Raw genomic sequence first — 72,089 nt, forward strand, 5'->3', positions numbered from 1 at the left:
TATAATGCATGATTCGGACAGCCGTATCAACTTGGTCTCAGCGAGATGAAACAGCTTTGGTAATCGGACTTCGGGGGGCTGTAGCTGCCCCCCCCCTTCACCTGGGCCCTCCGAAACGGTCCCATGGGGGTACCCCTGGGTCCCATTTCTATGCATGCACAGTCTGGTGGGCACCATGGGGTGTGCACCATAGGGTGACCGGTTTTACCCACCCACTCCTTTTTGCTATGGGAGCTTGTCTCCAAATTCGGTATACAGGTTCCCATAGAGTTCAATGGGATCCTGAGCAGACTGAGCTCGTCATCATACGGCTTTCCTAGAGAGATCGTAATCAGCCTCTAAGTGTTCTAAATCCAGATGCATTTCAATCTCTACCTCATTCATAGCTATATCTTCTTCATTTTGAATAATTGGTTCTCCAAGAGAATCTTGACTCACTAGTGCAGAACTTGGCAGCTTTGTAAACTCTCCTTCGCTATCTGCGCAGCAATGTTTTTTTCCTGTTCGATCTTATCTTTCAACATTTGCAGATAGGTTGGAAAGACTGAGCACTGAATGCTGTCTTTCACAGTGTTATGAGAATCTTCCTAACAGTCATAGTGTCCAAATAAATCTGAATCACCATGCTATGTCTTGTACAACTGCAAAAGTGGCAAGTAGAAAAGCTCTCTCCTCTCTGGGATTTGGCGACTAAGCTTTCAGAGGTTAATTAGATTCCGTTTGTTGTGTCTCACCAACCAGCTGTCACATTTAAGTACTGCATATCTTCCTTCTTCTTCTATGTTTTTAGTTACATTACTTCTATATCTATAGTTATTAATTCCTTCCTAGAGACACATATTTTGAAGAGGAAAACTCCTTCTTTTTTAGTATGTATCCAGCATTTTAGTTTTCAGAATGTCTCTACTTTCAGGATCAAATTATGCAAGGTCTTGTATTTTTGGAAAATAATGTAATACTCTATTTTAACCACTTGCATGGCTTACCAATACATTTTCTCTTGACATGGAGAACAAACTAGCTGAGCTCAAACTGTTTGAGCATTCATAGGGTCCTATTTTTAAGCCTGGGCGAAGTTCGCAGAGTTCTGCTATGCGGAACTCCACAAAGTGCATTGGATAAATGCTGTTCGCTGTGATTTTTTTAGTAACAGGTGCTTGTCTGCACTGTGCAAACATCGCGAATGGTACCATGCACAGCTCACGCAGGTGCTGCTTCTTTTCTACTGCACAAGTAGATTTTTACTCGAGCGGCAGCTTTTTCAGCTTGGGAAGACAGTTTCTCAACATGAGCGGTTGAGAGCATACCGAACCACTCACAATGAGAAATAGGACCGCCTACATTAAGAAATCTCGCCGGGAGGTTGTTTATCAAGCTCGCGCTCGCCAACTTGATACGGACGATCGTGAAAGAGACAAAATCTCACCGGGAGGTGGATTTTCCTCACTTGCGCTAATCAACTTGACATTGAAAAGAGAACGAGAAAAAAACTCTATAAGCTCCACGTAATGAGGAGTGTGGAAATTTACGCAAAGTCCGCGAGCGGAGCTGACTTCATCACCCAGACTTATCTATTTTCTGTGGCAAGGCATTTTCAAACTGAAACTGTACAATTTCTTGGTAAGACTCTTTTCTGCAGAAATGTCCTCCCATATCTCCTTCATCTCTGTCTTCTCTGATTTTGTTATATATGAAGTCACGTAACAAATTGTGAATCCATATTTGCATTCCACATCTTCAGAATCACAGGGTTATAACCATTGATATATTGGTTGTACGTACTTTTGGGTGATTTCCATTTCAGGGTATGTCTGACTGCAGACAAGAAGCTGGTGACTGTTCCTTCTGAGATGATAGTTTGTGAAAATCCAAAATGAAATCTTGTGTAAAATTTTCCTTTGCATCTGTATTTTCAAAGACAGTACTTCCACATCAATGAGTTTGAAACCGTAGAAATGTTGTCTCAAGCCCTTGTCAGCACGTATTTTGGGATGGAGCATGTCACATGAAAGACAAGACAGACTCATCAGCGTTCTTTCAAATTTCAGGGCATCTTTTACCCATAAAAGCATCTGAATATGTGTGCCAACCACCTTTAGATTGGTACTCTTTGCGCCTAAAGAAGTCAGTTCCTATGCCAAGAGGAGGATTAGTTTTGTTCCATATGAAAGCCATCATCTCTTGAAACCTGTGGTTAAAATATCTGCAAATGTTTGTAGGGTTCAATGAAAGCAAAGTTTTCCTGGAGTTTTCAGAGTAATATCTTTTATGTTTGAGTTTGCTTCTTCCAAGATTTGAAGCAGGGTAACCCTTCCATGCTCAGCACAACTGAGCATTAGAAATGAATGAGGTGCTCCTTGGTGTCTCAACATGCATTTCTGTGCACCATGATGAAGATATCAATAGGACCCGTACCCTCCAGATATGCCCCCGCCGCCCAACAACCCTAGACATGCAAGACCCCACATTTGAAATCACCAGAGATTCAGGTGGGGTTAAAAAAGGCCATGTTTATTCACACATTGTATAAACATGACAAGCAATAACATGCATATCAAAATCACAAGTTATAACATAACTACATTTATGAGCATATCAGCTCGGTGAGCATATCAGCTCCATGAGCATATCAGCTCCATCACCTTCCCAACCCTAAGGGAGGAACACCATCTGGTTCGCATCTCACAACTGGGTATCCTAAGCCAAGTGCCGTGCACCTGCCCCTTAGAGTGGTGGGTCCCGCCCTTCTATCCTTGTCCGCCATTACTGGGGCCCACCTCTCGACCACCAGGCTGCCCGGAGTCGCCCGGGAGGCTCGAAATCTGTCGCCCTAGCCTCCCCAGCCGGTGGTCACTTCCTCCCAGTGGAGAGCTTGCCATATCCCCCCTCAGAGCTGGCCAATAGAACCTGGCACGCGGGCTCCCATCCATCTTGTTTAGCCACTATTTACTGATCGCAGGTCTCTTCTCCGCAGACCGCCCCTCAAACCATTAATCTAAAGGGACGGGTGGGTGGGAATTTCGGAAAGCCGGCCTGGATCTCGAGAATGACCATGGGCCGACGAGAGCAGTCAGGTATCCAGGAGTGATAGCGGGAACAGAGACCCCAGTCACAGTGAGTTGACCCTAAATAGGCCCAGAGACTCCACCCCTGACCCTCGGGTCACGCGATATCGCCAGGGCGGAAATGGGTCGGCCGGACGCCGATTGGGCCGTCCGCCCGACCAACCACCAGAGACCACGAGCGGGCGAGGTCCGGAGAGACCGGGTCCTAAGTGCGCGCGTCGTGATTCTCCACACTTGTCATATTCATTGGTGCCACAATGGCACACCATACAATTAATCAATTTGTATTCCAGGTTTTCATCTTTTCCTTGAACTTTGTCAACTAATTCCCTTGCTGTGATATTTAGCGAATTCACTCCTGTGTTGAGAAGGTGGTTTACTGCATATGATAAGTGTGACAAGTCACTCTCAAATAGAAGGTGAAATATATAGGGAATACACTGGTGAAATCTAGTATCCTCTGATTATAGTCTATTTGATCTATACTAAGCTGCTGGTATCTGACGAGGCCAGTCATCATCCCTACCACCTTCCCCTGTATGAAAGAGATGCAGAAAACTTTGAGCTTCAAAACGTTTCTCCACTTCTTTCATTTGTAAGAGATAAGTAACATTATTAATAAGTTCTTTAGGATACATAGGATATTTACTGTAGTGTTTATACATGTCTTCTAATCAGAATTGATACACCTTTTCCATCTGACCTCTTGATGGCATGTGTGGTATATCTTGAGAATCATTTACATCTTTATTATAAATATTATTTTGCACCAGATATAATGTAGCTTTCTTTTCTTTATTTACATCCACTAACTCCTGCCATATTTTTTACTCTTGGTAGGGACACCATTGACTATCATAATATGTCCTTCTTGCAAATATCTCGGCACCCCTACAGTTTCAATATTCAACCTGACATCTAATGGCAAGCACACAACTCTACATTTAAGACCTTTTTCTAACTCTGTTGCAGGTAACTTCCCTGTCTTTGATTCCAACCAGACTATAGCTTAGAATGGTTTTATATATTGTATAACTATTGCTTCATACACATTAAGATCTTGAAGTTCTTATGGGATTGAAATTAATTCTAACTTGTTGTGGACTGCTCTAGATGCAATTTTATTATCATCCAACTTGTTATAACACTGCTTACATATAATTTGTCATGTGGAACAACCAAGGCTCTCCTTTGCCATAAATAAGCTACACATTCTTACCACTTACCTCGGTTGTCTTCTTAAGTTTTTGAAGTTACAATCACATAACGAGCTTGACTTTTGTAGTGAGTGTATCGATAAAATCTACAAATACAGTTCAGTTTCTCTGAACACATTGTGTTACATTGTCTTATCTCTTCTTGAAAGTTATTAACACTAATAAATGTGTTTTTCTTCTGTTACACCTGCAGACATCAAGTCTTAATTTTCCCTACACTCTTTTTCAGGACCAAAGAAACAAAACTGAGTATAATTCATCCCTCTGCTGCTGTAACATGCAAAAGAGCTCTATTCATTTGTCATAAACAAAGGGCAGGAGTATGACATAGAAAAGCCTCCTAACTAATGTTCGCATTTGTGAGTGGTGTATGGCTAACATTCAGAAATGATGAAAGCTTCTTCGGCAGACTTTCTTTGATCTCACAACTTTGTCCAGATTGTGGAACATTCTCCTCCGTGCTGCTATTGGTGCAGTCTCAGTGCTCTTTGGTAGCTCTTCCACTGATGATCTTAATCCACAGGGCCTTTGTCCCTGAAATGCAGGTACTTACCTGTAACTGTTGCCTTTTCAATGTGCCCTTGCCTCCATAGGATAATAAGGGACTCAGTGACCTCTGCACCGAGTCGCCCCTGTGTAGCTTGTGGTGCAGCACCTATCTTGATCCGACCCTTGTCCATTGTTGAACAAAACCCATTGAGGTTGAACTTCAAAACTGCTTACTTGCCTGTAAGTTTGTCACCTTTATTTTTCCCATAGGATTGCATTGGTCTCTCACTGTATTGTACTAAGTGTTATCCTGCATACAAACTATCTCTGTCTGTATTGAAAAATCTTTCATACACATGTAAAGTATACTTTTAATGTCATACAAACCAATTACCAGTAATTTGAAAGTATTGCATGAAGGTCTATTTACCTGTAACTGAGTTCAAATTCATTCGAAGCAATAAAAGTATCTGATATAATATTTTTCTACAAACACCGGTCTGGAGTAGGTCTTTGAATGTGGGTTCCTGCCTTGTATGAGCATGTACACCAAATGCATTCACAGTACTCTCTGATGAGCCTAACCGCTCAGACAAGAAACCACTAAATGTAGAGTAAGGTATTATCTGCTTTAATTTCTGCCATACCTTTGGGGACTTACTGTATTCTGTGCAAACTAAACCTCTTTTTGGTATAATGTATACAGTGCCAGCTTCCTACAATGGGTGACTAGGATGTATCACTACTTGCCTACATATCTGACTGAGTGTCGGAGTCAAACTGAGGCAGTGGCATGAGATGTTTGAGTAAGTGTAGCAGTATATGACTCTGTTTAAGTAACTATATAGCTCTCTAAATGATAATGTAAGTGGCTGAACAAAACCTCAGTTCCTGTGTTAGAGATTAGAGGCGTATATGGATGTGTCTGCAACTGCCTTTCATATTGCTGCATACATAAGCAGTTTCCGAGAATGTGAGTGACTGTTTAAGTCCATCTCTGGCTCTGTAACTGGGTGGGAGAGAGGCTCTATACTTTGCAGACATGTATGTCAGCTACAGTATGGGCAGTATAGTCTATATAGGGCTTCAGCAGGCAGTCTGCAAGTGCAAGAGTAACTTACTAAAGCTCAAAAGGGCAGCTCTCACACTTTAAAGCACAAAGCACTGTGTTTTATTGCATACCTACAGCATATGTCAAAGGTCAGTTTTAAACGCTAAAACATTGGTTTAACACTTGACAAAGAATGCTTACTGGCCAAGTCACGTGTGCAGTGACAGTGCACAGATAAGATGTGCACTAGTAGGCGGTTTAAAGAAGTATTTGTATGGATGCATGGTGAGGTAGTATCACTAATTGTCTACATTTGTGTGTGGGTGTAGGAGTCCACATATAGCAGTGCCATGAGATGCTTAAATAAATCTGCTAATTTGTGACTATCTGTTTTAGTACTTCTATGGCTCTCTAAAAGTATATGTAAAAGGGAGAGCAAGTACCTCAGTACCCGTGTTACGGAATAGAGGGGTGGGTACGTGTATGTGTAACTGCCTTTGATAGTGCTGAATGCATAAGATGTTTCTGAGAATGTGACTGTTAGAAAGTGCCATTGTTGTCATGGTCACTCCCCATGTTTTGCTACAGATACTATATTTATAGATCTGTATATGCACTTGGACCTGCAAACCAGGCGCCCGGCTCTTTGCTTTTTCCCTTACACTGTTCCTGTTGAATTGATACACCCAATTGGCAAGCACTTATCTCTCCTTCCCTAGTCACTTATAGATTTCACCAGTGGTAACTAGTGCAAGGGTGATAAAAGAGGTCACCAGGGCAGCAGCAATATATTATGCCACCATGTGTGACTCGAGGAAAAGTGTGTCTGCCGGTGTGATATTACAGCCCTGCACGAGCAGCCTGTGTGCTTCAGAGTGACTCTGCACACATCATGTGCTACAGAGCCCCATTACTGTCTTAATATAAGTAAGTCACTTTTAAAGTTGTCCTCCAAAGCCGAGGAGGTAGACTGCATTATATGAAAGGTGTGGATATCTGTGTACCTACAAATAAATCCCTACAGTAGCCCTCTAAAGTAAGGTTTATCGTAAGTGACCTGTGGTCCATAGAGTAACATGGGCTGGCTCGCTAGAGACAACCAGCTCCATTATGGAGTGAACAAATTGTTTTGTGTTTGGTATCCATCACCATGATTTTTCCCACTCACACAATTTTCATGTCGCGGAAGAGTTGACATGCACCGGGTTGCCACCCTGTGTGGTTACCCCTACATGATACAAAGCTCCAGCAGTGCCTTCCCCATCTTCCTGAGCTGTTCACCACCAAGACATGAGTCTGCCCTCATGGTGGGATGTGCTAGCATTTCCCCAGTACAGAAACAATGGCCTGGGCAGGAAGGAGGTTGTACCTCCACCCTCCAGGGATGGCCAGCAGTTACAGTCATCAAGGCGGTGACCATAAAGGACTTCCACTCTCCTTGATATGTAATTACCTTGTCCCCCATTTAAGGATAAAGCCCTTCCGTCCCTCTGGCTTAGGCAGGCAGGAATATTAGTTATTCTGCAAGTGTTCAACCCCCAAAACCTAGCCACTCCTTTAGGGTGGGATAAAAGGTATGTACAGCTGAGGCAGGATTATTACCATATTGGAAGACCCTAGAATAGTGTATTCTGGGTAGCACAGTGACGTACGCTCACAGGATGTTGTCACTACAAGGGCGGGGTAGCCGCAGGGACCAGTAGCTCCTTGGCTACTGTCCCTCACACCCTTAATACCCCCTAAACTAGGATTTAAGGGGCGCCCCTGACATCAGGACTTCAGTTCTAACTTAGAATCCAAGAACAGGCACAAAGAAGATTCCGTCACCGACAACAGGACTTTGGACTCTGCCGCAGCGCAAAGAGAGGACACTTAAGTGTGCTGAAAGGACCATATAATGGAACCATTTGTCGACATTTGTCCTTGGCAAAATCTTGTTGCTCCCAGTGAGAAGGGCTTCAGTGGATGACAGAAGCCAAAGCCAACTCACGAGACTGGTGGAACTAGTCACCTTTACATTGCAGAAGAATCTACATGCTGCGTCACAAGAACTGCATCCTGCTGGGCCTGTCAAGAGGGAGCCCAAAGAGAAGTGGTGTCATGCAAGCCTGGAAAGGTAGCTAAGCTCACACCAAGTCTCAAGCCGCTAGTCCACTCCTGTTGACCTACAGTCACCAAACTACCTGAGGACTACATGTGCTGAGTCTAGGCTTTGTGATCAACAGTCAGGAGATTGACACCTTGGGTGACATCCCAAGCCTGAGAGCAGCTCACAGTGACAGCGAATGACGTCAGCAACGACACCACTGCTGTGCTGCTGCATCCTGAAGTTGGAGTTGTTGAGTATGTGCCACGACCTACCCCGGTGATTGACAGCTTCCAGCTACCTCTACATCCAGAGCCGCCGAGCAAGGAAGAAGAACTCCAACGGTTGCACACAGGTCCTGGGACCCTAAAGGCTTCCAGTCTCCTATGGCTGAGTGTAACTCCATCACCGAGTGTGGTTTTTCCAATTGCTGTACTTTTTGGAAGCCCCTGGGAATCTCGCAACACCAAGGGCAGCCAAGTAACCTCTGCAGTGGTCTCCCTGGGCAAGGTAATGAAGAAACGACAGTCGAGACTCAGTATAGGGAACCATAGAACATGAACCACATGAGTGATCCATGGAACCTGTCCTGCAACTATTGTGTTTTCACCCATTGACTTTAATGGTGAACATTTGACAGCTTTATTAGCATTTCTTGTTAATAATACTTTGAATCTCTGTATATTTATAAAAAATTACAATCTATTTCTATACATTGGTGTCAAGGTTTCTTTTGAGTCATGTCACTTACACATTGTCAATGCGGGTACTTTGAAATGCTTAACACATGTTTCTCTGAGTATGACTCACTGCTCTGTGCCACTCCACCAGGACCAAGCTAAGGGTGAATCTAAGGTCCATCTCTGTGTATTGGGTTGCTATTACAAGATAAGGTCTCCCAGCCATATCATATAATAGTTCCACATTACTAAATTAACACGTTTCTCTGTTGGTGTTTGACTGGGTGAGACAGAGCTTTTGAAATCATGTATGTCAGTTGCATTATAGGTGGTATAGTCTATGGAAAACTTGGCATAAGGTTCTGCAAGTGCACAGTTAAGTTACTAAACCTCAGAAATACATCTCTCATCTTTAAGCACTTTATGGCAAACCCAAAGATCATCTCAAATGTGAGTTATGTGTACTAAAATGTGGCTTTAAAACTTGATGCTGAGCTTTCACAGGTCACGTTGAGTGGGCACTGACAGTACACAGACAAGCTATCCACTAGTAGGCCTTACCTATTTTTAAAGTACTATTTGTCTGAATGGATGAGGATGTTGTGTCACTCAATACTTGCCTAAATATATCAGTGAGTGCAGGAGTCCACCTATAGCAGTGACTTGGGATGTTTAAGTGAGTGTACTAGAATATGACTGACCTGGTCTGGTGTGGTAATAGGGTTGCCATTTTTTTGTGATTCGTTTCACTGAGGAAACTCTTATCAGACCTTTGCGTATCGTTTTTGGCATTAAAGGTAAACTAATCATCACAGTTATGTATGTTTCGGGTACAATAATACTCCTCCCCAGCTAATCAACTTTAGCATGTCATCATTTGCTGAAGAAGAATTTTTAAGTAAATTGTGTGCTTAGCACCTAGGCATAAGGCATTGTACACTGTCCAAGGAACATTTTGCAGCTATGGCTAAACTCGTGAGATATGAATAGCCAATGAAATACTAAATAACAACAAAAAACATATCAACAATGGAGGACTGAGACTGCACCACAATCAAAGTTCCGAACAAATATATGGCCCTGTACACTGCTTATCCAGTACCTTCCAATGTTTAGTACCACTGTCCAGCAAAGTTGAAACAATTGGAAAGGTGCACCAAGACAAAATTGTAAACTTTAGGAGGCCAATATGTATTTTCCAAATATAATTTTATTTTTTCTTTAATTTATATCCGTATAAAGAACATCCAGCCAATGCGTTTCGTTCAAATTCCTTATTGAACTTCATCAGGGCTCTTGTATGTCTTGTTCATAGACCTTGCTCCTTAATGAAGTAGAATCCTTGTAAGTCCATCCAATAGGCCTTTAAAATGTACAAGTTAAATCCCTTTATTGCATAGAATATAGCTGTCAGGATCTAGCATCACGGCGCCAACCTAATTTTTAGGGATCGAGACACTTCCTGGTTCTGGCGAGGAACGGGTACAGGGAACTACATGTCCCATGATCCTCCAGGCCGAAACGTATTTCACGTGAGAATGCGCATCAGCCTGTGCACGTTATTCTGTGTTCTGGGGTTCGTGTCAGAGCGGTTGTCTTGAGGAACGGCTCTCTGTCAGAGACTGAATCCGGTTTCCCTGCAGCAGGTAAGACCGCCAGCTGAGTGCATACTTGGATTATTCGTGGAGCTGAACATGGAGGTAATTCGGCCTCGTGTTGCAGTGTCCTCTCTGGAACGCGGTATGGAGTAACTCGGAGGTGAAGACAACCTCGGGTTATTAGACCTTGTTAGTTTCAGCCAGCAATTTTGGGAGCGGAACACAGAGGTAGATTCGGCCTCGTGTTACCGTTTCTTTTTCTTTTATCTAAGGATCTTTTGGGAGATTTTACTCTGAAGCGTTTTCAAGGTTGAATTACCACTTAAAGCTGGAGCGTTAGTGGTGGTCACAACCACATGCTACCGGTTGCTTTCTGTTCTTTATTTCTGTTCTTTAAAAGCCTGATATAGACCTTGATTGAATCAAAGGTAATCAAGGCAGATCTGTAGTACAGGGGTGGCCACATCTCCATACCACCAGACCAGCAATTGTGCCTTGTGTAATTTCTTTTTAAAGAGCGGAACAAAGAGGTGGTTGCAGCCTCATGTTGCTGATTCTTTTTTCCCTCGTGTGATAACCTTCTTTGTGGGCAAAGTGAACTTGGGGCATGCCTCTTAACTTGTCTACGCCATACCTGTGCTTATACCTAGGGAAGGTGGAGTTGGTGCTTTCTCTACAGTTGGTGTTTGGTTAAAACATCTCTTTAGGGTGCAATCTCTGTGTGTCTTCTGGTAGATAGTACTTGAGGACCATCTTATAGACTTACAACAGTGTTCGACCAAATGAGGTATTCATTAGGCCTGGGCGAAGCACTACGCTACGCTCGCGGAGTTTGCGAAGTTTGCGCAACTTCGCACTACGTGAGCTGCACGTAGCACAGTGCGAACATGCGTAGTGCAGCGTAGCGTAGCGCTCATTTCTTGTTTGTTCACGGTCCTGAACGTCATGTTCACGACCGCGAGCAAACAAAATTACATCCCGGCGAGATTCTCAATGCGGGGAGGTAAGGTTTCTCATTGTGAGTGGTTGTGCATGCTCGCGACCGCTCTCAATGAGAAACTACCTGTTTGCGTTGAGAAAGCTGCAGCTCGAGTAATAATCTACTCGAGCAGCAGAAAACTACAGCTCGCTCTGTGCAAGATGCTGTTTTCAATGATTGCACAGTGCCGGATGCTTGTCCGCACTGTGCAATCATTGAAAACGCATCTTGCACAGTGCGAACATGCTACTACGCAGCTCGCGTAGTGATACGTGAACTTCGCGTAGTGCGAAGTGCACTTCGCGTAGCTTCGCGTAGCGCTACTACGCGAACTACGCCCACCCTTAGTATGCATGCTATAGTTTTCTCATTACAGGGAAAGGGGTAAACATATCCTTTGTTAGTTTATTTCTTGAAGACAAGGATGTTCTTCTTTATGGTTTCAGGTATGCATGATTAGCGAGAATTCATGAGAGTAGACCTGATTATGCAAAGTGTTACATTTATTGTTGTCTCTTTATGTCATTCCAGATCCCTATTCCCAGCTGTCCCCTTCCTTTACCTGTCTCTCACCTGATCGCCCGAACACCCTGTATATTTTATGTTCAGTGTGTTGGTGACGTCAGGAGGTGGAATTTATTTACAACAAGCGGATCCTGCGGAGCAAGTTCTGACAATAGCGGCTCCACATACATTTTGTGGTCGTGTCCAAGATTGAGAAAACGGGAGGGATAACTCCCTGTCTTATACCTTACTACATATTCCCTCGCCCGTAGAGCATTGAAAAGGTAAACTACTCTACTGTATCAGTAGAAAAATATAGGCAGTATAATACCAACAGTGGACAATTTACCTAATTTAGTGAGCATTTAGCATTATTTTACCTGTTGAATCTGATCCGTCATGTTATTTATGTAAAAAAGGCTGCTTCAATGCATTTGCACTTGCACTTTAATTAAGGTTGTGCCTCTTAAACCAAGGAATAATCAGCTACTATTCATATAAAGCCGACCATTGTGACATCATATCAGTCTAAACTATTTTTGTTTTATGAAACTCACTTGCTATTTCCAATTGTAAAGGTTTGTAATAATCATAAACAATAAAAGTATTCAGACTGTTTTAGTACCTCTACCACTATCTAAATGAGCATGTAGTTGGCTAAAAGAATACATGTAGCGCCTATGTTACAGAATAGACATTTATGTAGGTGGGTCTGCACTGTGTTTATAAGTGATGCATACATAAGTAGTTCTGTATATGTGAAAGAAAGTATATGTCCTTCTGGAGATGTTTGCTAGGTTGACAGAGAGGCTCCATTGTTTTGTGAACATATATGTCAGTTGATTTATGGGTGGTATACTCTATATAGTACTTGCCATAGAGCCCTGTAACTGAACAAGTAACGTAATGACCTCAAAAGAACATCTCTCGATCATTTAAGCACAACGCACCATTCTTGATGGCATACCTACAGCGCATCTCAAAGGTGAATCATCTGTACTAAAATGTGAATTTTAAAATTGACCAACAGACCTTACATGCTACATAAAGCTGCAAGTGAGACTGCACACATAGAGTATGCACTAGTAGGCCTGACTCATGTTTAAATTACTATATCAAAGGAAGGATGACAAACCTATGTCACTACTTGTCTTAATATCTGAGTGTAGGAATCCACCTGTAGTAGTGCCCATGAGATATTTAAGTACATCTTCTGGTATGTGAATGATTGTTTTAGTACTTCAATGGCTCTAAAAATATATATATATATATAAGTGGCCTGGTGAATACCTCTGTGCTTGTGGCAACAAAAGTGATTGGTATGTAGGGGTCTGTTCAAATGGCTTGGATACTGCTGCATGCATAAGAAGTTTCTTAGCATGAGAGTAAATGTATAAGTCGATCTATCGCTCTGCAACTGGGTTGAGAGAGAGACTCTATGCTTTGGAAACATATATACCAGTTGCTCTATGGGAGGCATACTCTATGTACTACTTGGCATATGGGTCTGCAAGAGCATGGGTAACCTATTGAACTCAAAAGCACATATCTCATCTATTAAGCACAAAGCACCATGCTTTATGACATAGATCACTTTTATCTACTAAAACATAGGATTGAGAATTGACAAACAGCTTTTACATACAAAATGCAGCTGGCAATGACAGTGCACAGACAGGGTGTGCACTAGTAGACTGACCCATGCTTAAACACTGCATGTTCACCTATGCCTGGCACTCTCATACTACACATGTGACTTGCAATTAGAGACTGGCAAAATTAAAAGTACTAATGTGTCTCATATCCAATAGGGTCACAAATGACCTGTCTCATCAATATTCATGAGGCAGGTCACAATTTGCAACCCTTTGGAAATGAGCAATAAAACAGTGAAAGTGGCCTGCTGGGGACAGCAGAGCAGACCACCATTTTTGTGTTAGCTTTTTTTAAATAAAGCACCTTTTTTCTCAAACACATTTCATTTTCCTTAAAGCAAAATGGGAAGCGTCAAAAGAAAAAATGAAAAGTTTCCCTTTCATTTTTTAAGGGCAGGCGGTGGTCCTTGGGACCACTGTCTGCTCTTAAAAGACATTTTTACCACCATTCACAATGGGGAAGGGATCCGTTAGGGATCCCTTTCCATTTGCAAATAGCTTACCTTCAGAATTAATCTGATGGTAATGTGCAGATATTTTGCGACCAGTATTTGATCGCAAAGGATTTCTACATACTTCTGTGACTCGTTATTGGGAAGAGACATCATTAACAGGTCTCTTCCTAATACCGACTGGCAAATCCATTTTGCAATTTGGTAACAGGTTACAGAATTTCAAAATAGGGGTTTATACATTGGAAAAGCCTATTTTGAGGTCGCTAATGACCTTATCAGGCTGTTTGCAACCGCAAAAAAACTTTGTTCATCTGACCCCTGGTAACTTATCTACCTTATTTTATTTACCTGCATATTCACAACATCCAATCAACTATGTTTTTTGTAAACCATAGGCACACCTCAATGTTGACAGCCTTTAATTTTCCAAATGGTCTCATTCAGCTTTAGCCTTCTCTTGTCTGCTACTGCTGCTTCACTTAAAAACGGTTAGAGCGTGGATTTTGGGCCAGAGCTTTGCATTTTGGGCTAGAGAGGCTGCTAGAAAAAGTGGTACTGACAGGGACTTGGGTTTGGCCAATATAGATATTACTTAATTTGGCAGGAGAATGTTGATGTGGCATCAATTACTGCCTTTGGTTGAGAGAGTTCTTCAACCCCCTGACCTCATGATTGTGCAGTGTGGTGGCAATGACCTAGGTACACTGACAGGGGTAGGACTGGATATCCCAATGAAGGATACCTTTTCTCAATGAATGACACTTTCCCTAACACTGTCTTGGTGTACTCCAATATATGGCAAACGCAGAATTGGAACTGGTCTAATCAATTCTTTCCAAAGATTGACAAAGCCAGTAAGCATGTCAATAAAACTATTTCGGCATTTCTCAGAGACCATAACATGGGCTCTTTTTACAACAACAACCTATGTTTTGGCATGCATGTAATCTATTAAAGTGATGGAGTGCATTCACAGACGAAGGCAACAGGTTGTTTCTTAGCAACCTGAAACTCTGTATCCGGTCTTATGTGTAACTGTCATATACACACAATGAACACAAAGGTTCTTCTCAGAGCCTTCCTATTGCCCAAAAGAATTTCATTTTCTTTTTAAATATCTTTTTTCCTATTATTTTTTTCCATATTTTCAATGATGTCACGATTTTCCTGAATACGTGACAAATTCGCAAATCAGAAGCCACCAGCACATTCAAAATTAATAACTATATAAATGAAAGCATCACATTAGATACATCACTATATAAATACCTTTATAAAACATGTATAAGTCTCTGAGTGGATCTGTGAGTGCATGTATGAGAGTTTGAGTGGGTCTGTCTGTAGACGCATAATTGTCTCAGAATCTCTGTTAGAGGGTGTGTGAGAGTTTTGCTGGGTCCTTGAGACCATATATAAGAGTATGAGTGTGTCTGTGAATGAGTGTATGAGTTTCTGAGTGGGTGCATGAATGTCTAAGGGATCTGTATATGACTGCACAAGTTTCTCAATGGGTTTGTGACTGGGTTAATGACTCTTTGAGTGGGTTTGTGAGTGGGTGCATGGGTGTCTAAGTGGATCTGTGACTTGGTGCATGAGTTCTTGAGTGGGTCTGTGAGTGGGTGCATCATTTTCTGAGTGGGTCTCTAAGTGGGTGCCTCATGTTTGAGTGGGTCTATGACTGGGTGCATGAGTATCTGAGTGGGTGCATGAGTGAGTGGATCTGTTAGTGGGTGTATGAGTCCCTCAGTGAGTCTGTTAGTTGATGTATGAGTATCTGAATGGGTCTTTCAGTAGGTGTCTAAGTTTCTGAGTAGGTCTGTGAGTGGGTACATGAGTCTCCCAGTATAAGTCTTAAGGAACAACCAATTTCATCTCCTATTTTGCCCACCATTCTTAGTATCACAAATTACAACACAAGGGAGCTACCACCGCCGGAAATGTTTTTATTATTTACTTAAACCTGTAGCAAGTACAGGGAAATACAATCTAAAAACTCTGGCCACATAATCAATAGCAGGGAGCACCATTACGGCAACAAGAAAATAAAGCCATGGTGAGGCTACCTTGGCTGAGGAAAATGGCACAGACGTAAGCCGTGATCCAGAAACAAATAGGGGAGGTAAAACCCATCCACAAAAAAACATGCTGGAATTTTGAGATTTATCCCAGACTTTCGCGGAGTCCATGGTGGTATGATTTGCAGTATGGCCCTCTAAATAACATCAAATTGGTCTTTAATCCCCAATATGTCTCAAGAACGCATGACATTCTTAACAGAAGCGTATTGCTTAAACTATTTAAAGCTCTTCCCCCCTCTGAGCCATATTAATACCAATGACATTGAAATCATTGAGTTCAAAGAAAACTCGAGTCTCATTGGTTAAGAAATCACAACAGCCACATTCACCAATAACACTCTCACCAGATTTGGCAGCTGAAGGACTTGTTTGCCAAATGGGGTATCGAGTTAAAAAAGATAGTCCCTCTCCATTACCCCATCCTGTTACAACCACCACTTCACACTACAAGTCTGTTAAAAGGAGCAAAAGGCCAGGATCATCATAGCCAAATAAAGGATAAAGAGTACTCGGCCAGGAACATTACCATCACCTTTGAACATCCTAAATCTAGTAAACCTTCGGATTGCCGGCACTCGAACATGGTAGGCAGTCCCTTGGAAATGGCATGAACAATTCCCTTAACAGCTCCAAACACATATCAAGTTGGCAACATCTGTTCCTGGAACGTGCACGGTCTGCACACATAATTAGAAGATCCCGACTTCATGGATTTTATTGCACAGCACAACATTCTTCTTTTTCAAGAATCCTGGCAGAAAACCCCCTCCCCAATAACCGGTTATAAAGAATTCCTGAACCCGGCCAAGAGAGCTACAAAATACAGAAGAGAAAAAGGGGGCTTCTCCACCTTTATTTCAATAGAAATCTCATGGTACGCTTCTATTATAGACTTAGATTTTTCTTGGATGCTTTGTGTCAAACTTGATGCCTCGTTGTCCCACAGTTTGCTGATACTCAAAATCTACATCCATCCCGCATCCATACACAAGAGGCCAAGAATTGAACAACTAACTACATCATTAACAAAGTTAAAACTTGCCTATCCAGAAGCCAACATAATTTTGTTGGATGACTTCAACATGAATCTACAACATGTTAGGAATAAAGGTACAGCATAGGCCACACCAGCCCCTAATCAACAGAACACACTCGGTAAGAGATGTGCAGCCCACTTGAATGACCTCTCAATGTTTGTGCTCAATGGTTGAAGCCTGACAGATTGGCCCGCAGCATACACAAAGGTTACCCAAAAAACACGCTCAACCATTGACTACACCTTCACAGACTATGACCTTCTCCCGTACATTGTTAACTTTCAAATAAAAGACAGGGAGGAAAGCGATCATCAACCACAATCTTTTACTCTATCAGGAACTTTTGCAATTCCAGAGAAAGATAAGGCAATGGCTTCTCAGACACAATGTTTTAATCTAAAATGCCTTTGCTGGAAAAAGGACAACACTGAGGACATCACAAGTATATATACCAGTCTCTTGAAAAGATACCACCTCGAAACATTGAGCATAAAGGCCTGGGAATCTTTCATTCATTATATAAACAAAAAAAATTCCAAGCATGCCAACGGCCATAAAGCAGAAAGCCCATAAGGGGTAGTCTGGTTCACCAATAGCCTAAGGAAAGAAAAATAACAACTAAATAAGTACTTTAGACAACTACGATCTTGGGGACCAGACCCACACCAGGAAATCCTGTTCTTATTCGCAAAAACAAGAAAGGAGCTAAAAAAACCACAAAATTGGCCAAAAAAGAGTACTTGGGTACCAGAACCACAACAGGAATTCCTGCTCGTATTCGCAAAAACAAGAAAGGAGCTAAAAAGAGACACAAACTAGGCAAAAAAGAGTACTACAAACATATTTGGACAAAACCTCTTCATGCATGTAAACTGAGGGACTCCAAGCTCTTTTTGAAACATATCAATGACTTAATTAGCGGCAGTAACAGACATCATAACTCGGATGTAATGGAGGCCACTTGGAGAGCCCATATTGAACACTTATATAATAAAACTCCATCTTTAATTGCCCCAAATAGCTGAACACCAACAGGGAAGGGTGCCGGTGGTGAAGGACAAGTTAAAGACATCCTGATCTATGAATCACCCAAAGTTTTTAAGTAGTTTTCAGGAGAACAAGTACTAAAAATCTTAAAAAATGTAAAACCTGAGGGGGCTCCAGGTCCCAATGGACTATCAAATGCCCTGTTTCGGCATGACCCCTCATTTTGGTCTTGTCTCCTGACCCCTCTTATTTCCAAAGCCTGCAGTCTGATTCTTGAGTCCTGGAGAGGAAGTATCCTTAATACAATCAATAAGTAGGGTTCCCGCTCGGACCCTTCCAACTATAGGTTGATTGCAATAAAAGATGTGGAGGTGAAAATATACCCATCTAATCTCTTCGTTGAGTTAGAGGCTTGGGTTAGCCGAACAAACCTAATACTCTATACGCAAACCGGATTTCAGGCAGGGATGGGCACCCTCACTAACATCTCTGCGGTTACTCTCCTAGTCAACCAAGCCTTTGCAAAATCTAGGCCTTTGTATGCCTGCTTTATCCACCTAAATGTGGCCTTCAATAAAGTTTCAAGAGCTAATTTACGGGCACAAATGCCCGCCCAGACTCCTGGAGGCCATCATCAATCTCTATTCACACACGTGGGTCCAATTCAAGAAAGGAAATGGGTGCAGCTTATTCAGCAAGATTCCAACATTAAATGGGCTAAAACAGGGTTGCGTTTTAGCGCCCTGTCTATTTAACATTTATACTAGGGCTGGCTCGCGAAGTAGAGCTATGCATAGCTACGCAAAGTGCACTTCGACTATGCAAGCTAACCGTAGCACTACGTGAACTGCGTAGTACAGTGTTCACACTGTGCAAGATGCCTTTTTCAATGATTGTACAGTGCGGACAAGCATCTGGTACTGTGCAATCATTGAAAACGGCATCTTGCACAGTGCGAGCTTTAGTTTTCTGCAGCTCGAGTATATTTTTACTTGAGCGGCAGCTTTCTCAACGCGGACTGGTATTTTCTCATCTCGAGCAGTCGCGAGCATACGCAACCACTCGCAAAGAGAAACCTGACCTCCCCGCGTTGAGAATCTTGCTGGGAGGCTTATTTTCCACGCTCGCGATCGGCAACTTAATGTTGCTGATCGCGAACAAGGAAAAAGTCTCGCCGGGATGTCATTTTGCTTGACTGCGGTCACCAACTTGACGTTGAGGACCGTGAGCAAGCAAAAAATGACTGCTGCGCTATGCGTGTTTGCACTGTGCTACGTGCAGTTCGCGTAGTGCGAAGTAGAGCAAACTTCGCAAACTACGTAAGCGTAGCGTAGTGCTTTGCCCAGGGTTAATTTACACCTTCTAACTTGATAAGCATCTTCGGTTAATCCAAGCCGACTCCCAAAAATTGAGCAAAATACCAACACTGTGTCTCCAATATGCGGACGATCTCACCTTGCTAGCAAAAACTCCTGTAGGCCTGTGGAAACTGGTTATGGAATTTGGAGCCTACACTACCCTGACCCAACTTACTATTAACCATAAAAGAACAAAAGTTATGTGGTTCTACAAGCACAATAAAACATCGCAAAGGCATACTTTTTTTACTGGAAATTGGGTGAGCAACCACTGACCCGGGTAGTTTCCTATAAATACCTGGGCTTTCAGCTAGATTGCAAGTTTAACTATAAGCTACAATTGGACCAAGGACGCATAAAAAACCAAGCAACTCTTATTCGCTGTCAAAATCCTAAGAAAAAACTCATAGGCTGCTCCACCGGTCACCTGCTTCGAAATTCCTATCTTCCATCTTGTATGGCTCGGAAATTCTGAACATTAAAGATGCCACAGTCTTAAATACAGCACAATCCACATTTTTTGAGAGATTGTTTGGAATACTGCTATGTACCTCACAGGCACAAATCCGCCTAAAATATGGATTAAAAGATCAGATCATGGCCAGACAAGGTGCTTTATTATTACTGGAGGATGAGGGAAGCAGAGGACAACACCCTAGCCCACCATTGCTAGGTCATGATTGAAAATCAAGGAAGACTAGTCAACTCAACCACGGCAGTCCTGAAGGCTTCCTTGTCGGCACTACAGATACAGGAGGCTTTGTTCACCCCTGCAACGTACTCCAGATTCAAAAGCGTGGTGAATAACGCTATCAAGCGAATATCTTTTCTAATAGAAAAAACAACCTTTGCAGAAATAATCACACCTGGGCTGAGATACAGGCCTACCAGAGGCTGAAGCCACAACAGTATCTGACTGAACATTTCTCTCACCAGAAAAAGTATTGTTTGACATTGCTACGAATGGGATCATTCCCCTGAAAGGATCTGACCCCAAAATGGAAACATACATGGCAGTCCAAGGAATGCCGCCTCTGCAATCAAGGAGCGGAGTCACTATTACACCTACTATGTACTTGCCCTTTTTTATTGGAAACTCGAAAAACCATCCTTCGGGATGCTCTAAGGAAGGAACAAATAAGAATATGTAGAGCAGCAGTCATCAGGTGCCTTGGAGGTTGTCGATTCCCCTGTCCTGAAGAGCCATAACACTTTGGAAAATCACGGCAAAGAACTGGAAAAAAGTGACTCTAGCCAAGCAGCCAACTATTAACCTATTGACACGTATTCTTTAAATGTACTGTTATACTTGTCATTATTTTAATTTAATTAGTTGCCCTGACTCACGGTTACGACCTGAAGACCTTTTTACTCTTTAAAACATACACTTTAAGTATTGTGTTTCATGATAGTTCTGCATTCTTTTATGATTTTTAACAAATCCAATAAAAGTATATTTGTCATGACTTGACTTGAGTCTCAGAGTGAGTCTGTGAGTCAGTGCATGAGTCTCTAAGTGTGTCTGAGAGTGGGTGTGTGAGTGCCTGCATGGGTGCATAAATCTCTGATTGGGTCTGTGAGTGGGTGCATGAGTTTTTTAGTGGGTCTGTGAGTGGATGCATGATTGTCAGAGTGGGTCTGTCACTGGGTTTGTGAGTATCTGACTGGGTCTATTACTGGGTGCAAGAGTGTCTGAGTAGGCCTGTGAGTGACTGTGTGAGTCTGTGAGTGGGACTGTGAGTGTGTGAGTGAGTGTCTTAGTGGGTCTGTCATTGGTTGCATTAGTCTATGAGTGGGTCTGTGTGTGGGTCACAAACAGAAAATCGGCCCATTTGCGACCGCAAAAAAGGTTGGTGGAATTTATAAATACTATTTTGCAAATCAGTGACTCACATAAAAGTGTTTTTGAGTTGCTATTAGGTAGGGGTGTGTCAAGGGTCTCCCTTCCTAATAGCAAGACACCATGGTATGTAAAATGGTTATGTGACAGAATTTACGGTCACAAAACACTCATAGTTTACCTTCTACTTTAAGTGCGTGCCTGAATCTCTCAGTGTGTCTGTGAGTGGGTGCATGAGTGTCTGGGTGGGTCTGTGAGTGTCTGAGTGGGTCAGTGAGTGAGTGTATGGATCTGCAAATGGGTCTGTCAGTGGTTGCATGTGTCACTGAGTAGGTCTATGAGTGGGTGCATGAGTGCCTAATTAGATTTGTGAGTGGGCACATCTGTGCCTAAGTGGGTCTGTGAGGGGATGCATCACTGAGTGGGTCTGTGGCTGGGTTTGTACATCCCTTAGTAGGTCTGTCAATGGGCGCAGGAGTCTCTGAGTAGGTATGTGAGTGGGTCTGTGAGTGAATGTGTGAGTGTCTGAGTGGGTCTGTCACTGGGTGTGTAAGTGTCTAGTTCTCTGTGTGGGTGCAAGAGTGTCTGAGTGGGGCTGTGAGTGGTTACCTGTGTATCTGAGTTGGTTTGTGAGTGGCCATGTGGTATCTGAATGGGTCTGTCAATGGCTGTGTGAGTGTCTGGGTGGGTTTGTGAGTGAGTACATATGTTCCTGAGTGGGTCTGTGAGTAGGTTTGTGAGTCTCTGAATAGGTCTGCGAGTGGGTGCATGTGTATCTGAATGAGTATGTGAGTGGATAAATGAGTGTCTGAGTGGGTCTGTGAGAGGGTGCATAAGTGTTTGTAAGTGGGTACATACGTCTCTGAGTGTACTGTGAGTGGATGAGTGAGTGTCTCAGTGCTTCTGTGAATGGGTGAGTTCGTGAATGTCTAAGTGAGACTGAGGGTGGGTGTCTGAATATATATATTTTTTCTGTGATACTCACAAAGTCATTTTGACGTATATTCACAATTTAGCTGTGATGTTAAACGGGGGCTGCGCTGGCTGTCGCAGTTAATTTGTGAATATTGTGTCTGATAAAAAACATGTTTCTCAACATATTAAACACCTCAATGGTCATTCAAACACCCCTATATTCCAGCCTTGATGTCAGGTCACATCCAACCTATCCCCAACCTAATCCCATATGCCACTGCCTGTCATTTCGTTTTAGCCCCAGGGAAGGTTCAACTATCTGTTCAGGTATCAGTCAGCCAATCACACACACCTGTTGGCATGCACATTTGCGATTAATGACAAAATCTTCAATAATTAGCTGTGATCACAGATATACAAATTTGAATATCCCTGAATTTTCCAACAACTACTGAATGAATTTACGCCAAATACCCTTAAGTGTGATCTGTGAACCAAAGGCTACCTTTCTGCCAAATTCAATGTAATTCTGTCCATCGGTACAGGCTGTAGTCGCGTTCAAATCTTCTATGGGAATTTGCAGTAGAAACACACTTTTTTACTACCCCTTTTCTCGGCCTCTGCTTAAAGGATCACCCCACATCTGCCCATGTATAACACGACTCACTGTGTCACTTTTTTTGGAACATTTCTTGATGATTTCTCAAATGCCACCAAAGATATAGGGAAGTCAAAGATACTTCTTTTAGGGAGACATGGTCCTAAATATAACAATATTGTTTTATATGTGTCTGCTGGGGCAGGCCACTGTTGGGCATATACACCATTATTAACTTAGTTTGTCACTGCACATGATATCTACTGTAGTCCTGGGTTGGCTGGGATGCACTTCAATGTTTGCTCATTCCAACATGAACTTCATTAGATTTGGAGCTTCTATCAAAGTGACTGATGCTAAGTTAAACCTAAAAGGCTACCTCCAGAAAGGTGTAGGCTGGGGAGAGTTGGCCAATTTGTTACAATCAAGACTTTTGGGCAGTAAGACTTATGAAGTGCCAGATCCAATATACATTCAGCAGTGGAAATTGAAATAAAATCTTCTTCCTCTGACAGATGAGGTAGTGTTAGATTTGAAATGCTATTTACGTAATGCACAGAATCGAAATCCTGCCTTTGCTATGCTCATACTTCAGTGTTAAGGTAGCATTCATGGCACCATCTTTATTGGCGCCATCTTGTTCTGTAACTAAGATCCAGCTTTTGTCTCATGTTGTTTGCCTCAGCAGATAGCTGCTAGGATGAATTTGCATCTCCAAGGTTAGGCCTCACTGAAGCATGAGAAAGTTGCTTATTAACGCATACCTTTCCCTGAGATAGACTGTGCTCCCACTATTCCAGCTGCAAGCACAGAGTGTATGACCTCACCAGAGAGATAGTTTGTGTCTGGTCTCAGACTCTTAGCTCATTCTTCTGTGCCTTCCTTTGTTCAGTGTTTGCCCAAGCTGTATTTTTCTATCAGAAGACTAGTGAGGTGTTGGAGAAGCTTATTCTATGTCACCAAGTGTTCCGAAGTCAGTCCCTCGACAGCCATCCCATAGGGCTGGTCAGACTGGACTCTACTGCAGTGCAATTACTAATAAACTAGTTAGTTTGTGTTCTCTACTGTGTCATCGACTCTTCATTTCTAGGAAGGCTAGAGGAGGTTGTGAGTGACCCGGGTGGCCCTAGTTGGGCCACTTCCCTCAGTAGGGGTACCACAGAAGCATCACAGAAAAGATTACCAGAAATTAAATAGAAAGTAGCCACTATTGCACTAACTGAGGAGGAATCTACTTCTAACAAAGCTGTGTTGCCTTCTTTTTAATATTCTCTAAGAGAAATCCTTCAATGTCTCTAAGACTCATTGCAGATGATGGCTACTGGTTCCCTGAAAGTAAAGTGATACATTTCAAAGTACATTTTGCGAAAGCCTGGTTATCATTTATGAGGACAGTGATGACAATGTATCTGTTGGCAGAAATTGCACCAATATATTTTACTATGTTGACTGTTGACTCCATTATTGTGCCACTGAAATAAAATATACCCACAGATATATAAGTGCAATTGCAAGAGCCGGCACCCTTGTGACACAGCTTCCTTCTAAGCCCACTAAGTTACCAAAGCACTAAGTGCCACATGCAAGACCATTTCCTTTTGTTAATCGTAATTTGGGAATTTTACCAGGTCAAAATGTACTAATGTGTCTCAGACACATTTTGCTATTCCCACTGAGGTATCACACTACCTGCCTCATCAATATTCATGAGACATGTTGCAATTTGTGACCCATTGGGAAAGGGCAATATGACAGGGATGGTGGCCTGATGGGGGCAGCAGACCCCATGTTTGTGTTTACATTTTAAATAAAGCAACTTTCTTTTTTAATGGGAAAATTAAACTTTCAGTTTTATTTTGTAGGAATAGGCAGTGGTCCGTGGGACCATGGCCTGCACTTAAAAAGCATTTTTGCTGCTGCCAATCACAAAGGGGTCCGATTTGCGAGTGACTTACCACCTTCTTGAAGTAGGCGGTAAACTGTGACTGAATTCCGGTTGCAAAACAATTGTACAGGCTCTTGCGACTCGCTATTAGGAAGGGATGTCCTTGGCTGGCCCCTTCCTATAGCGATCCGAAACCCTATTTTGTGAACTGCAACCTAATGTAATTCTTCACATTGTGCTGTGCTGAAGAGAGTTGTGTAAAGCAGGGCTAACATTTTAGTACTGGGTATCACTTGTAAGGCAAACATGAGGCATAGTGCCGTCACACCTAAGTAAACTGCAAATTAGGGTGGGTCTTTGGTTAAGCTTATCACCGCTCATAGCTTATTTTTGATGGTAGAGAGGATGATGGTAGTGCAGCAGATGGGACAAATACAAGTCCAAATTAAAAGATATCAAGTTTTGTGCCCCATATGTTTGAAACTACAAACTCAGCCAGGCAAAATAGTTTTATCTCTAGAACGTTATGCTTAGGAACCATACCTTTACAAATATATGTTGTGGCAATGGTATAAAACATACTACATTCCACTATGAAGTCTCAATTCTTCTAGGAATTAAAGTAAGGCCAAAATTGCCACTGCCTCCTAATATTTTGAGAAACAGACTAATATGTTCGTACTTAGCCTCTTCCCATTTACTTAGAAATTGTACAGCTCATTTGTCTGAAATAGAAGGTTATATATTGGAACTAATTTTCTTTGTCACTATTACACAGTTGTACACAAAAACATGGTTGCAAGTGCACCCACTGAAACAGCTATGCACAGCAACCACCTGGCCACAGTCATGTGGAGATGAAGTGCAACGTTGCCCAATGAGCTTTTTTAAGTTGCTTAACTCAATAATTGCACTGTCTATAAATAAATGTACTGAATTAGTATTTAATTACTTTAACCTAGGGTTTTGATACTATTGTTGTTTTCACTGAATATGGCCAACTACTCTCTGGGCCAAGGTAGATGAAAAATACTTCTCAAAGCATTGCTTCATCCATTGTGTGATCCTTATGGTACAGGTAACAAAGGAAGTAAAGGTGGACAAGGCACTGTATGTATGTAGGTATGCATGCATGCATGTATGCATGTATGTATATGTGAATGTACACCTATGCTACTCCTAGGCCAATTAAGTGGGTGAATGAAGTCAAACTGACAAATCACCGAATATGGCTGGCCCAAAGCTCCTCTATGTATGAACACACATTCATGTATCATTTTAATGGGATTGCTAAAACTGTCAGGCTGGATTTAAGAAATAAGACTGCATGCATGTGTATTTGCCTACACTGTCAATAGAAAAGGGAAGTTACCAGATCCTTGCCCAAGACTTCTGCAGCTATGTAAATGGTTGTGGGTTCCTGACCCTAGAAGTGATTAGGCATTGTATCAGACCTGAAGCTATAGGAGCAGGAAGCCTACTGTGAGTATGAAGGTATTACAATTTCCAGTTTTGTCAGTATCCTTTATTCCTGCCATCTGGTGGCTACTTGAAGACCTTCTTTGAGTCTGCTGACACCTCGAATATTAGTTTTGTGTTCATTCAAAAACTTAAAATGAATCAGATCCACTCCTGAGTCTGTTCCAATGTTTCCTTACATTGCATTAGGGTACGTATATGTCTTACACAAGACAGCTTCAGAGAACCTTTTTGGTGAATCATATTATACTTCGATCACTATGTTACAGTTTCCAGTATGAAGTCGTGCCATGTTCCAAAACAAGAACTGATCCTTGATCCACTCCGCAGTTTCGTTCTGCCCAGTAATTGCTTACTGAAAACTTCAGTGCACTCCTTTAGAGTTCTGGAAGAAGGACTCAAACTGCTCTCAGCTGCAATGTGCTAAAGCTAGCTCACATGTGTACTGTTCTTATCACACTGCATGGCTGTGAGTAGAGATGAGGGGATTAAGCCTGGCTTCTGCATTAAGAATTCGTATATTGACTGCCTTCACTGGGAGCTCCTGCTTTCTTCTTCAGTTGCCTGCACTGATAAATCCTTGAAATCCTGAGAGGAGTCCTGAGTTCTGCTACTGCTTTTTAAAGTGTCCTGCTTTCCTTTGGCTGCCATGTGCAGCATTGCACTTTTTGTTTTTCTTGCTTCACAGTCTCAACTTTCTTTTTGGCTATCCTTTCTAGCCAGACATCCTGGTTTCTGTGTTTTTCCTGTTTGAGCTCTAGCCACATTTTCACTGCATTGGCAGTACTTCCCTTTGCTTACTTGTTCTGATAAACTGTTCTAACGTTGTTATGAATTCTTGTGTCATTCCATGTACCTTGTTATGCAGGGCACTACTTTCTCAATTGACTGTTGGGTACATCGGCAAGTTCTTAATTCTGAATTCTAGTTCCATTTTTTTGTACCAGCTGGGCATTGGCTGTCCCAGTGCATGTTGGGTACAGCCTGCTCTTGATTCCTGTATTCCTGTTCTGGATTCCTGAAGTCCTGTTCATAATTTCTTTTCTTGGTTTTTTCTACTGTCTTCTTGCTGCTGTGACTGACCTGTATTATCATACTCTTTCCACTCTGGTTTTCTGTTAAATTCCAAATGTGGTCTACTGTTGTTAAGAGCATTCGCCTAGTGTCAGTCCAAAGGGTGTCTCGTAAGCAATTAAGGTACGTCTTGTCATGTACCAGTTCATCTATTACTTTGATCAAACAGTGGTCTTGTCAGCCTTCCATCCTCAATAGTTGTGTGACCAGTGTTATACTTTGAGTAGCCTGGCATTTATCTTGCCCTGTGGCCTTGCTTAGTGTTACCTCTGGAATCATTCATTTCTGCTTTTGTTCCCTGACAGGTTTTTATCTCGTGGTTCCTGAACATTCTTTGCCTATGCCATACAACAGAGTGATTCTTAGAATTTGTAGTGGGCTATTCTTCTCTCTACAAACAGGAATTTCCATTTTCAATTCATTTTGACTGCTTACTTTTGAGGGAGAGTACACTTATATTGTTGTACCGGGTGCTGCAGACCACCTGTTCTCATATTCTTTCAGGTTCATTTACTTGTATTCATGATGTTCCTTTTCTAGTTGTTTGGGAGTAAACAGTTATCTGTTGCTCCTTTCTTAGTTAAAGGGTTTGTTGCATTTTTAGGAAATTCTATGTGCTTATCATACACTGGGGACTGGTTATGGTGTTATATTTCTTTTTGATTACCTATTTTATTTTACTAACTCTCAATTAATCTGTGTGTATAACCCTCTTGATTATCATTATATTGCTTTATTTTTTTCCTCTGTGCAGCTGTCTGTTCCTGTTCTTTTATTTACTTTTTATTTCCTTTGTGTTGTGTTTGGGATTTATTAATCTGTTTTTATGATTGGGCCTTTTTAACTTTGGACAGATTAACGCTACAGATTCCTGACCTTTTTAAGTAAATTACTGTTTTCTGAATTCCATTCAAATGAATAGAGATAACATTGTGTATGCAGGCATTTTGTATACAATACACATACAAATAACAATACACAACTTTAAAACATATTTGGGACATAGTGATCATAATTCAGCATGCTCTACTCTTTAAAAAATTGACGCCACAAGCAAAAGAAGACAGTTAAATGTTCTATTTCCAACAATTGAAGAAAACCACTGCGTTATGTATAACGGCACAGAAAATGATTGATAAGTAAACAATTGAGGAACAAGTTAGCAATAGGTGACATTCATTGTTAAAAATCTAAGGAAGTAAGGAAGTGGATCATCATTTGCCCTTAATAATAGAACAAATCATTTCAGTTGTCCCAAGGTCAATCCCCAGTCTAAGCCGTAAAAAGAAGTTTACCATGACTGACAAAGGGATAATATAGGTATCTAAAGCAAGCAAATGCCCTTACCTAAACTGGGCAAGATAATGTGTTGAAATGTTGCACTTCCAGCAGGTTCATCTTGTTTTTAAAAATTTTTTTATTGAACACTACTTTAGTTAGCTGTAGAACTCTTTGCACTTTACTGCTCCTAACCAGAAGTAAAATGCGTGTGCACTGACTGTTAAACATGATACAATTGTTATACATCTGATTAGTCCGTTTAATTTACTACTTGTTTACAGCACGCACTCTGTCATTACAGAGAAATCCAGGGAAGGAGGGAGAAAGGTAGAATAGGGAACCAAGGATAAAAGAGAGAAAGTGTGTGAGTGAGAGAGAGAGTGAGAGAGAGAGAGAGAGAGAGAGAGAGAGAGAGAGAGAGAGAGAGAGATGGCTACCTGAATCTAACAGTCAGTCTGATGTCCCTCTCACATAATTAATACCAGCAATACTACGTTTTACACCTAAGGACTTTCTGGGTTCAGCTTCCTTACTTTGTTGGGTGCTGTAAGGCACCTGGGTATCTACGCTTACAACTTTATTCATGTTCCACCAGTTGCAATGATTGACATGAACAGAACTCCCACACATTTTGTCAACGAGTACAGGTTCACTGAACTTAGAGTCACCTTTACGTACAAAGCCAGATTTCTTTATCTTAACTACGTCACCCACTGCAAATGTCTTGCAGGTAACATGTTTCCTACTGTTAAAATATTCCTTTTGCTTAGCTTGAGTAGTTTCAACTTTGTTTCTTACCATCTCATCTAACTCTTGTGTAGAGACCCTGGGTCTCATTTATGAAAAGTGACTCATCGCTGCGAGAAAACAGCGATGCGTCACTTTTTATGGGGCCCTCCTTGCGACACCAATGATGCGTCATATTTACAGTATGACTCATTATGTCGCAAGGAGTTACAGATAAGTCAGTATTTCTGACGTATCTGTAAGCGCAAAAATGACGCATTGCTGGAGTGTGTCAAAAAAGTGACGCAACTCAAGCAATAGGTCATTACACATGGGCAAGTCAAATGTGAAATGCGTCTGCGTCAGTCTTAAGCCTGCCATGAGGCAGGTGTCAGATAATGACGCATTTGCATCCTAAAAGTAGCGCAGTGAAATCTTAAAGATTTCACTGTGTCACTTCTACAACCCTTTCTTGCGTCGGAACGCCCCCTTGCATATATTATACCTGGCGTAGGTATAATGTGGCGCAGGGGTTTACAAAATGACGCATCTAGGTAAATGCGTCACTTTGTAAATATGATGCAACATGGTACATATTTACTCCGCTAGTGCATCACAAAGAGTGACGCACCAGCAGCGCAAAAGTGACGCAAGGGATCATAAATAAGCCACTCTGTGTTTAAACTATTTTGACACCCATGCTGGTTCGAAATTCAGAACGTGCCTTCCTGCCTTTAAGCAATTCAAAAGGTGACACGCCGGTAGAGGAGTGTGGTGTGGTTCTGTAGAACCACAGCATCGTTCTGACTGCAACAGGTATGACTTTTTTGTGTGAAATTGTCCACCGTATGCAATCACCAGTCACTCTGTTTAGCCTCTCTACTAAACCATTGGTTTGGGGTTGATGGAGTGAACACTTTAGGTGGTCAATGGAAGTCTCCTTTAGAAAAAGTTCAACTTCAGAGGATATGAATTGTACTCCATTGTCTGATACTAGGGTTTTGGGAAAACCCTCCCACATGAATACCTCTTTCATGTATTCTAGAATTTCTTTAGAGCCAACCTTAGCTACAAATTTGACTTCAGGCCACTTTGAGTAGTAATCAACCATAACTATAGCGAAGTGACACTGTGGTGGGGTAAGGCATGGAAGGGACCCAGAACATCAATAACCAATTGTGCCCAGGGATTGTCAGGAAGGGGAATAGTTGTTAGTGGCAGGTTTGAAATCCGTAAGGCTTTGACGCTACTAGCGCAAATTGCACAACCATGTACCATAGTGTCAATGTCTCTATCTATTTGCGGCCACCAAAAATATTCTCGTGCTCTGCGTTTGGTGAGCGTGGCGCCCAAATGTCCTTCATGAGCATCAGACAAGAGCGTATCCCTGAGGCCATTGGGCGTATAACTTTATCTTGTCTGATGACAAGGTCATCCTCTACAGACAATTTTTTACATATTTTTACAAAATGTTGGAGGTCCACACTTACATTTTCCCCCAGGGCCACCCTTCTGCAATGTATTTCTTGACACATTTGAGAGTTTCGTCATTTTGCATAGCCATTCTCCAAGCACGTTCATTTAATGTACAAATGTGTTGCAATTCTATGGCAGCAACTAAACAATCTTCTAGTTCATCATCACTATTTGGTTTCTCAACACAATCTGTAGAGTCAAGCATTAAAGAGCATCTGCTCGTACATTTTTTCCCCTAGGTATGTGTACAACATTGAGGGGCATATTATCAAGCCTGTGCGCTAAAATTATCGCTGCTTTATCGGCCGAAAACGGCCGATAAAGCGGCGATAATGGGCTTGATAATATGCTCTGTGGAATTCCAATCGAAGCCCATGTTAGATGTCTTCACATCTAACATGTGCTTCGATTGGAATTCCATAGAGCATATTATCAAGCCCATTATCGCCGCTTTATCGGCCGTTTTCGGCCGATAAAGCGGCGATAATTTTAGCGCACAGGCTTGATAATATGCCCCTTAATTTCTTATTGAAGGAGCTTTGGAGATAGTCTTTCTATGCATGGCGTGCTGTTACGGAAATTTGTGTTGCCCAGAAAAGAAACTAGTGGTTTGTGAGGGTTAATTTCCTACCTCTAAAGATAGCATTTGAGTTTTTCAATTGGCCACAAACATGCCAGTAACTTTTTCTCAATGACAGAGTTGTGCGTTTCAGTGTCCCTTAGTACCCTGCATGCAAATCCTGTGATGTGTTCTAAATTGCCTCTGGACTACATTAAAACTGCCCCTAGATCATAGCAACTGGCGTCGACAGGTAATCTGCAGGGTACCACTGGATCATAAGATTCCAATGCTTTGACTTGACTAAGTTGTGTCTTTAACCATTCAAAGGCACCTTTACACTCCTCATTCCATGCAAAGACTGTCTCTTTTTTAGCAGATTGGAGAAGGATCGTACTCTCGTGGCATACTCTGGGATGAAACGTGAGTAGAATTTACTCAAACCTAGGAATGATTTGACCCCTGTTTAGTCAGTGGGAGGAAGTGCTTCCAAAATGGCTTGTTCTAACCCTCGTCTCGGTATGATTCCTGCACTCAAGATATTGTGGCCGAGATATTCCACCGAATCCTTTGAGAGCCCACATTTTTCTCGCTTGAGCACAACGCCTTGTTGTTGAAAGATTGTCAAAACCTTATGCAGGACTTTGTCATCTGTCGTCCTGTCAGGTGCATTTAGGAGGACATCGCCTTGGAAAATTGCTGCTTTTTTTGTCCTTTGAGTAAGTTTACCATTAAACGCTGGAAGTCTGATGCCGCTGACGCAAATTCCGAATGGCATGCAGCAAAACTGGAAGATACCAGATGGGGAACTGAATGCAGTGAGATGTCTAATTCCACTTGGTGGTATGCTTATGCGAGATCAAGTGTTGTGCAGAACTCGGCTCCTGCGTCCATGGCTAACATTTTGGTGATGTTGTGTAGTGGGTGAGAGCCCACCCATATCTCTTTATTCAAACTACACAAGTCTTTGCAAAGTGAAGTAAGGTTGGTTTGTATTCTCAGTTCATACAGATCCCACAGACAGCAAAACATGCGTTAAGCATAACACCAACAAATTGTACCCAACCTTGGGATCCCGACCATCACATAGTCTCAGTGTCATGGAACGAGCCGTCACATCACAGTGAGTCCACGTGCAGAAGGCATGAGGATAGATTACTACAGTATTTAAAAGAAGGACATGTTTATTTGATGATTTACATATTCTGACTGTGAAAATCTTTAAAGTCATTTTTCACTGTGGCAAAACTGGCTCTACCGTAGGTTAACAGTTGCATTTATGAGGTGCTACATTCAAAGTCAAAAACTTTATTCGGAAACATGTAAATCATGTCCATAAAAGTACATAACAATACAAACAACACATATTAAAAGAAAAATACACTTGGCAATCGCAATCTGCTAAAAATACAGTAGGATACATATATATGTCGAATAATAAAAAACGGTTCCAATAAATAAATTACTTTAAAAATTGTGAACTTAAAAAATCATGCTTTTCCTAGAGCTGATAGCCCTGAGTATATAACTAGCCGTATAAAAACAGATGTCAGGGTGATGCAAATTAAAAAGTAACTTCATTGCCGCTTTAATGGTTCTTGCTCCATGTTTAATAAATAAAGGTTTTAAAAAGAATTTTCGATATTCACTGTACAGGTTACATACAAGTAGAAAGTGCTCTGTGCTTTGTTCTGAAGAGTTGTCACACCGACATGGACCTATAGGGCGCATCTTAATCTCAGGAAATGCAACCAATAGGTGGGCCGTACCCATCCTCATCCTGGTGAGGACAAACCGATGTTGCCCTTTGGTCACCAGGGGGAGGTAGGGATGTAGGCCCACGAATTCATTCAATTGATTATAACGTATACAGGTTGATAGTTTAAGATCATCCATAGCTCGTCTTTCTGCACAATGATTTAAAAAGATTAATTTCAGATTCTCTTTAGAGAAATCCGAGGCAGAACAGTGATCTAGTGCAACGTTTAATCCAAATACACTGGAAAAAGATTCAATTGTGTACTTAATCCATGGGATTTTAAGAAAAAAGTCAAGACGTAGACAATCCTCAATAATGGCCCGGTTAAATGAGGTTTCGTCTTTCATCCAGACCGTGCGCCATAACATCAGTGGTCTCAACAGTAATAGGTCATTTAGATGTTGTAATCCTAATTCTTTGTGGACCAGACTGTTAGCGGTGGATGTCGGGAGACACAGTAATTTTTTTAGAAAAATATTCTCTTCTACCTGTAAAGGTTCTACCCTGGATACCCCCCAAACCCCTGCTCCATAGAGAGCAGCCGAGAGACACCTGGCTTCAAAAATCTTAAGCATTGCCTTGGGCCTTCTACTACCTAGTTTACTTGCAAAAGCAAATATTCCATTGGCGCTCCTGGTCATTTTATCACGCACCACCTTGTGCTCAACATCCCAGCGCCCGTTTTTGGAAAAGGTAACCCCCAGGTAACAAAAATTTTCCACACATTGCACCACCTGGCCATCAATGTGATACCTATAGGGCTTTTTGGTTTTAACATTGCTAGCACCACACTCCATCACATAAGTCTTGCTCTTGTTGATGACCAACTTCCTTTTTTCTATAAAGGCCACAAATTTGTCCATCAAGAGCTGTAGACCCCGGGGGGTCCTAGAAAGCAACACAGCGTCGTCCGCATAAAGCAACACGGGGATGGTACTTGTGTTTACTCTAGGGGCGTCGGCTGGTGCTTTCTTAAGGATCGAGTCTACTTCGTTGATAAAAAGAGTGAAAAGCAGGGGTGCCAGGACGCACCCTTGTCTGATACCTCTCCTGACCCGGAATTTATCTGTACATTCGCCCGAAGGCCCATATCGGACACTCGAGCTGAGTCTCTCGTACAGGCGGGCCAGGAAATATATGATTTCCCTAGGTGCTCCCATTTCTAGCAAGGTAGTCCATAGTATGGCGTGATCCACCAGATCGAAGGCGCTGCTCAAATCAGCAAAACAGAGGTAGAGTGACCCATTTTTTGCACGGGTGTATTTCCCTATCAGGAGTTCCAGGTTTAAACACTGTTCAATGCAACCTCTTCCTTTCCTGAACCCGTATTGGCAGTCTGTCATTATCTGATTAGACACTGCCCATTCTTCTAATCGGGCGAGGAGTACACGGCTCATAATCTTGACGGACGAATCCAGCAAAGAAATTGGCCGGTAATTTTTGACGTTTCCTCGGTCCCCTTTCTTGTGAATCGGAACTATTATAGATTCAGACCAAGTACAAGGAATAGTACAGTGAACAGCAGCATTAAAAACTTTGACTAGTACTGGTCCCCACGTCTCAGGTGCAAATTTGTATACATCCACTGGGACACCATCGGGTCCCTGGGCCTTTCCGCCCTTGCTAGCCTGAATACTACTTAGGACCTCCTGTAAGGTGATATCTATGTTAAGTACTGGCCAGGAGCAACTTATCGGCAACATTTCAGTTTTGGGATTAAAAATGCCAGAGAAATGCTGGACCCATGATTCCTTACCAACGTTTGAGGTCAACACGGGAAGTTTGTCATCCTTTAAAAAGGGGCTGTTAACTGCTGCCCAAAAAAGAGTACAGTTGTTTGAAACAGCCGCTTGATCAAAACGCTCCCAAGCTTCCTCACGTAATTCAGCTTTCCTTTGCTTAAGAGCTGAGTTATAATCAGATCTAAGCTTAGCTACAGCTGATTTATCTCTAGGTTTAATGGTTAATGCCTTTTTTAAGGTTTTCAATGCCACAGTACAGGCATTATTGAACCAACCCTTTGCTTTATTTTTAGAATTTCCAGCAGCCCTGGTAAACTTATCACTAATAAAAACGTTGATTCTTGTAAAGTAAAAAATACAGGCCTTCATATTTGAATTCTCGTCGGTAATTGTTCTAATGTCATTTAAACAGCCAGAGATAATACAATTTGAGGTTACTTCAGCCTTATCCCCAGCCCACCTTATTCTGAATCCGTTCGGCCTGTGTACTTCGATGTTTGTGATAGGGCTACTATCTGGGGTTATGCAAGCATCCCAAAACCTAGTTTCAATAACAAGACAATTATGGTCACTAATCATGTGGTCTAAAACCTTGACACCAGAACTAAAAATAGCTAGTTCGGAAGACATGCAAATAAAATCAATTACTGTGTTCGCCCCTCTCCCTACAAAGGTTGGCAGGCTATCACCCTTCTCATCCTGCTCAATCTCTATAATCTCCATGTCGTGGGCTAGTAGGAAAGAGTTCAGGGTTTCTCCATATGTATTGTGTTGGAAATGTATGGTTGGCTCTCCAACACGGTTCAATGTACCACACAGCTTCTGATTAGAGAGTGGGCAAACAGGGATATTAAAATCACCAACATATATAAACTCAAAAACAGTATTAGAAGCTTTCAACAATTTTTTGATTGCGACGTCTAGTTCTAAAATAACAGTATATCTAGCATCAAAAACATTATTATACATATTTATCAACAGGATGTTTTTGCCGGCCACATCCACTAACCATAACAATTGGGAGTTATTAGGTGCTACATTCAGTTTGGGAATATAAAGTTTAAAAAATGTAAAACCACCGGGACTGTTATAGAGGTCGTTTAACTACCCAAAAATCAAACACCTATACCAGTTTTACATGGCAAACAGAAACATGGATCAATATATCATAAATATGCTCTCAGAAAATAACCGACTACAGAATCATCCTAATCAATAAAGAAAACGCATTTGCAGCAGATGAGTGCAGTAAAAACCTTTGATTGGATACCATTAATTAGGTACATCATGATCTCCAATCTTGCATAATGTATGTACTACTGTAAAAGTAGTAGCAGGGACAGGTCTCGATTTAGACAGCTATTATAATGCCTTGCTACAGATGTGTCGCTGTTTTATTATTGTAACTGCCTTTAATCATGTTCTGGCAGCAAGTCTGTATACAGGGCAATCCTTCAAGAAGTTATTAAAAGATTCTTCTATGTCAGAAGATAACCCACAGCACACAGAAGAAGCCCATTGAGTGTCTATGCTTTGGTATGGTTGGCAAGAAGGAGTATGCAATGCTTGGCTTTCAAATTATGGAGTTAACTTTATGGTGGAGCAACAATGTCAAGGACTGGCTCTCTGACCAGGACGTTCAATGTAGGTAGGTAGAAGCGAAACAAGTGGATGCAGGTTCCCTGTTATTCCACACAATTTTAATATGCTGCTTTACGTACAGACTTACAGATGAGTGTAATACCTTCCTCTTTAAGTCAAGGTTTAGGTATACCAATTTCGTCTAACAGTATGCAAAGTCTCATGATATGGATAGCCCATCCATTCGCTACCCAAGCAACATCCCCATCAAACACACTGAAATATGAATTTCCCGAATGGCAGTCCTTGATTAAACATTTGTATTAATAGAGCTAATGGCCAGTTTTTCAAGACATTACATCGGACCGAAAGCCATCATATGTAGCAGTTAGACAATAACACACCTCTTTCGCATAACATAGTTTTAAATGCCCATCAATCTTTTGAAACAAACTGAATCAGTAGACAATTGACAAAGTCCCAAATCTACTTCAGTATTTCACTAAGCTCTTCAAAACTGCAAATAAAACTTAGGTTGCTGCTTAGGATCTCACGGCAAAGGAGATTTTAAACACTGTAAAAAATGATCCACCCAGACATCTTCAGCACATTTTTAGAAAACAATGGTATTCACCAAGCCTTCAACGATTAAAAAAACACATTTAACAAGTCCATGAGAAATGCTATCAAAATCAAGAGGTCTTGCCATTTGGAAAGTGCTAAATTAATTAGGACTCATTTTTTTAAATAAGCATTACGGAATGGCAAAAAAAAGCACAGAGAAAAACAATGGCAAGCCCTTCATGAATTGACTCTGCCCAGAACATCAAAATATGTTGAAATCCTGTTAGTGCTGTTGAGGGCTCTCATCCACAAACTGTGGGGCATATTCTCAAGGAACTATTGCCAAGTTAACAGCACTTTATCACAGCCAAAGTCGCAATATATTTATCACCCCATTCACAAACTGGTGCAAATGTAGTAAATGTAGTAGTATTTGTATAGCGCACCGAATCGACCATCGAAGGGGTATCTCAGGTGCTTGTACCCATACCGCTGTGGAACCCTTCCTGGCTTTTCCCTGTGAAGTGCCCACTCCTGGGCACCCCCAAGTTGAAGCCAGGAATCCTAGCGTTGGTGGGGCCGTTGTGGAGATTAGGTAAAAAACACCCCATATCACCAGTTAACCTGTGATAGCAGCTGCAAAAAACATTGCCACACATGACCCCCGCAACTATCGCTAATGAGATGCAGAGTAGGCTTTCTCTTGCAAAAAGCCGCAACAACACCACTCCACAACATTCTCAATGACCAGCCAAATCGGCGATAAGAACTCAAAACAGGCGATAAGGTGTATTAGCAACTGGAAATTAACCTGGTGTACAGTCGGATGACAGTCTGCACCAGATAAGGGAGCCCTGTACAGAGACACACCTGAAGGCCAACAGATGCCATGGAGCTACTGATCATGCAGCTCAGAACCCCAACAGGCCCACAACACCCACTGCCACAAACCCCAGGGCTGCCACCCACCCTGGACCTACCCCGCACCCCCTGAACCACCACAGAGGCCACCCAGATACAAACCACGGACCTTCAGAAAATGCATCAGCCTCACAGACTTAATATCAAAGTATGTAATTGCCCACTACAGGCTCAAAAGGACAACCATCCTTTGCATCCTGAACTTCATAGCCCACAGGCTGAGGGTATCAACACAGTAGATAACCAACATCCCTCCGCAGACAAAGTTGCTGGCTGTGCTGCATCTGTTGGCCTCTGGTACCTTCCAACCAGCAACAGCCAGAGTCAGAGGAGTCTCATAACCATCCCTATCAAAGTTTCTCAAACCTGTCCTGGATGCCATCATCAGCTTGTTACCCCAGTACCTATACTTCCCCCACACTGAGCAGATACAGATGGAGACCAAGCAAGGCTTCTACGCCATAGCTGGCTTCCGGCACGTGTTGGTTGCAATTGACTGCACACATGTCCTACTTGTGCCCCCTGATGACACTGCACACAATTACAGCAACAAAAAGCACACACATGCAATCAATGTGCAGACAACAGTGGACCACTCGGGACTCTTCACCAAAGTTGCCACCAACTACCCAGGCAGTGTGCATGATTCCTACATCTTCCAACAGTCCATCATCAACCAAAGCTTCCAGGATGGCACATACGGAAATGCATTGCTTGTTGGTAAGTACCACATGAACACACCACACACCTCAAATACACAATCATGCAATCTACAACTCTTGGAATGCACACCTCACAAAGTCACATACAACATGCCAAACAGCATGCCCACACACCAGGCAAGACACATTGATGCCGCTCATTTGCAACAAGCAGTACATGTCATACAGGAATCACTAAGTCACACATATCACGCACCAATGAACCAGTGAGCCTGCCAACTCATCATGCAGTATATAGTCTTGACTCATATCTGTCTGCACTGTTACAGGTGACCTAGGATATGCACTCTGCGCTTGAATGGTGAAACCCCTCCGAGTCCCAAACACACAGGCTCAGAGGCAGTACAATTTCGCCCACAAGCGCACCAGGGGCATCGTGGAGCGCACATTTGGCATGCTGAAGTCATGTTTCAGGTGCCTGGACGTCACAAGTGGAAGACTCCTGTATAGCCCAGACCTTGTGTGCAAGATGATCTTTGCATGATGTGTGTTGCGCAACATATGGGTACGCAGCAAAGCACCATGGATACGAGTGCTAGATGCACCAGACGATGATGATGAAGATGAGGCAGGCGGACCACACCCCACTTCAGCCGCAGTAGGAATAGCCTGTAGGGACTACGTCATTGACAATTTCTTCTCTGGTTGACTTCACATTGTGAGGGTCCTTAGCAGTAATGGGACAGTACGATGACTGCCCGCAGGCACAGCATGTGCAAATAAATGCATCCCAATATTCATTCCCTGTCTGCATATCACTCATCTGTACAGGCACTTCACTCAGACAAGTGTGGGTGTGACATGTAGTGCTGACAAATTCGGAATTTGTTAATAGATGGTGGGTGTGTCACCTATGTGCAGTGAGGCTGTTTAGGGTGTCACATATTCAAACTGCCAGTTCTGTGTGTCAAGCTGTTATGGTATCCCACTATTTGGCGTTTCACACATGTCCCAATTCATTCCATTTTGGCTGTCATTTGTGGTCTACAAGTGACAACAGGAATTATTTTGGGCTCTGATATGTGCCGCCATGATGCAGGGATGCACCCTGTGACTCAAGTCACATGACATGGGCGACAAGTATGTAATGGGGAGTCACTGCCCCTATATTAGTCCATGCTTTTATTATTGTTTGTTCATGGACATGGCACGTCGGTGTGCAGGGGTTGTTGATTGTCCATCTGCAATGTGAAGAGGAGAAGCAGTTTCACAGTCTGTTCTATGTATGTTTTTGCATTAGCGCAGGTTACATACTACATGCATGTCAATGTAAATTGTGGCTGTTTGTGGGGAAGGTCTATTTGATTTGGACAATGATCATTTGTTCTGCCTCACAGCTGTGGGGTTGTGCTCATACCTTTTATGGTGCATTTTCTCACCTGATGTGTGGGATTTGCAGGCCTGTGTCTGGTTTTCTTTGCTTTTGATTGGCCTCAACACAACTTTTTTGCCTTCCTGTTTCGCATTTTTGCAGCTTGGCTTCGATTTTAACGTGGTCACATGGCGCGTTATCTGGAGACTATCACATGGTACCGTTGTGTTGTGAATACTCAGTTAACATGGCCTTAATTTCCCGTGATAGACTGCGATGTTGCAAGTTGCGTTAAGTTACTTTTGCGATGGTTACCGCACGTTCTTGAGAATATGCCCCTGTATTTATTAACATTAACACATTGGCATGAATCACCTGAAGTAAACTTTTCATGAGTCTTACCATCAGTCAAAACCTCAGTTGCAACTTAAACAATATATTTGCTGAAATATATTGAAAATAGTTAACAGCATCAAGGCAGGCAGGAATGACAGCGCTGTTGACCTTAATGGCTAGCCTGCAGCCGTCTTCAAACTGTGGTTCTACGATTTCAGATTTTGTCCCGTATCTAGCCGCCATTTTGTGTTCTGTCGCCATTTTGTGTTGCCCTCACTCAGGCAGCACGGCGAACAATGTGCTTTTGCTTTTTCCAGCTGCTACGGGTACTTTCAGTTAAAAAGTAACTCCATTGTCCTTGTTCATGGAACCCAATGTCAGGGTCTGGCTGAGTTCATTAATCCATGTCTGGTTCGATTGATTCCTGTCTCGGCTGACTATTTGCCCTCTCCTATTCCTCCCTTATACTATCTTATCCGACTGGCCTTCGCTATTCTCTCCTTGTATGCTCCTATTACACAACTATCCTTTGAGACACACAAGCATGTCCTGCCACCTGCGAGAGGGGATTGTGAACACCATCACTGATTAATTGGTCGGGAGGGGTAGCACACGGGGTCTGATAAAGGGGCAAATTTTGAGACACCTGATAGCTTGTTTTTCAACTTTTCTCATTGGTTAGTTTTGCATGTGTAAGGAGTGGGATATTGTAAATGTGTTTGCGATAAAAGATTGTACGCCATGGATTGAAGTGGCAGTCTCCTTAGAATCCACCCAGCGTGTAACTTCTAGGACAACTGTGCTTAGCAGCAGCTAATAAACCTGGCTTCCACGCTCAACGGAGTGTCGCATGTCTCTGTTAGTTACAAGGCAGGTGAATCGGGGGATTTAGGCGTGCCCTGCGCCGCCCATCCCATAAGGCCCGGTTCTCCAATTGGCGCCCAACGTGGAGCGGTTTCAGTGGTAGCGGTTCAGCCCGAGGGTCGTGAGAAGCCCCACAAGAAAATTCCGGAGGATTCGCGAGCCCCGCCAAGCGACCCCTGCATGTCGAAGTGGACCGTAGGTATTTTACAGCACGGCTACTCCTTCCGAAGGCTGATGATGACTGCTGCCCTGACTACCGCCCTCCCTTGGACTCTCTGGTGATGATTTGTATCGCAAGATATTACACGGACCTCCATTGACGTGAGAAGTCCATTTAATTAGGTATTTGTGGGTAGCGCCTACTTCTTTGTTTTGTTTTTGATTTTTGTTATTTGTCTATTGCAATAGTCGAAGCCGAGGGGTGAGTACTTTTGTACTGTGTTCTTTGCTTTCACTCCTCGAAGTTAGTAAACGGATCAGTGTGCTTAAAATGCCTGGTCTGAGCAGATTTAGGAAACTCTGTTGTTTTTGCTGTACTACGGATTCCCGGCTTGAGGAGTCATGTCCGATTCTTCCGGTTGGAACTCCCACTTATGAGCTCTATTCTAAGCATGGTGTTGGTCCCATTGCTTTTAACGATGCATGGATCCGATACACAAAGAAAGATGGTGTCTTACGGTGGCCACAAAATGGTAGCTTTGAGCCTGATATATTAGATAACTTGGAATCAATTCTGTTCAAAAGAAAAGCCCGGCTGGAAATGTTTGACTCTTTCTGCCTTTGGTGTAAGGAAGCCAAACAGAGAGAAATTAAACAAGCAAAAAGAGATAGGAAAATGAAAGATATGACGGTTATACAGGCTGCCCAGCAATTTAAAGACGATGAGACTGATCGAGCGATTGAGGTCTCGGATAGACAGCATCGGATGGCAATAGATAGGTACTATCCTGTGTAACCTCCACAACGCAAAGATCTTTTTTTTTTTTCTAATTTAGTTTTTTGTCCTCATATTTGCCACCCGATGGAATGACTCTAGATGGAAACTCTCAATTCTGCCAACATAGTGCCTAACTGTGCGCCCTGGAATATTTTATGTTTAGCTTTCCAGAAGTCTCCCAGAGGTAGGTTTTCTACTAGTCCAACTCCCCTGATCGATGTCTCTATACCTTGTCTTGGGGAGGACCAGACCACAAACCCCTGGCATAATCATTGGACGTTTGTTATCTAACTATCCGACCATTTTATCAGTGGAGCCCAAATCTCTGCCGCCACCTGTCCTCCACACAAGAGGTCGGTTTTACTAATAGACATGATGTTTTTTAGGCAGTCTGCAAACCAAGGAGGGGTTAAAGATTTCCATTTTCTACAGATCTCCCTCCTAGCAATTACAATCACATAGAATATAAACTGGGTGATACTGTCTCTGATATCGTAATCATCTGGCAAACCGATAAAAATCAGTCTTGGGCTACATGTGACTGTTCTAAACAGTACCTCCTCCAGAAAGATGCAGACCGATGACCAGTAGTTTTTAATCTCTATACAGTCTACAAAATATGTAAATCATCTGCCTCTATGTATTTGCATCTGGGGCAGAAGTGTGGTGTTCCCGATGTTTTTGAGAGCTTGGATGGAGTCCAATAGACCCTGTATGCTGTGTAGAGATGATTTCTTCTAAGGTTGGCTGGTTTTATTGTTTTTTGAGCTATTACAAATGAATCTAACCAAACCTCTGATTGTTTCTCCGGATCATCTCCTATTATATCCCCCCAGACTTTCGAGATCTCTTCCTCCTGCCTGTCCTTTGCCCCAATTAATATGTTATACCATGCTGAGACCTCACCCTTCCACCCTTCTTGTCTGTTAACTAAATCTAAGAATTCCTACCCCACCATGATGATAGTTGATAGTATTTAAACCTCGCGAGGGACCCACCTGTCAGATTAGATATAGATGCCCAATCTAATAGTTCTTGATTGACCTGGAGATCTCCCCATCGTTTTAAACTGGCCTCTCCCAAGGGAAGAGAGAGTCAGTCTAATAGGCTTTCCGGTGTTCCGGGGGAGTCCCAAATTGGTGCCGAAAAGTTATAGTAGGGGATTTTCCAAATTTTGCAGACTGTAGTTTTAAAGCTGTTAGTAGAATTTTAAGGCGGACTTTTTTGTAAAATTTTTGGGCGCCGAATTTAAACACAAAAAATTCAAGACCCTTAGGAAAATCGGATAACAAAGCTTGAAACAAACGACCATGTGACGATGAGTCTAAGTTATTGGCCAGGAGTCTAAAATTTTTCAACTGAAATGCGTAACAGTAGAAAAGAAAATCCGGGAGAGCCAGTCCTCCTATCTTTAGCCCCCTCCTCAGCTTCTTCCATGCAATTCTTGGTGACTTGGATGCCCAAATAAATGAGCTAATTTTTCCCTGAAGATGTGAAATGTCTTTATTATGAAATGTCAGTGGGATGCTATTAAACAGGAAAGTCACTTTAGGTAATACTGGCATTTTAATTAAATTAACTCTTCCGTAGATACTAAGAGGAAGATTGGAAAATCTTTGAAGAAGTTTAGTTATCTCTTTTACCGCGATCTGCCAGGATACTTTGGGTGTGTCTTGTAGTTTTTGAGTGATGTGTATACCTAGGTATCTGATCTTTGTTTTTGTATCTGGTATGGGAACCGGACTATTCCAGCTCATGATGTCTGTTTTATTTTTGTTAATACCGTAACCTGAGACTGCTCCATATTCCTCGGCTAGGTTAAATAACTTCGGGATAGCATCTAATGGGTTAATAGTATATAGCAACAGATCGTCAGCATACAAAGCGGTCTTTAACTCCAGCCCACCCATATTAAAGGGAGAAATTGTTGGGTCAGATCGTATCACTGTCACAAAAGGCTCAATATATAAATCAAAAAGGAGAGGAGACAGGGGGCAACCCTGCCTTGTCCCCCTCGATATCTCAAACCAATCTGACAAAGCCCCGTTAATTAAAACCTTAGCTCGTGGGCACCCATACAGATTTTTAACAACCTGAATGAAGGGTAGTGGAAAGCCAAACCTTGTTAGGGTGTCCCACAGAAACTCCCAGTTAACTTGATCAAAAGCCTTTGCGGCATCTATTGCCACGATGGTAAGTGGCAATCCCTTTGCTTCGGCTTAATCAATTGCACCAATGACCTGAAAGGTCAATTCATTCAGTTGTCGTCCTGGAATAAAACACCTTTGGTCAGGGTGAATGACAGTTTTAATGACTTTGGAAAGTTTCTCGGCCAAAATCCCCGAAAATATTTTAAGGTCCGAATTTAAAAGAGATATGAGTCTGTATGACTCTATATTCTTTGGGTCCTTGTTTTGTTTCGCTATTAAGGTAATGGTGGCCTCAAACCAGGAGGATGGAATATCCCCTCTTTGATGATAAATATTGTTGAAAAGGGATAATAGGTGTGGAAAATTCACATCCTCATTATCTTTGTAGATCTCCGTTGGCAGGCCATCTGGGCCTGCGGCTTTATTCCTACTCATCTTTTTTAACTGAGCTCTAATCTCCCCCTCAGTAATGGCTCTCGACAAGGTCTTTTTGTCTTCTTCATTCAATTGGGTTAGAGACCTTTGGTACCACCACTTCTCCAAGTCTTCAATTCCGACCTTAATATTTTCCCGATATAGCTCTTCCATAAATCCTCTGGCTTCATCCCTGATCTCTTCTTCCTTAGTTAGCTGATCTCCAGAGGTCCTTTGGATCAGGGTGTCAATATTGTTTCTGGTCCTAGCTGCCCTGGCCTTCCCTGCCAAAAGTGCCCCGCACCTCTCTCCATACTCAATTTTTTTAATTTACTAATTTCCCATCTATCATGAATCTGTTTATCGGCTCTGGCTTTGAGACTCAACTGTCACCCTTGAAGCTCCTTTTCTAATTCTGGAATCTTCTCCCTTTCCTCCAAGGCTGTAAGCTGAAGCGCCTGCTCCTTCTTTGTAATAGAATCCAGTTCTATATCTTTTCTTTTTAGTCTCATGTGATATCCCAACAAACCTCTATGGAAAGCCTTAAATGATTCCCAGACAATCTGTTCTAGTGCTGAGCCCATATTGAATAAGAAATATTCCATTATACTATTACTAATTTTAACTCTAATATTATCATCTAAGAGAATAGTTCTATCTAAGGTCCATCTTCGTTCAGTAGCAATATTTGCAAAGTTAATGTTGAGTTGTACTACTGAGTGATCAGAAAGGCCCACTGGAATATGAGTGACAGATACCAGGACAGATTCCAAAGCATGATCTGCCAAAAATAAGTCAATTCTCGAAAATTGTTTATATTTATTACTATAAAAGGAATATTCTCTAAGGTTGTCGTTCTTAGTTCTCCAAGCATCCAGCAAGTTATGTTCTTTCATTATATTTTTAACCTCTTCGCCGCTAATGACAAGGGTAACTCGTCATGGACTTTCCATTGATTTCAATGGAAATTAATGCAGAGGAGTAATTGTACCTTAGCAGCCAAGTGGTTAAGAACAGAGAGGGATTTCTTAGGCAGAATGTATTTTGCTCTAGAGGTGCGATCCAGTTGAGTACCTAGTATAAGATTAAAGTCCCCCCAAGAATCAGAGGTGCCCTACTATGGATTAAGACCCTCTCAAGTTTACCCAGGAATTTTTCATTATCCTCATTCGGACCATAAAACACTGCGAGAGTATATGGTGAGCCAGAAATTAAAAGCTCAGCTACCAACCACCTCCCTGTCTGGTCTGTATCCCATCTCTGTACTTTAATACCCTTATTTGCTCTAATAATTATTGCAACTCCTCTGGATATTCCCTTTTGTCTTGAGCATAAGATGTCCTGTACCCAATGCCTTTTCTCAAAAACCTTCTTGCACTCTTTTTCCTCGAGATGGGTCTCCTGAAGCAGATATATTCTAACATCGAGATTCTTTAAGAAATCACATCCTCTGTTGTTTCTTATAGCTTCCTATTCCATTAAGATTCCAGGAGATAATCTTACTGCTTGTATGGGGATTTACTGCCATGGCCAAATTTTACTCTCCCAGTTAATCTCACGGGTATTGTCAAGATGTCTATATATGTGTTTATATGTCTGTATTTGTCTAGGTATATGGATGTTGGTTCTAGAGTTTCTGTTCACAAATGAAGACTTTTTTCTTTTTTCTCCCTCCCCCCCCACTCCCTCCCCCAAGGAACCCTCCCTTCATCTTGGGCGTTTGACCTTCCCCTGTGGAGCTCTCCACCCTACCGTGCCCTATCCATCTATCTTATCCCCTGCCCCATTGGCTAAATCTGCTTTTGTCGAGGTGAGTTAGTGTAAATTAATAGTGTAAATTAATATAGTTTAGTACTTCCCTTTTTCCCTTTCCCTACCTACTTTCTCCCCCCTTATCTTTTTCGATTTTTTTTTTAATTTAGTCAAGTGTAATGTGCGAACCCTGTTATTATAAATGCATGTTTTTTTTATATATATACCTCGTGCAGTTTAATGTGTAGTTTTTATATTTGTCCTAAATCTCTAAGTTATATCTTGCCGTACAAATGGAGATCTAGTGTTAAATGTGCTAAATTTTTGGGGCTGGAGATCACCAGCCTCACCTAACCTACTCCCTCATTTTCTGTAACAATTCATCTACCTCCTCCGGTTGATTACAAGTATATGTTTTATTATTCCACATAACCTTAAGCAAGGCTGGAAACTTCATCTGCACTTTTGCTCCCAGTGATCTCAGCTCCGGCATTCTTGATCCCAGTTCCCATTGTCTCTGAGCCGTTCTTCCTCCTATATCCGACCTGATCTGATATGGGTTGGCCCGATAATGGAGAGAGGCACTTGCTAGAGCTATACACAATATCAGCTCTTTAACAGTATAAGTCTGGAAATAGACCAATATTTTCCTGGGCCCTTTACGATCTTGATGTATTCTGAAAGGATCTCTATGAACTATCTGAATTTCCGCTTCAAGATCTATGTCCGGACGATCTTTCAATACCCCCTCTCTTAGGAGTCTGCAGACAAAAGCTTTTATATCCCCCACTTCCTCTCCTTCAGGTATTTTTAAAATGCGGAGGTTGTTCCGTCTCGAGTGAGTCTCCAATCTTTCCATATCCATCATTAGAGCCTTATTCTGTTTCTTTAAGGCACTTAGTGCCTCAGTATTTTCTGTAGTAGTAACCGAGAGGGTAGAGACCTTTTTCTCCAAGGTGACTGTTCTTGCTTCTACTCCTTCTAATCTAGTTTCTAATAAATCAAATCTATCATGTAGTCTTTTTCGATTCGCCTCTAAAATTTTGAACTTCTCCAACAGGTCGCTTCTTAAAGAATGAAGCAGAAGTCCAATCTTATCAAACTCCTGGGGGGGAGTCGAGATCAGACCTGTGTCTTTTTCTGTGTCTTTTTCTAATGTAGCCCAAGTTTTTGGAGCTAAGGTAGATACACTTTTGGGGTTTTCCGCAGACTCAACATAACTACATCTCGCAGTCTCTGATGTCTGTAGATTCAAAGAGTCTTGATGAGAGGAAGAATTCTCGGAGGGACTATTAGGATTGCTACAGCTTATTGGTATGTCATTATCTATGTTGACTGGGCTCTCTGAATCTTATAGAACTTCCTCAGTTTGAATTTCAGCTAGTGGGGAATACCTGTTAACCAAGACTGTACCCGATAAGGAGGGGGGCACCATATTCTGAGTGGACCGCTGGGCCTCTTCCGTATTTGCTCCTTCTTTTAAAGAATTCATTTTCTCTAACACCTTGAAGTAACTTTTAAGAGAAGGAGTGTTTTTTAGCGTTGAAATCTGCTGGGGGGATTTACTACTAATAGTTTTCTTAGAACTCGTTTTCCTCTTGCTTTTATGTGGAATTAGAGGTGAGGGTCTCACCTTCTCCCCAAGTTCAGCTGAATATAGAACCCCCTGCTGCTTTAATTCTTGTCTTGACCTCAGCTGGTATCTGTTCTTAACTACCTCTCCTCGACTCTTAGCCTGCTTACTGTTTGCCCGGTCTTTCCCCTTGTGCTCTAAAACTCTAGTAGCTTTGGCAGAATGTAAGTCTACTGGCACGAGAGTATCGGTATCCGACACAGTATCTGGGCTTCCTTCCCTCTGATTCACCAGAACTACTGCTGCTACATATGAAGCTGCCTCCATACGCACTCTATCTTTATCAAAGATGATTGGGGTAACTAGGGAGAGGTATCTATTAATTGAAAAATGCCCCTCTAGCAAACAGGTCCCCTATAATTCTGCAGTGGAAAGGCACTTCTCATGTGCTGCCAGATATCTCACTTCCAAGTAACCCCCTCCCGAATTTTGCCGCAGCGTCTCAAGTTTGGACTTATCTTTAATACGTAGGGTTGCCTTGGAGAAGCTCTCGCGTTTGTTATAGGCTCGTTCACCGTATCTCCCGGGTCTGCCCTCTCCACTTTCACTGCCTCGCCTCTCGTGTCCTGCGTCCGCCCTTCCTCCGCATCCTCACAGCACCCATTCGCTGCTGCAACCATCCCCCAGATCCAAGGTCCTTGCGCCGACTGCCGACCGCTGCTCTCCGCTGTTCTTCTCCTCGTTGTTGTGTGAAAAAGGGAAAGAACAAAACCTCATTTTCCTCGCTAAAAATAGCTCGCAAGCTTCGCGCTACCAATTCTCACCATTAGAATTCAGTCGGGACACCGCAACAAACAATTGGATGCGCTCAGGAGAAGAGCTCCGCGACAGCCGCTAGCCTGCCGCCGCCATGTTCCCCACAACGCAAAGATCTTGATGAAGATCCCTTGATGTCTCATTTGTTGAAATTACCTCCACCTTATGCGCCAGGTGCTAATGAACCTGTATTATTGCCAGCTGTGCAGCAGCCTGTTGTCCAGCCAGGAGCTCCGGCTCCTGCACCCTCGCCTCTTCCAGTAATACCGCCTGCACCTCCTTTGCCACAAACTTCTGTACCTCAGTCTCCTTTGCCTTTTGTGTCTCTGGCAATGAGTAGTCCTTCTCTTCCTTTGCTTAATACTTCGTCTCCAGTTTTACTCCCTACTTCTTCTCTGATTCGTAATTGGTTAGTTGATACTGTCTCTGGTCTTTTCTACCCCCTTTTTGGCCCGTTCAACAGGTCTCCTGCTTTTTCTCGAAGGCAATCCCATAGTCAACTCCCAGATTCCGAGGAACGAGTTGTATTTGACTCCCTTGCTCATGAATGGATGATGAATGGTCCATTATATAGTGTACCCGATATACCGAGTACCTTTCTCCATTGGAATGCGCCTCCACAGAGATGCGTTTTTAATGTTATGTGTGACGCACTCACTAAAGGATGTGAGGATATGGAATTGGATCTAACTCCTCAGGGTCTTTTGGAGATACAGGATAGGTTTGATAAAGGGCTTATTGTGGGTCCTGACGTTAAGGATGCTGTACAGACACTTGTTACTTTTAGGTCCTTATATTCTTTCTGGACTATTTCCGAACCTGATCCTGCAGTTAGACAGAAAATGAAAAATTATCCTATGAGAGAAGTTCCTCCGGTATGGAGGGAAGCGGTTCCGCAAGCAGGTAATGTTGCAGGTGTCCCCGCTCATTTGCAGCGTGTATGGGTACATGTTCCTTGGAAACGAGCTGAAGTTTTAGCACTTAAGCAGTCTTTGCCGGACCCTCTTAAAAATCCTGCTGGTTATTACAAAGAGTCGTCCCAGACTGTTGATGCATGTATTATGAATTTGGCTATGTTGATATGCTGATGGGGAATGTAGTTCCACAAGCATTGTGGACCCGGATTCGTAGAGAGGACCACGACCAAGCTTTAGGTGGTAGTTGGGCCGATATAGTTGCTGCAGATGCAGCACAAGTGGGTGGTGCTAAGCCACATGATTTGATTACACAGTTGCCTGGTAGAATCATAACGTTAATGAAGACGATGATGCCTGCCTCACGCGTTAACTGGGATAAGTTAGCTGCGTGTAAGCGGAAGAAAGATGAGCGTGTATCTGATTTCTTTACTCGGTTTGAGGAGACATTTATTGACCATAGTGGTCAGGATTTGAGTTCAGAAGGGGGACACCGATTATTTGTGAATACATTTGTTTTCAATCTGCTTCCTGAATTGTCTCATAAATTGAAAGATTCGGAAAGTTCTTGGGCTGTTTCTTCGTCTGCCCTAATATTAGCTACTGCTCAATATTATGAGAATAGGGACAAGGAGGAAAAAGATAAGGCTGGGAAGAAGACTAAGGATTTAAAAACGAAAGTTCTTCTTCAGCAGGCTTATCCTCCTTGTTCCGGACAGCGTCAGTTCCAGCAGCCTATTCAATCTCAGAGGTTGCTGCAGAAAAATGAGCATTTAAGAGGTAGGAACCAGGCATGTGCGAAGGAGGCAATGTGACCGATGAATGAGACTGCACACAATGCCAAGTGTGGTGTGGATGTTTGTACAGACTCCAGAATGCAGACCACAGACACATCCATGTCGACACACACTTCTGGTGTTTGGAGTATAGTGGACAGTGGACGCAACCATGTCACCCCAGCCAGTAGGGGAGATCAAGGAAATGTAGCTTGTTATGTCCCCCCCTGTAAGCGTGTGTGGAGTGTACCTGCCTGGCGTACACCAGGCTAGTGTAGGGGTGTGAATAAAATGCCGTAGCCCTGGGTGTGTTTCTCCTCTGGAATGTCCAACGTCCCTGCTAGGGTGGTGCCTCTTACCCTGCCACAAGGCTGATGCCGTTGCCGTGAGCGGTATTGCCTGTGATCCTATGCGCCTGCTGCACCCCGGGCCACTGGACCCAGAAGGAGTCATGCCCGACCCTGCGCACCCAGGCCTAAATGCTCACCTGCCGACACCTGTTTGTGTCAAAGAGGGCCCACTACGTGCCACTGCAAGCTCCAAGCCCGAGGAACCTGACCTTGGCAGCCTCCATAGACCATCACGGCCTCCGCTACACAGGCTCGCAGTACTTATTTCTCGTTGATGTAGTCCACCGGCATACACAGCAGACAAGTAGGTCACACATTTGGAACTGAGTCTTGATTACACCATGGCAGAGAACATTGTTTTAGGGAGAGTTTATATCCCTATACTCCCTTCGATGTTGTGCTACCAAGTCTGTGCATAGGACTCCAACCTAACGTGTCTGTAGGCCCTTGATAACTGCAGCCTTCGGCCTACACATCGGTCCTGCAGACCTCACACCAATCCAATGCAGTCCGTATCAGGCAGGACATGGCATCCTTACACACCCACTCAGCTCTGGTGCCACTACCTCCATCAGCCACAAATCTAATCCACATGCCATTCTAACGTCGTTTGTTAGAGATTCAGGAGGAGACAGCTGACAGCGGTAAACCTGCCCTGACTGCTGCCTCTGGACGACACTGCGGCCAACTAGGTCACACTTTCGGAACTGAGTCTTGATTTCTTCATGGCAGTGTTCATGTCACAGGATGCAGGGAGAGGAGTAAGAGGAAGATGCGCTTTAGTCCGGAGGAGAAAAGGCTCACCTTTATGGATGTGAGGGGACACTACCAACAACTGTACTGGTGCCACTGACTCTGTGCAGCGCTGGCTTACCTCATGTGGCTGTGGGCCACAGCTGACCCCTGCCTCTGGCACACACTGCGGTGGAGTAGGTCTCACATTTTAAACTGAGTCTTGCTCTCTACATGAGAGTCCATTTCATTGTACAGGTGTCAAGTCCGCTTCCCTCTCCAAGGTATCGGTAGACAGGAGAGAGGTTGCGGTAGACGGAACCACGAAAGAAACACAGGACTACAATATCGGCCGCCCCGGGGACTACAACTCCCGTGAGCCCGGGCGCCGCGCATGCGCGATCCTTCGTGACGCATAAAAACAATGGCGGCACAGAGGAACCCCATCGGATATTGGCGAACATCGGAGGAAGAACGCCGTGGAGGTAAGGGGCTCAATCCTTCCTTGTCCCAAGTGTTTGCCGCTTTCGGAATCGTAGGGAGAGTTCCGCGCAGCACGTCAGCGCTTGGTTCAGCCTGGGGGATGTTTGGATTCGCGTAAGGCTCAAGCAGGTACCATGTCACTAACGCGCTAATTCACCTGCCATGATTCACGCTTTGGACACTGCAGAGCGGAGGCTCTATTCCGCGGTGCACCTCAGGACACTACATCCTCGGAGGAGGGTGTGACTTGCTTGCCTATTCAGTACTTGCCCTTTCCACAACAAACAAGCTTGCTAGGAAACGAACTCACACAGACTAAGGGGTATAACCCTCGATTATCCTGAACATTAGACGGTCTTTGGTGCATTTAACCAAGACTTCCTGTACCTCACGTTGGAGGGTGCTGGGACTAGCATCACTGCGGGGGACGGTTCTTGAGCAAAGAAGCTGTTGTTCGAGGGGTCGGGTGGCACTGTCGGCCACCTCTTAGCACAGTGCCCTCCGTTGGGGAGTGTCAGGATGACACTCATGCGGAGGACGGTACCGATACAGATACATTGTACATGAGTGGTGTGAACTCAGTAACCAGGTTTACATTGTGTAGTTCTGTGAGAATTAATAAACAGAACTCAATCCATCCTAGAAGGTGTCTGTGATCTTTCTGTTAAAGACATATTAGTAGCACTGCGTCACCATCCAATCCTGAGGGACATAAGGTTTACAAAATATCCGATCACATCATATAACCTGCCTCCCGGTTGGGTTGTGACTCATGGCCGACATGGACGACGTATTAGCGGCCTTGCAGGCTGTTCAGAACGAGTTGGCAGCATCTAGGCTGGAAATAGCGGATATCAGAGCCAGAATGGAGCATCTCCAGAGGAATCTGTTCAACGCCGGACAAACCCCGGTTACTCAACAAACCGCAGTAACGGTTGAGATGCCGGTATCCATACCGCTTGCCACGCCGGAGAGGTATAGCGGAGATCCAAGCACTGTTCAAGTCTTCTTGACTCAAGTAGCCCTACACTTTACGTGCAAACCCCGCTCCTTCCCCACCAACCAGGCGAGAGTGGCCTTTCTGATCTCCTACCTAGCGGGAAACGCTGCCCAGTGGGCCGTTCCACTAGTAAGCAGAGACAACCCGCTCATACATGACTGGGATACCTTCCAAGAAGAGTTCATAAAGGTGTTCGACCGGAGGGCCGATTCATACACACCGGATCGGGAACTGTTTGAACTTAGACAAGGCAGTTCTGGACTGGTACACTACATGAACGCCTTTAGACGGCTAGTATCGGAAACAAAGTGGCCCAACGAGAAGAGAGCGGCTCTCTTTCATCAAGGGCTTAGTGAAGAACTAAAGGATGTGGTGGCACAGATCGACCCGCAACCCGTCACCTGCGAAGACCTCATAGCCTTGGTTCTCCGCCTAGACCATAGACTGGGAGAAAGGAAGGGAGACCACAACAAAAAAGACAAACCCATACCGGTGCAGGGCCCAGTGGGGACTTCCGAGACAACACCTGCCCCACGCATAGAGCCCATGGATGTAGGTGGTATTCGAGCCAGCCTGACGTCGGCAGAAAAAGAAACAAGACGGAGACAAGGGCTTTGCCTTTATTGCGGAAAGAAAGGACGTTTCGTGAGGGAATGTCCGGCCAAACCAAAAACCAGTCGGTTTCGGTCGACGAGGGTAACCACCGCCGCCGTTGATGGAGAGGCGGGAAACTAGAGGACTCCGGGAAGAAAGAAGGGGATTCTAGGAGTCGTTGTTTTGTCCCTTCCATGCACATGAGGATGCCTCTGACACAGAAACACTTGTTCATTCCCATCCGCCTCAAGGTAAAGGAAGAGGGTCTCGGTGGAGGCTGTGGTGGACTCGGGGGCCACAGGGCTCTTCATGGATGTTACGAAGGCCAGGGATCTGCGCATGGTCCTCACCAAGAAAGAAAATCCAGAGAATGTGTACGTGGTGGATGGGCGCATCTTGGCCTCTGGACCCATCCGACAACACATCGGAGGCGTACAGGCAAGGTACGGAACACATTGAAACAATCGACTTCAACATCATACAGGCACCTCAGTACGGGATAATCCTAGGGCTACCGTGGCTACAGAAACACAACCCTAACATAGACTGGATAAAACAAGAGATCAATATGAATTCTGCCTATTGCATCGCTCATTGTGGAGTGACCATCAAGCAGTCTGTCACTCCGGGGAACGGACCACACACAGTAGCCACGGCCGCAGAAAAAGAGGTAACCCTCCCTGAAGAATACCAGTCTCATGCCGATGTGTTCCACGACGCACAGGCCAAAGAGCTGCCCCCTCATCGGGTGTACGATTGTCAAATCGACCTGGTCCCGGGCGCGAGTGTGCCAAGTGGACAGCTGTATGTGCTATCGGAGCCCGAGAACATACATCTGCGCTCCTATCTGGACAACATGCTGCATCTAGGGTTAATTCGCCCGTCCAAGTCCCCTGCAGCTTCTCCCCTGTTTTTCATCCCTAAGGCCAATGAGGAACTCCGTGCTTGTGTGGACTTCAGAGCCCTCAGCACCATCACTGTAAAGAACAGATACCCACTGCCCCTCATCAACGTTCTGTTAGAGCAGGTAAAAACAGCTAAGATATACACCAAGCTGGACCTCAAGGGAGCATACCACTTGGTGCGTATGAGGTCGGGGGACGAGTGGAAGACCGCGTTTAAGACGCGGTTCGGGTTGTACGAATATACAGTGATGCCCTTTGGGCTCTGCAACGCCCCTGCGGTGTTCCAGTTCTTCTTGAACAACGTGTTGCACGAGCTCCTGGACGTCTTTGTAGTGGTATACATTGATGACATCTTGGTGTATTCGGACAGCGAAACAGAACACGTACGCCATGTGTCCACCGTCTTGCGTATTCTTAGGGAAAACAGGCTCTACTGCAAGCTCATCAAGTGCGACTTCCACGTTACATCTGTGGAGTTCTTAGGAGTCATGTTGAGTCCGGACGGCCAGACGATGGCCGACAGAAAAGACAAGGCTATACAGGAGTGGCAGCCCCCTCGAAACATCAAGGAGGTGCAGAGCTTTATCGGCTTTGCAAATTTCTATCGCCTCTTTATTGAAGGGTTTTCGGGATTGGTGGCCCCTATAACACATCTGCTGCGGAAATCACAGCCATTTGTTTGGACCAAAGAGGCGGGGGAGGCCTTCTCTGCCTTGAAAAGAGCATTCGGCTCAGCTCCGGTGCTGGCACACCCGAATCCGGACTTGCCTTTCGTGGTTGAGGCGGATGCCTCAGACGTGGCGATTGGTGCCATTCTGCCGCAGAGGGACGAGAGTACGGGAGTGCTGCATCCAGTGGCTTTTATGTCCTGGAAGCTGACCGAGGCAGAGAGAAACTACCACATAGCGGAAAAGGAACTGCTGGCGATCAAGGACGCCTTCTTGGAGTGGAGGCATCTCCTGATGGGGGCTCGGCATGTGGTTTCAGTGTTCACGGACCATAGGAACCTTCAATTCATGACCGCGGCAGGACATCTATCACAAAGGCAGATGAGGTGGATGCTGTTCTTTTCGGGGTTTGATTTCATAATAACCTACAGACCCGGGAATCGCAAGGCGGATGCTCTCTCTAGGCAAACCTTTGGGGAAACGGTTCCCCATGCCCCGGTGGCCTCTATCATTCAACCGGAGAATGTGATTGGGGCTATACAACCTGGCAGCTTCATGAAAAGGGTGTAAGAGGGGGTACGGACCTACGAATGGAAAACCTGGCTTCGTCACCACTCAAAATGGCGCGTTAAGGAGGGCATCCCCGTCAAAGGAACGGCCATGTTGTTACCAGCTCTTCTATTAAGGAAACAGGCATTTCGATGGTGTCACGAGTCGCCCAGTGCGGGACACTTGGGAACAGAAAAAACACGGGAATACGTAGCGAGGCAGTTTTGGTGACCAAGCATGCGAAGAGATGTGGCGGACTGGGTCGCTTCTTGTGAAGTATGCGCGGCCATGAAGTCGGACCACCGCAAACCATAGGGAATGCTACAACCCCTTCCCACGCCCTCACGACCTTGGGAAAACATCTCTTTGGATTTCGTGGTTGGGCTGCCCTCGGACCAAGGGAACACAGTGATTCTAGTGGTGGTCGACTTCCTCACCAAGATGGGGCACTTCATAGCCTGCAAAGGACTACCGTCTGCAGGGAAGTTGGCTTCACTGTTGCTGCGAGAGGGCGTGCGTCTTCACGGCCTGCCCAACGTGATAGTGTCCGACAGGGGCTCACAGTTCACGGCCCAATACTGGAGAACCTGGTGCACAGCTTTGCACGTCAAATCAGCCATGTCCACGAGCTATCACCCGCAAACGGACGGCCAAACCGAGAGGCTCAACCAAACCCTGAAACAGTATCTGCGTTATTTCATCGACCAGGGTAAGGAGGAATGGGTAGAGCACCTGTGGCTGGCGGAGATAGCATACAACAATGCCTCACACAGCTCAACCAAGGTGTCACCGTTCTATGCCAACTGTGAGCACCATCCAAGATTCCTGCCTTTGCCCGAAACAACAAGAAGAACCACTCACATCAGGGAGCTGCTGGTGCATACTCAAAAGTGCCTGGTGGAGGCAAAAGCCAGGTACAAAACCCAAGCTGATAAGCACCGGAGACCGGGGCCACTGTACAAGGTCGGGGATTTCGTGTGGGTGTCATCACGCAATATGCGTTTCAGAAAACGCAGCCTATTCCACCCTAGGTACATCGGCCCGTATCGCATCATGAAATGCATCAGCCCGGTTACCATGAAGCTCGCGTTACCCTCCACCATGCGGATCCATCCGGTACTCCTCATATCTCTGCTGAAGCCCTCCCGAGCCCGGACGCACTCATCCCTGGTTGATGTGCAAGTAGAGGCGGAACGCGAATACGAAATCGAGGGTATCCGAGATTCCAAATGGAGAAGGGGCAAACTATGGTATCTGGTGGCGTGGAAAGGATATGGCCCAAGGAACAGTCGTGGGAGCCGGTAGCTGGCAATTCGGCTGCAAGGATGCTGAAGGAGTTTCACAGGAAGCATCCGGCCAAACCCGGCCCGTCTGGGGGACCGGTGTGAAGGGGGTTGTACTGACAAGTCCGCTTCCCTCTCCAAGGTATCGGTAGACAGGAGAGAGGTTGCGGTAGACGGAACCACGAAAGAAACACAGGACTACAATATCGGCCGCCCCGGGGACTACAACTCCCGTGAGCCCGGGCGCCGCGCATGCGCGATCCTTCGTGACGCATAAAAACAATGGCGGCGCAGAGGAACCCCATCGGATATTGACGAACATCGGAGGAAGAACGCCGTGGAGGTAAGGGGCTCAATCCTTCCTTGTCCCAAGTGTTTGCCGCTTTCGGAATCGTAGGGAGAGTTCCGCGCAGCACGTCAGCGCTTGGTTCAGCCTGGGGGATGTTTGGATTCGCGTAAGGCTCAAGCAGGTACCATGTCACTAATGCGCTAATTCACCTGCCGTGATTCACGCTTTGGACACTGCAGAGCGGAGGCTCTATTCCGCGGTGCACCTCAGGACACTACATCCTCGGAGGAGGGTGTGACTTGCTTGCCTATTCAGTACTTGCCCTTTCCACAACAAACAAGCTTGCTAAGAAACAAACTCACACAGACTAAGGGGTATAACCCTCGATTATCCTGAACTTTAGATGGTCTTTGGTGCATTTAACCAAGACTTCCTGTACCTCACGTTGGAGGGTGCTGGGACTAGCATCACGTGTTGAGAATCTTGCAGGGATGTCATTTTGCTTGCTCGCGGTCGCGAACATGATGTTCAGGACCGCGAACAAGCAAAAAATGAGCGATGCACTACGCTACGCTGCACTTCACGTGTTCGCACTGTGCTATGTGCAGCTCGCGTAGTGCGAAGTTGCACAAACTTCGCAAACTCCGCGAGCGTAGCGTAGTGCTTCGCCCAGGCCTACTAGGAAGGACACATTCCAATGTCCCCCGCAACCCTCTGCGACATTTCCATTGGACATCGATGAGTACACGCTCAACTCGAGTGGCCCCACCTCAGTTCACGGCAAGTTGCGGTCCCCTGGCGGTGTGCCTGTGCCGGCCGCTATGCATCCGAGCCAGTAACTCTGTCCTGCTCAAGTCAGGGACCCTTGCTGTTCATTCCTTGTACTGCTGATTGTCTGCTCACTGTTGTGGTTTTTGCCAGCAGCAACCAACCCCTGAGGGGGGCTTACACTATCCAATACCCATCCAGCACAGGCGTCACTGGAGAAGTGACCCTGGCAATAAAAGGAGCCGGGCGCACGTGCCCGTAGCCAGTACCACAAACTCACTCATTGTGTCTGTGTGGTCATTATGTATGCATGAGGGACTAGGATCATTCGACATTACATTGTGCTGTGTACAGAGTGCACAACCATGTCACCGCTGGCAGTGGTGTTGACCTGGGACATGTAACTGTGTGGTACCTCCATGTGAGCGAAAGCGGGGTGGGCAGGTGTACAATAGTACAGCATAGGGGTGTGGCTCCTCCGCACGTTGATCTGGGCATGGTTCAGTGTAGGCCTTGCCAAGGATGTGGCTGATGTGGGTGTCTCTGTTGTGTTGTCTGCGCCACCCGTCCCACAATCAACAATGTTGCTATGTGGCGTGACCCCGGTGTGCATGCTCAGCTGAAGGGGTACATGGGGAGGGCCTGCCCGCTCAGGGTCAGGGATCACACATGCCAACTGTTGTGTGTGTCGCCATTAGCACAGCATGAGCCAAAGATGTACCCTCAACTGCATGTCAAGAACAGCCAGGCAGGTGCTCTACATCTGAGTCTCAGCCCTGACCTTACAATGGGGATACACACACGTGCCTGGCCACCTTCTGCGCACATCATCACTGTGTTGTAGTCAGGCTTGTGGATATGCGCAGACAGGCATGACAATGGTGTGCCGTAGGGGTGCAAGTGATGCAACTGCGCTGCACACACTAGTGAATGGACTCAGGGGAGGGAGAAGCAGCAGTGAGGCTATGTAATACACATTGATGCCGCTCATTTGCAACAAGCAGTACATGTAATACAGGAATCACTAAGTCACACATATCACACACCAATGAACCAGTGAGCCTGCCAACTCATCATGCAGTACATAGTCTTGACTTATGTCTCTCTGCACTGTTACAGGTGACCTAGGATATGCACTCTGCGCTTGGATGGTGACACCCCTCCGAGTCCCAAACAAACAGGCCCAGAGGCAGTACATTTTTGCCCACAAGCGCACCAGGGGCATCGTGGAGCGCACATTTGGCATGCTGAAGTCATGTTTCAGGTGCCTGGACGTCACAGGTGGAAGACTCCTGTATAGCCCAGACCTTGTGTGCTAGATGATCTTTGCATGTTGTGTGTTGCGCAACGTATGGGTACGCAGCAAAGCACCATGGATACGAGTGCTAGATGCACCAGACCATGATGATGAAGATGAGGCAGGCGGACCACACCCCACTTCAGCCGCAGCAGGAATAGCCTGTAGGGACTACGTCATTGACAATTTCTTCTCTGGTTGACTTCACATTGTGAGGGTCCTTAGCAGTAATGGGACAGTACGATGACTGCCCGCAGGCACAGCATGTGCAAATAAATGCATTCCAATATACATTCCCTGTCTGCATATCACTCATCTGTACAGGCACTTCACTCAGACAAGTGTGGGTGTGACATGTAGTGCTGACAAATTCGGAATTTGTTAATAGATGGTGGGTGTGTCACCTATGTGCAGTGAGGCTGTTTAGGGTGTCACATATTCAAACTGCCAGTTCTGTGTGTCACAGTTGTTATGGTATCCCACTATTTGGCGTTTCACACATGTCCCAATTCATTCCATTTTGGCTGTCATTTGTGGCCTTCAAGTGACAACAGGAATTCTTTTGGGCTCTGATATGTGCCGCCATGATGCAGGGATGCACCCTGTGACTCAAGTCCCATGACATGGGCGACATGTACGTAATGGGGAGTCACTGCCCCTACATTAGTCCATGCTTTTATTTTTGTTTGTTCATGGACATGGCAGGTCGGTGTACAGGGGGTGTTGATTGTCCATCTGCAATGTGAAGAGGAGAAGCAGTTTCACAGTCTGTTCTATGTATGTTTTTGCATTAGCGCAGGTTACATACTGCATGCATGTCAATGTACATTGTGGCTGTTTCTGGGGAAAGGTCTATTTGATTTGGACAATGGTCATTTGTTCTGCCTCACAGCTGTGGGGTTTTGCTCATACCTTTTATGGTGCATTTTCCCACCTGATGTGTGGGATTTGCAGGCCTGTCTCTCATTTTCTTTGCTTTTGATTGGCCTCAACACAACTTTTTTGCCTTCCTGTTTCGCATTTGTGCAGCTTGGCTTCGATTTTAACGTGGTCACATGACGCGTTATCTGTAGACTATCACATGGTACCATCGTGTTGTGAATACTCAGTTAACATGGCCTTCATTTCCCGTGATAGATTGCGATGTTGCAAGTTGCGTTAATTTACTTTTGCGATGGTTACCGCACGTTCTTGAAAATATGCCCCTGTATTTATTAACATTAACACATTGGCATGGATCACCTGAAGTAAACTTTGCATGAGTCCTACCATCAGTCAAAACCTCAGTTGCAACTTAAACAATATATTTGCTGAAATATATGAAAATAGTTTACAGCATCAAGGCAGGCAGGAATGACAGCGCTGTTGACCCTAATGGCTAGCCTGCAGCCGTCTTCAAACTGTGGTTCTACGATTTCAGATTTCGTCCTGTATCTAGCCGCCATTTTGGGTCCTGTTGCCCTTTTGTGTTGCCCTCACTCAGGCAGTACGGCGAACGATGTGCTGTTGCTTTTTCCAGCTGCTACGTGTCCTTTCAGTTAAAAAGTAACTCCATTGTCCTTGTTCATGGAACCCGATGTCAGGGTCTGGCAGAGTTCGATAATCCATGTCTGGTTCGATTGACCCCTGTCTCGGCCGACTATTTGCCCTCTCCTATTCTTCCCTTATACTATCTTATCCGTCTGGCCTTCGCTATTCTCTCCTTGTATGCTTCTATTACACAACTATCCTTTGAGACACACAAGCATGTCCTGCCACCTGCGAGAGGGGATTCTGAACACCATCACTGATTAATTTGTCGGGAGGGGTAGCACACGTGGTCTGATAAAGGGGCAAATTTTGAGACACCTGATAGCTTGTTTTTCAACTTTTCTCATTGGTTCGTTTTTCATGTGTAAGGAGTGGGATATTGTAAATGTGTTTGCTATAAAAGATTGTACGCCACGGATTGAAGTGGCAGTCTCCTTAGAATCCACCCAGCGTGTAACTTCTAGGACAACTGTGCTTAGCAGCAGCTAATAGACCTGGCTTCCACGCTCAACGGAGTGTTTCATGTCTCTGTTAGTTACAAGGCAGGTGAATCGGGGGATTTAGGCGTGCCTTGCGCCGCCCAGCCCATAAGGCCCGGTTCTCCAATTAGCGCCCAACGTTGGGCGGTTTCAGTGGTAGCGGTTCAGCCCGAGGGTCGTGAGACGCCCGCAAGAAAATTACGGAGGATTCGCGAGCCACGCCAAGTGACCCCTGCATGTTGAAGTGGACCGAAGGTCTTTTACAGCGCGGCTACTCCTTGCCGAAGGCTGCTGATGACTGCTGCCCTGACTACCACCCTCCCTTGGACCCTCTGGTGATGTTTGGTATCGCGAGATGTAACACGGACCTCCGTTGGCGTGAGAAGACCATTTAGTTAAGTATTTGTGGGTAGCGCCCACTTCTTTGTTTTGTTTTTGATTTTTGTTATTCGTCTATTGCAATAGTCGAAGCGAGGGGTGAGTACTTTTGTACTGTGTTCTTTGCTTTCACTCCTCGAAGTTAGCAAACGGATCAGTGTGCTTAAAATGCCTGGTCTGAGCAGATTTAGGAAACTCTGTTGTTTTTGCTGTACTACGGATTCCCGGCTTGAGGAGTCATGTCCGATTCCTCCGGTTGGAACTCCCACTTATGAGCTCTATTCTAAGCATGGTGTTGGTCCCATTGCTTTTAACGGGTATACACCCGTTACAACGCATCTTTTACTCCGCACTACCATTACAACGCGACTTTTACTCCGCATACCATTACAACGCATTGCGCTGGGGGGCGCTCTAGGATAGGGAATAAGTATAATTTACTATCCAACACCTTCCCTAGGGTCCACGGGGACTGGAGTTAGAATAGTAAATTATACTTACCACTATCCAGCACCTCAAAGCGCTATGCGTTGTAGTGGTATGCGTTGTAAAAGTCGCGTTGTAACGGTATGCGGAGTAAAAGTATGCGGAGTAACGTCATACATCCCTTTTAACGATGCATGGATACGATACACAAAGAAAGATGGTGTCTTACGGTGGCCACAAAATGGTAGCTTTGAGCATGATATATTAGATTACTTGGAATCAATTCTGTTCAAAAGAAAAGCCCGGCCGGAGATGTTTGACTCTTTCTGCCTTTGGCGTAAGGAAGCCAAACAGAGAGAAATTAAACAAGCTAAAAGAGATAGGAAAATGAAAGATATGACGGTTATACAGGCTGCCCAGCAATTTAAAGACGATGAGACTGATCGAGCGATTGAGGTCTCGGATAGACAGCATCGGATGGCAATAGATAGGTGCTATCCTGTGTTACCTCCACAACGCAAAGATCTTGATGAAGACCCCTTAATGTCTCATTTGTTGAAATTACCTCCACCTTATGCGCCAGGTGTTAATGCACCTGTATTATTGCCAGCTGTGCAGCAACCTGTTGTCCAGCCAGGAGCTCCAGCTCCCGCACCCTTGCCTCTTCCAGTAATACCGTCTGCACCTCCTTTGCCACAAACTTCTGTACCTCAGTCTCCTTTGCCTTTTGTGTCTCTGGCAATGAGTAGTCTTTCTCTTCCTTCGCTTAATACTTTGTCTCCAGTTTTACTCCCTACTTATTCTGCGATTCGTAATCGGTTAGTTGATACTGTCTCTGGTCTTTTCTCCCCCTTTTTGGCCCGTTCAACAGGTCTCCTGCTTTTTCTCATAAGCAATCCCATAGTCAACTCCCAGATTCTGAGGAATGAGTTGTATTTGACTCCCTTGCTCATGAATGGATGATGAATGGTCCATTATATGGTGTACCCGATATACTGAGTACCTTTCTCCAGTGGAATGCGCCTACACAGAGATACGTTTTTAATGTTATGTGTGACGCACTCTCTAAAGGATGGGAGGATATGGAATTGGATCTAACTCCTCAGGGTCTATTGGAGATACAGGATAGGTTTGATAAAGGACTTATTGTGGGTCCTGACGTTACGGATGCTATACAGACACTTGTCACTTTTAGGTACTTATATTCTTTCCGGTCTATTCCCGAACCTGATCCTGCAGTTAGACAGAAAATGAAAAATTATCCTATGAGAGAAGTTCCTCCGATATGGAGGGAAGCGGTTCCACAAGTAGGTAATGTTGCAGGTGTCCCCGCTCATTTTCAGCGTGTATGGGTACATGTTCCTTGGAAACGAGCTGAAGTTTTAGCACTTAAGCAGTCTTTGCCGGACCCTCGTAAAAATCCTGCTGGTTATTATAAAGAGTTGTCCCAGACTGTTGATTTATGGATTATGAATTTGGCTGATGTTGATATGCTGATGGGGAATGTAGTTCCACAAGCATTGTGGGCCCAGATTCGTAGAGAGGACCACGACCAAGCTTTAGGTGGTAGTTGGGCCGAAATAGTTGCTGCAGATGCAGCACAAGTGGGTGGTGCTAAGCCAGTTGATTTGATTACACAGTTGCCTGGTAGAATCATAACTTTAATGAAGACGATGATGCTTGCCTTACGCTTTAACTGGGATAAGTTAGCTGAGTGTAAGCAGAAGAAAGATGAGCGTGTATCTGATTTCTTTACTCGGTTTGAGGATACATTTATTGACCATAGTGGTCAGGATTTGAGTACAGAAGGGGGACAGTGATTATTTGTGAATACATTTGTTTTCAATCTGCTTCCTGAATTGTCTCTTAAGTTGAAAGATTCGGAAAGTTCTTGGGCTGTTTCTTCGTCTGCCCAAATATTAGCTACTGTTCAATATTATGAGAATAGGGACTTAGAGGAAAAAGATAAGGCTGAGAAGAAGACTAAGGATTTAAAAATGTTCTTCTTCAGCAGGCTTATCCTCCTCATTCCGGTCAGCGTCAGTTCTAGCAGCCTATTTAATCTCAGAGGTTGCTGCAGAAAAATGAGCCTTTTGTTCCACGATCTTTCTTTGGTCCTAATCAGTGCGCCTATTGTAAAGAGAAAGGCAATTTTAAGAATAGTTGTCCGGTTTTATTGCAGCGTAATGGTGGATTTCAAGGGACGCGAGGCCGTGGTGGTTTTCAATCAGCACCAAGGGGTAGAGGGCGAGGTGCGTTGCCTCAGGGGCAGCGTTCCTTTCCCCCTCAGAATTCCTAGAATTATTTTGATCAGCAGAATACTCAGTCTGCACAATATTACAATGATGATTATTGTGTGTAAGATGAGGTTCAGGATTTTCATTCCAGTTAGGACAGCCATGGACAAAGTAAGGGAGTTGTGTCAGTTCCAGTGGATCAGAATGGGTAGTTGCTTTGGGTGTTGCAGAGCCATTTCTTTTGGATACTGGTGCAATGAGAAGTTGTATGATCCATTCAAAACTTCCTGGGGCACCTTTGTCTGGCTTAACGAACATTTCTGTAGGATTTTCTGGTGCGCCAGTTGCTAACCCAGTTTCTTGTCCTTTGCCTCTTTCGATTGGTCCTTACGATCTGGAAGCTCCACTCATTTTAACGACTGGTTGTGGAGAGAATTTGTTGGGTCTGGATCTGTTGAAACGTCTTCATGCAACGTTGTATTGTTCCCCCTCTGGTGTGTGTCTTACTTTGGGTAAGAAATTGGTTTCTCCTATATATCTATCGAAGGATAGTTTTACCCCTGAGTTGCAATCTCTTCCTGCTACGCTTTGGGCTACAGGTCCGAACGATGTTGGTTTGTTACAGATTCCTCCTTATGTGGTTACTATCAAGCCTAATGTTAAGTTGCCACGTATTCCACAGTACAAGATTTCTAATGATGGTGAGCAAGCGTTAATGGCTATTATCTATGATCTGGTCCAGAAGGGTGTGGTTGAAGAAACAGGAGGCAATGTTTGTAACATAATATAAAAAACGGTGGTCCTTGACTTAAATCAAACAAAACTTATATGAATATCATTTCTAATTTGATAATGCGATTAAATCTGCATACATTGATTCAAGCAAGGTAGGGGAGATATATTCAAGTTGGCAATGATTATGTGCACATTAAATGCAAGGAAAAAACAGTACCCAAAAATGATAAGTTTAGCCTGTGAGAAAAACGAAAGATTATAGCCACACTCTGGGTACTTGTATTACCAAAATTTACATATTTATTTACAATTTCATAAAACAATTATGATCATAAACGGCGCAAAAGACTATCAAAGTATAGTCAGTGGAAAAGAAAGGGGCGCTCAAGTGATTTGGAGAAGGAAAGAAAGGGAAAGTAGGCAATTATAATGTACAACTGTAATATTTACATAAATCAGAGCGGGAAAACTTCCGCTGTCATATAGGCCTGTCCACAACAATTGAGGAGGGGAAAGAAATTAAGACAGGATTGGTACCGGCACACAAGTTGAAAAGCGTCGACATTTCGACCCTAGTGCTCCTGGGGTGTTTGGGACCTCGGCTGCGGGTCTTCTTCAAGACAAAGGACAAGGGTTGGGATGGAAGGGTGGGGAACTTGGCCGTGATCCAACAAGTGGTCTGGATCGAACACCAATGAAGCTGGTCAGGTTGGACCTCCGTCCGAGCTTCCAGGGGGTAGGTCACCTAATTTCTTGATGGTGATCTGGTGTAGATCAGTTGGATATTCAGCCTGATCTTTTAGACATGGCCACTAATTGTAGATATTTGAAGAGTCCTACCGGTGCCCTCACGGGCACTCCGGTGGTAGTAGCAATGTATTGTACCAACGTTGCCTCTATAATTTAATTCAGAGGTTGGGCATAGAGACTAGGTTCTCTCTTCAATTTCCGTTGGAGTGCGTAGTATCAGGTACCCACGTTACCTTTAAGGAAATTATTGAAGTGCTGAATAACGCGGGCGACTTCTACCGTCATGTAATCCGAACGGGGAAACAGCCGTTAATGTTTGTAACAGTCCTGTTCTTCCGGTTCTTAAACGCAGCGGTCCTTCTCAACCACCTGTGTATCGCTTTGTCCCCCAGTTTCCTGTTGTTCCAGATATCACTGCTTTGCTTACTATGATACCCGCCTCGGCGGCATGGTTTTCTGTTATCGATCTGAAGAATGCTTTCTTTAGTATTCCTATTGCTGAGGAAAGTAGAGATATTTTTGGCTTCTCTCTTGGGGGCCGAAGTTTCCGGTTCAAGCGTGTTCCTCAAGGTTATTGTGAAAGTCCCTCTATCTACAGACAGGCTTTGAAATCTCAGCTTGACACGTTCATTTTGCCTGCAGGTGCTACTTTGATCCAATATGTTGACGATTTTCTGATTGCTGCTGATTCGGAGGATGTTTGTAAAGATGTGACGGTTTCTTTGTTGCGTCATTTGTCTGATCTACATCATAAAGTGTCCCCTTCTAAGTTGCAATATTGCCGCCAAGAGGTTACCTACTTAGGTCATCTCTTGTAGAAGGAGGGAAGACGATTGACCCCAGAACGAATTAAAGGGATTGCACAAATGTCTGAGCCAACCACACAGAGGTACGTGCCTTTTTGGGTATTACCTCATATTGTAGACAATGGATTACAAATTTCTCTTTGTTAGCTAAGTTTTTGCTGGCGCTTACGTTGAAAGATACGCCACAACCTCTCCCTTGGACCGATGAATGCCAAAAGAGTTTTTCTGATTTACGTAATGCTTTGTGTTCTGCACCTGTGTTAGTTACTCCGGATTACAGTAAGCTTTTTTCACTCTATGTGCATGAAAGAGAAGATTTTGTGTTGTCAGTTTTAACGCAACAATTTGGAGACAAACAACAGCCATGTGCCTATTTTTTGGCTACGTTGGATCCAGTAGCCAAGGCATTGCCTAGTTGTCCCAGAGCTACAGCAGCGGCAGCAATTTCTATTCGTCAGTCTGCTGGATTGGTATTGGAAAACACCCTTATTGTTATGGTACTACATAAAGTAGCTACTCTTTTGAATAGGACTAAGACACAACACCTCACGAGTGCTCCCTTGTCTGGATATGAGCTAACACTTTTGGCTAGCCATATACATATCAAGCGGTGTAATACTCTGAACCCAGCAACATTGTTGCCCATACCGGATGAGAAAGGCATTCAGGAACAGCATGATTGTTTTCTTCTAACAGAGGAGGAAACGAAAGGCAGAATAGATCTAAAAGTTACACCACTTGTGGATCCGGACGGGATCCTATGGGTAGATGGATCTTGTTTTAAGCTTCCAAATGGTGAGACAACTGCAGCTTATGCTGGTACTACTTTGCATACTGTAGTGAAGACAGCACGTATTGCGCAAAATTCAGCCCAAGCAGCTGAATTATTTGCTTTAACAAGAGCATGTGTTTTGGCGAGAGGAAGGAGAGTAAAAGTCTACACTGATAGCCAATATGCTTTTGGTGTGGCTCATAGTTTCGGTCGTTTGTGGAAGGAAAGAGGATTCTTTACTTCCCATGGGACTAAAATACAGCATGGCCAGTTGGTGACTGATCTTCTCGACTCACTTGCCTTGCCCACACAAATAGCAATAATCAAGTGTAGCGCTCACAAAAAGATTACTGTTGATGTGGGTCGTGGGAATGCTTTTGCAGACGAGGTAGCAAAAGAGACAGCGAGAAATGTTACGAGTCGTATGTATGTTGCGGGCCCTGCAAGATGGGTCAGAGAAGGAGGAATGTGTGAGGACACGATAGAAAGTGTAAGAATGATTCAATAAGAGGCTACTGAGAAAGAGCTGAGTAAGTGGAGAGAGAGTACCGGAATGTTGAACGCAACTGGGTGTGGGACGGAATTGTCAGAGCATCAACGATGGCTGTTACCAGACGCCTATGTACTACCTGTAATTACTATGGCGCATGGTCCAGCCCATATTAGTGCAAAGGGCATTTGTAAAATCCTGGCTCCAGTATGGCAGAATGAAGGAATTCCTAAATGTGCAGAAAACGTGGTGAAGCACTGCATTGTTTGTCTAATGCATAATACAGGAAAGGGAACCCCAACTCCAGCAGGTCATTTTGCTCCCCCTACGTATCCTTTTGAGGTATTACAAATCGATTACATTCATATGGATCATTGCAATAACCTCAAGTATGTTCTGGTGGTGGTTTGTGCCTTTTCCAGATGGATAGAGGCCTACCCCCTAAAGGACAATACTGCCTTATCCACTGCTAAAATTCTTTTGAAGGAGTTTTTCCCGAGGTTTGGTTTGCCGCACATTATCTGATCTGACAATGGGAGTGAATTCGTAGGCCAGATCATGCAGAAAGTATGTGCAGGTCTTGGTATCAAACAGAAATTCCATGCGGCAAACCACCCTCAGTCAGCAGGATTGGTAGAGTGTTATAATGGTACTCTCAAGCTCAAATTGGCAAAGATTCAGGCGAGCACAGGTCTCGCATGGCCTGATGCCTTACCATTAGCACTCCTGTCTACAAGAACTACTGTGCATTCCCGTTTAGGTCTGAGTCCGTATGAGGTCATTTTTTGGCAACCAGCAAATGTTTGGGGAGTTCCTCGACCTAAAAAGTATTCTGATATTCCATACCCAATGCTGATTGATTATTTTCATGACCTCACCTCTAAATTACGTGTTCTTCATCAACAGGTTCAAAATGCTTTGCCAGAGGCCTCCATAGACCCAGGTCATTCCATCCAACCTGGCGACTGGGTCTGCGTGAAAAACTTTCAGTGAAAGCAGAATCTGGAACCTCGTTGCGGCCCACCGCGTCAAGTGCTACTAACTACACGAACGGCAGTAAAGGTTGTTGGGAAAAAGAAATGGGTCCATGGTGGGCACTGTAAGAAGATACCCTTGCCCTTGCCTTTTGATCAGTGGGTTTGTGAGGGCATAGGTGATAAGGAAAGTGAAAAAGTGCCTAGATTTGTACCGCTTAGTAGTGCACGCCTGGACCACACGAACTCTGAGAAAGAAGACAACGACATGTTACAGGAGGCCGTCCCAACACATCTGCCTTTGAACACGGTGAATCCAGAAGCCTTGTTTAAGGACCAGATGATCCCTAATAAGACTCGATATAACTTGCGACCGAGAACGGACAAAGACAATTGAATTATTTTCCTTTTTTCGATTTCTCTGATTATACCTTTTGTTTTTAAGGACATTTTAATGTGTTTTCTTCCACTATCCATCAAGTTGCAGGGTAACGGTAGGAGTCTTAAGCTGCGACCTGAGTAGTGACCTAGGGTCTGCAGGACTTGCAGTGTCATAGGACGGCTAACAATCACAGCGAAGTGATCTAGGAAGATTACCGTGAGCAACGCCTTTAGAGTAATGGATAATAAAGTGGAAATTAATGATCTGACTGTAAATATGAAAGAACGATTTAAGAAATTGATGGATAGTCCATGTGGGATAACCTTATGTATTCTGATATGTTTATGTATTTTATTAGCGTGTGGAAGTTGGGTTGTTTATGTTCTGCAGCCGTTACCTGTCCCTACCTCTGTCCTCGTATCTTTTCCTACTACTGCATCCCACATTTTATACGCTTTCAGGACACGAACAGATTAGGAGGACCGAATACTTCAACAATTTGTTTATTCAGCTATTGCATCAACACCAATTAGTAATGAATAGTACTGATTGTTGGGTTTGTGGGCTCATGCCTCATAATACAGAGAGAGACATGCCGTAATTGGTTTTTCATTCTCCTATGAAGGTTCTGCCTGGGCTTATTTGGCTATGTTCTCTAACCTTTATTAAAATCAGCTGCAATATCCTCCTGGTAGTCCATATGGTGGTTGAGCAGACTTCAGTCATAGTACTTTGATTAAGGGAATAGTGACTATGTCTAGGATTGCCCAGATTAGTAAGATTCCTACAGATGAGAAGAGAGAATATGATGGATGGATATGTTACTAGCCTTACAGAAAAGGCTAAACTAAGGAGCTCTCCGACAATTTGGACTGTACCTCATCGAGGTCATTTCTGTTTACAAATTAATGGTCAGAATGTCAAGAATCCGCAAGAGAGGAGTATCTGTTCTCATACTTATGTCTATACACCTCAGATTCCCTCACAGCTAGTGCCATCACAAGGCACATATTTTATCTGTCACAATAGAGCCTATACATGGCCTCCTACTTATTTCTCAGGAATATGTTATGTGGCTTTTCGTCTTCCCCCAACGTATACTGCTCCTTCAAGTCATTACAAGAAGAGACATGGTAGGGGAGTCCTTGATCAGAAATACACAGCAGGACAGTAGGCAGCTGACTTCATTAAGGGGTTGATTTCATTCTGGGGCCCAATGGCCAATAGCAGAGACATCAGGAACCTAGCTCGTGCTGTTGAGGCTACCATAAATGAAACTTCTGGAGCCTTGAGTAATGTTACAGCCGAGCTTCAGGCGGATCATCTTATGACTTTACAAAATCGGATAGTTTTAGATATTATCCTTGCAGATAGGAGTGGAGTCTGTAAATTGATTGGGTCTAGTTGCTGTGTTTACATTCCAGATAATGCCCCTACAATATACCAAGCTATCTCTAAGTTACATACCATCTTTGAGTCTATACATCAGGACACAGCAGATTGGTCTGTGATGGGATGGTTTTGGGGACTTCTGTCCACATGGGGATGGAAGATACTAACTTTCCTTTGAATGGTCTTGGCCATCATTTTCTCTTCTTGCCTTTGTGTGCAGTGTGGACCTGCAATATGTGGTCTTTGTGCCACTATTTGTGTCCCGAAGCCTGCGTCACGGAAAACAGAGAACATTAAAATGATGCTACAGCAACAGCTCGATGACCTCATGGTCATTGACATCGACTCAGATTGACTTTAGTCCCTGGTGTATTGCCTGAGTAATGGCAAAAGGTGTGTCTGAGGTTCTACGATTTCAGATTTTGTCCCGTATCTAGCCGCCATTTTGTGTCCTGTCGCCATTTTGTGTTTCCCTCACTCAGGCAGCACGGCGAACGATGTGCTTTTGCTTTTTCCAGCTGCTACGTGTCCTTTCAGTTAAAAAGTAACTCCATTGCCCTTATTCATGGAACCCGATGTCAGGGTCTGGCTGAGTTCGTTAATCCATGTCTGGTTTGATTGATCCCTGTCTCGGCAGACTATTTGCCCTTTCCTATTCTTCCCTTATACTATCTTATCCGACTGGCCTTCGCTATTCTCTCCTTGTATGCTCCTATTACACAACTATCCTTTGAGACACACAAGCATGTCCTGCCACCTGCAAGAGGGGATTGTGAACACCATCACTGATTAATTTGTCGGGAGGGGTAGCACATAGGGTCTGAGAAAGGGGCGTATTTTGAGACACCTGATAGCTTATTTTTCAACTTTTCTCATTGGTTCGTTTTGTATGTGTAAGGAGTGGGATATTGTAAATGTGTTTGCAATAAAAGATTGTGCGCCATGGATTGAAGTGGCAGCCTCCTTAGAATCCACCCAGCGTGTAACTTCTAGGACAACTGTTCTTAGCTGCAGCTAATAAACCTGGCTTCCACGCGCTATGGAGTGTCTCGTGTCTCTGTTAGTTACAAGGCAGGTGAATCCGTGGATTTAGGCGTGCCCTGCGCCGCCCGGACCATGAGGCCCGGTTCTCCAAAATATCATCCCATCTAAAGGGCCAAGGCACTAGGTGTTACACCTAAGGTTCTGTCCCAGCATCCTGGAAGTTCAGGGATGTGAAATTCCTATAGCCCTACGCCCAGGACATATTGTTTGGGGTCAAGGGCAACAAGTTTTAATGTGTATTTTGTCCTTGGGACAAATAGGCCCAACCCCCAGTTTGCAGTATCAAATTAAGGATCAGGAAAGGGCACTGTCTGCAGTTACGTTAATATTTGTGTGCATATGTTAATGCTGTTCAACCTTGTGTTCATGGTTCATTAATTGAAAGCCTTTATTATTAAGGTGAGCGCTGTAAGTAAATGTAAGTTATGACTGCACTACTGACAATGGTTCCAGTATAAAAATGTGTACACACGGTTTCAAAGTTTAGCAATATGATGCTATGCATTATGCCCCCAGAATGCTTTCTAATTAGATGCAAATATTTGCAGAAGCTTGAAAGCAAGATTAATGA

This window comes from Lissotriton vulgaris, chromosome 10, assembly GCF_964263255.1.
Source record: "Lissotriton vulgaris chromosome 10, aLisVul1.2, whole genome shotgun sequence".
NCBI classification, from domain to species: domain Eukaryota; kingdom Metazoa; phylum Chordata; class Amphibia; order Caudata; family Salamandridae; genus Lissotriton; species Lissotriton vulgaris.